Raw genomic sequence first — 72,089 nt, 5'->3', positions numbered from 1 at the left:
AAGGGACAAAATCAGACTATTTCGTCTACTCAAACATCTGCATCTAGTCACGAATGGCGAAATTTTCGACGAACACATTATCATGGTAATAGTCAACTTAATCCTGGCAATAATGGTAATGAAAGTGGAAAGAAATTGTTGAGATTTAAACAAAATGGAAACACTGCAATGTATTCTAAACTTTGGAAATAGGTTTAATAATTGAACCAATGTAAAAGGCAGAAATTTCCTCAGAAACAGGTATTGTAATGGATATCAGTCTAATTATGTACAACCTGGTCAAGGTGTGCCTCATGATGCTAATTCTTATGTGACACAAACAGGGAGTAATTATAGACCTGAATACAGTAATAATTTTTAACACACACCATCCTACTCAAGCTGCAAGAGTTTCATCGACTTGGGAAGGTTACGAAACATCACAAGTCCAGATTACACCTCAAGCCAGTATGTCAAGTAATACAGGATTGACACCAGCTATTAACGGGCCTACCTATACCTGTAACCAGAGTACAACAACAGTTAAACTCAAAATAATGTGAATAATTTTCCTTTCAATTGAAATGGCACACAGATGTGCCTCTTTCTCTCCTTTTTATCCTAGGCAAGAAGTGCAGAAGAATTCTAGTAATGATAATAGTTCGGACCCTAATTTTACAGGATATAATTATACAAATGTTTTACAAGTTAATTTTTTGCTTGAGTGGTTTGAGGAAGAACCAGACTGGCTTTCTACTGGAGCTGGGGCAACTGAAATTTTAGTATTTTAGAATCTGAAAGAGGAGTCCAACGAGCTATCAATCATCCTCCTAGATCAAGTAGGAACGGAGATATGCAGATTTTAAATTTTCACCAAAAAAATAATTAAAAATCACTTATTAAACACTTATCTTTTAGTTTTCAGATTCGAAGTGTATTTCTCATGATATGTGACCATTCCGGGACTTTTGGACCACCTGGTATATTCGAAATTATAATGTGTCTACATTTTTTTATTTGTGCAATCCGTGAATTTAACTAAAAGATTATTTGGGATTAGGCAAGTCTCATGTAAAAAAAAAAATTGGAAGCAAATCCGTAACTATGTGGCAAACTGTTAGCCAATTTCGCATGGAATGACCCATATAAATTAAGGAAATCGGTCCTTTGGTTTGGGCCACGACTTCATGGCTTTGGAAAGCATGTGCAACAGTGCATTCAACACTTTTTGACTGTAAAACTAGTTATTGTCTACATATGTGCAACTTTATTAATTTCTTTTACATATTTTGCACGTAATGGAGGGTTATTAATTTCTAGCATGAAATTGAGGGTATTTTCCCTCTTGCTGAGCTGTCGTTGAGTGCATGACCGTCCTGTTATCAGAAGCAAAAACCTACAACAAGCCCCAGCAACCAGTTGTAATTTCCTGCTTCGTATACGTTGTCTATCTGTTAAATAACGAATGACAGAAATGCAATATTTTTTACTATCCATGTTGAAATATATTAGCTAACTGTACTGTAAATATGGGTCTGCAGGCGGGAATTGCTTCAAATCTTCTAAATATGAGGGCAGTGACACGTCCCCAGAAAGTGGGAGCGTATTGTCGCATTCATAAAGCATACACAGATTGTAATGCACCATTTTTACGACACCTCTAAAATTTATAGTGCATATAAATCTGGCATCTAGTGAGGTGGTCACATGACGTACTCTCCCCATGGCATGTAGACTATAATTCAGATTTAATTTTCCCTATTTGTATATGAATTAGATTTTGACTCACTACAATAAAGTTATTTCATATTTCAGAACATTTCTCTACATATACTCCATATTCACATGATATCTACTGTCCCCATGTGACAGAGTTGGGTGAATTTCTGGCACCATTAAGATGCTGATTTTTCAGGTATTTCAACTAACGCCGAGCATGTTTTCAATTAGAAATTCCAATGCTTCTAAATGAAACGTTCGAGGACAAATTATACCTAGTTTTGTTCAGTACTTTGCGCTATAATCCTGATGGAAAAAATAAATTTGAGTGCATGACCGTCCTGTTATCAGAAGCAAAAACCTACAACAAGCCCCAGCAACCAGTTGTAATTTCCTGCTTCGTATACGTTGTCTATCTGTTAAATAACGAATGACAGAAATGCAATATTTTTTACTATCCATGTTGAATTATATTAGCTAACTGTACTGTAAATATGGGTCTGCAGGCGGGAATTGCTTCAAATCTTCTAAATATGAGGGCAGTGACACGTCCCCAGAAAGTGGGAGCGTATTGTCGCATTCATAAAGCATACACAGATTGTAATGCACCATTTTTACGACACCTCTAAAATTTATAGTGCATATAAATCTGGCATCTAGTGAGGTGGTCACATGACGTACTCTCCCCATGGCATGTAGACTATAATTCAGATTTAATTTTCCCTATTTGTATATGAATTAGATTTTGACTCACTACAATAAAGTTATTTCATATTTCAGAACATTTCTCTACATATACTCCATATTCACATGATATCTACTGTCCCCATGTGACAGAGTTGGGTGAATTTCTGGCACCATTAAGATGCTGATTTTTCAGGTATTTCAACTAACGCCGAGCATGTTTTCAATTAGAAATTCCAATGCTTCTAAATGAAACGTTCGAGGACAAATTATACCTAGTTTTGTTCAGTACTTTGCGCTATAATCCTGATCAGGGTGGCTACAAACAAGCAGAAATGAAATTCCCTGACTTTTCCAGGTTTTCCAGGACAAAATTTAAATTTTTCCCTGACAATTACAAACTAAACTAAATCGATGTTTTTGCAAATGGAAATAATAAACTCATACAGATCCACGTATGGTTTTGCTAAGTACCAATATTATCTTCTATTAAATTGACTTAATTTCTCTATTCTCTATGATTTCAATTCAAACTGCAAAATAATGAATTTGGAAAATTATTACAATTCACAAGCTAAGTAAGGATTATGGAATTTTGTCATACGCAGTAAGTTTAAAATAAAACACTTGATTATTTTTAAAGTTACGACTAAATGAGATAAGAGTGATTGATTAAGAAATACAATTTGTAATTTATCAGTCATACATTCTCTGTATTATATGCTGATATTTCCACTGAGGTTTGGAACCCTCTGCTTGCAAAAACTATGAGTGCGGACTCATTTTTCAATGTATAAAGCTACTTCTCTCTTCTCTGTAAAGCAAACAACTTAACTCTTGCATATAAGTGAAACAACTGAATCAAACAAAAGAAAGTGTCATATTTCCTTACATTATCGATGGGATTTCTGCTTCAGTACAGTATATCCAAGTGAAGTGCTGTGAAACTGACAACATGCAGTTATAGCATTAATGCTGACGAAAAGGGTATGTAAGTATTAGAAATTTAACGCAAGGAATTTATAGAATTGCAATGTATAGGTACCTGATTTAGATAACCAACACATTAAAACAGGAACACTCTAATAATAAAAGCTTCTGAAAGTTCATATACGAGGGGCATCCTGAAAAAGCTCCAATAGTGCCTATACGCAACACTAGTGGTCGGAGAGCGACACACACACATACAGGCAGGAAGAAGTGGCATGTAGCTGTAATCTGGTACAGTTGCAATGTAGCCGGTTTAGGACGGTTCTAGGTTAAAGATTGCAGCTCTCATAAAGTCTCTCACCGACTGCGATGTAGCCTACATTGCACGCTCAGAATTTGGCACAGAGCAATCGTGTGAGTTGTGCAGACCGGACGTCGTGCGTGATAGTATGGTCAGACGATGGTGCAGACAATTCACGGAAGGCCAATCGAATGTGCACAAGCACAACCCCATAGAGCTGAGTACACACGGGCCCTTTGCATCACTTCAGGTGAGAGATCTTAGACCACTCCCTGTACAGCGCTGGCCTTGAATGTACCTACTTTCATCTCTTTGTTTAACTGAAGAGGTTTCTGGCAAGGCAACGATTTGACAGCTACATTGCTGAAGAGATAGTTCCAGTCTTTGCTGTCAGACACATATACCATGGGCATACAAAATTTAGTGCCATGCTGCGACACATGCCAGAACAACGGTGGTGATTATGCCGAAAATTTTTCCCAAAATTCACATTTTCATTTTAGCACATTTTCTGGCAAATATCTAAAATTATACCTTCATGGTGTTTTTAAACTACTGTTTCAAATTGTAAGTCACATGGCTTATGCCTCTTCGCGAGAGTTTGATATCTTGAAAGTTATTTTGGGAAAGTTATTTTCCATACCCCTTTATTAATTTTAAGGTAAGGATATTAGATAATGGAATTTTGGTGTGGAGTTAGGGCCCCACACTTTCTTGATCACGGCTGAAGTTGGGGGTAATGTGATCAGCACCACACTCCTGGCTACCTTTATCCCTCAAAGTTTCCTCAAGGTACCAGCTTCATATGAGGCTGGGTGGGCGCCGGAGCAGTTTGAATAGGTGGAAAACATCCCGGTACTCCCCCGCAGGGGATCGACCCCGGGTCTCTCACATAGTAGTCAGATGCCCTAACGACTGAGCTCCATTATTACTCACTCGACAAATGCCGATAGTGCGCACTTAGCTTGGTAATTCAAAACATATCTCGTGCGACAAATTCGAAGATGTGGCTCCCGTTTGACGGTAGATACACACTCGATCTGTTAGAACCCTGCCACTTTGCTCTGTGATGCAAATGGTTTTGATAGAAGTTGAAAAAATCGTGGGAAATAAATGATTTAATGTGGCTGTCGGAATTATTCCACGTACGTATAACTCTATAGTTTACTCTTGAGTAAAATGTTGGAAAACTTACATGTTCTATGTACACAAACATGGCCTAGAAAAGACAAGGGTGTTGGATTTCATGGAATTTTTCATTGTTTTAGGGCATTTCTTTAAAAAAAATCGCTAAAAATGCCTATAATTCGCATTATTTCGATATTTCGAATGGGCGAAAAATGTGTCCAGACATCACTGCACATTCCTAAACATAATTTCGCAGCAATTACCATTTTTCACGGTTTTGGAGTTTGCAAAAAATCAATGTACCTAGTAATTGGAAATTACTTTCTGGCCACCCCTCGTATAAATCAGTAGATGGAAAGTGAAAATTTAGCAGGGCTGGCAGAGAAAAGTCAATTCTTGAAGAAAGTGATTTGCTGTTATGATTGAATAATTTGAGTAAATATGATATTAGAATATTTACGTATTTATTACTAGTATTTTATTTCATAATATTGGACATTAACTTCACTCAGTGAGAGATTTAAGACCATCTCTCACGAGATTAAACAGACAGGACAGAGAGTGGCGTTAATTTCATTGCAATACTAGTGTTGCAGTATATTTGAGGTTTGGAGCATGCACTTGCCAATTTTTAAAACGTTCACCAATGCAGTTTTATGTTTCACTTTTTCGTGATAGTATTTAATATACATCCCGTTTGGTTGGATTCTTCTTGATATCTAAGAATAGTGCAATGTCATTGTAAACGTATGTTAACTTGTGCGAAACCAGTAATACGTCAGGATTATAAAAGAAAGCCTTCGCAAGCACTGCTACATTCAATAAGGTGAAGTGAGCCAGAAGAGTAATAAAATTCCAGCAGCATATTTTCAGTCTAAAGCTCTTCTTGTTTATGCATGCGATTTTTGTTGGATGTTTCAGTCCATTCAATTTCTGTTGCATGTTGCAGTGAGATACTTTGTCGGGTGGCGATATTCAACAAAAATCGTATGTATCAATGGAACATATTTGTTTCCATGTTCCTTCAGTTTGCCCAACAAAATGCCTTACTACGATGTCCGACAACTATCGGACGGCGCCACCCGCTCTTATCCCCTCCATCTGTCGACAGGTCCCCTTACTACTCCCATACGGACAAGAAAAAATGATAATTCAATGCATTTTCCACATAATAACATAATATTTAGAGGCTTAACCTTTACTCCTCCGATGATACCAACCATGGTATCATCAGAGTAAGGTCGTACTGGCCCGATGATACCATATGGTATCATGGTGCTGATTACGAAATGAATGTGCTTTTAGGACCTTCATACTCTTATGTTTGTGTGGAAACTCGGACACAGGTCTGGAGCAAGCCTGGGAAATTCATATTGATGACCAACCTCACCCCCCCCCCGCTCTCTGCAACATATCCATGCCACATTTCCGAACAGAGTTTCTTTCACATTTTGGCTCATTATTCAACTTGTATGGCACCAAAGAACATGAAATATGTTTCATTCTTTTGAGAAATGTTCATTCTTTGAGAAGAATACTAAGGTTTGCGCCTTCTTCCCAAAATAGCGGGAGAAGAGGATGTAAACTCCAGATTTTTATGTTGTTTTTTCATTGAAATTCGGTGGTCGCGCCCACAACCCCCCCCCCCCCTTCTTCAGTTCGGTGTTCTGAATTGTACACGGTTGCATGCTATGATGTTTTAGCTGAAAACCAAAACTTATCCGAAGTATATTGCTCTCATAGTACCCGAGATATAACAATTTTCCTCCAAACATGCAAATTACCTATTTTTCGTAAAAAAAGAAAAATCACATTTTGGCATATTATTCAACTTGTATTGCACCAATGAACATGGAACATGTTTCATTCTCTTGAGAAATGTCCATCCTTTGAAAAGAATACTAAAGTTTGCACCTTCTTCCCAAATAGCGGGAGAAGAGGGGGTAAACTCCAGATTTTTAATTATTTTTTTTTTCATTGAAATTCGGTAGTCGCTCCCCTCAAACCTCCTTTCCTCGGTTCAGCGTTCTGAATTGTACACCGTTGCATTCTCTGATGTTCTAGCTGAAAACCAAAACTTATCCGAAGTAGATTGCTCCCATAGTACCCGAGTTATAACAATTTTCCTCCAAAAATGCAAATAGTTATTTTTCGTAAAAAAAAATAAAAAAAAAATTGGCTTATTATTCAACTTGTATGGCACCCAAGAACATAAAACATGTTTCATTCTCTTGAGAAGTGTCCATTCTTTGAAAATAATACTAAAGTTTGCTACTTCTTCCCAAAATAGCGGGAGAAGTGGGGGCAAACTCCAGATTTTTGTTTTTTCCATTGAAATTCGGGGGACGTGCCCCCCAAAACCCCCTTCCTCGGTCCGGTTTGGAAATTGTACACCGTTGCATGCACTGATGTTTTAGCTGCAAAACAAAAGTTATCCGAAGTAGCTTGCTCCCATAGTGCCCGAGTTATAACAATTTTCGTCAACAGAGTGTTCGAAGTCAATGATGACGAAATTCCCTGACATTTCCCTGACTTTTTTTGACACCTCAAATTCCCTGACTTTTCCCGGTTTTCCAGGTTTTCCAGGTCTGTCGCCACCCTGCTGATGGAAAAAATAAATTTTCTGCAGTCAGAAAAAAAGGATAGTAATTTTTTTACATGAAATTTGAAAAGGCTACACCCTTCCCCCTACCACACAAGCTTTTGGCAGCAGGATTGTTGGAAGGTCGTACTTCAATTGCCAAAATTGTGTTCTGAAACATCAAAATTGAGAAAGAAGCAATGTTTTCAAAACCAATTAAAAAATAAAGTAAAAAAAAAAATCTGACATCGCACCCTATCCCCAAACAGTAACAATTAAATTAAACTTTACTAATTGTTAATTACATACTCAAGCTGAACTCAAAACATGTATCTCTAATCATTATCCAAGTTGCAGTATCTTAAAAAAGTAAGATACAAGAAAAAGTGTCAAGCCACCCTTTAAGGGTTTGACAAGTCAGAAGTTCGTGGCCTTTTTTATTCCCTCCAACTGGGACATATTTCGGAAATTCAGAACTTGAATGGGTCTGTGACCTACCATACATAGGGATCAAATATCTCCATTATTTTTGTGTTTTCCATGCGCTGGAACCAATTTCATATTACATAAAACACCAAAATCTGTCTATTAAAAAAATCAAACAATTCTCAAGCAGGTTAAGTGGGCCAGTGGCCCCTCCAATTTCTCGCACCCCAACCCATTTTCAGCACTTTTCAGAATAATTTCATTCTACACGCAAACAGAAGAACAACGTAAAATTACTATCAGCATGCAAATCAACACTCAAAATAACATGCATACCTTGAAAATTTGCACTTCCAGTTAAGTGGTCCCAGGGGTGAAATGTATCAAGTGGAACACATGTTACGAATCTTGAAATTTATATTTCTTCATGCGGAAAACAAATAAGCAAAATATTTACCAACGACATGTGAACAGCGTACGTTTAATTCATCTTAGTTCACACCAGTTTTTTAATTAAATTTGCTCTACGTACATGCACAAAACATGTGCATATTCAAAGAATGATGCAATGATGTCGCAACTGATAATATAAACATAAAAACTACTAATTTCTTGGGTGTAACACATCTCTGCAATGTAAACACTTTGACAGACATTCACATGATGCACACACTTCATAAACAATGCAAAAATTTCTAGCTGATTTACTATGCAATTACTATACAACAAAAATTTCTCCAGACTTTCTACAACACTATCGCTTTCTGCACTATTCATGCACTTACTATTATTATGCAAAATCAAGAAGTCAAGTTAAGATTCAGTGCGTAAAATTCTACGAGTTATCATCTTTCTAAAATTTATTTTCTTGTACTAAAATGTGAATGACAATGGCCTACAGTTTCAGTGGGATCCCAACCACCATGTCTACCCACGAGGTATAGAAGCTCATAATTATGAATGTATAACCAACCTACTTAAGTTATCAATCAGTAAAACTGAACTAAAACTTTTACTTTCATATTCTACCTAACCTTATTATAAAAAGTGATAATTAAATGTATTGCCTACATGTTTTATTTAGTGCAACGTAAGGAACGATCTGGACGATATCTGCGAATGAAATATTTACAACGAGCAAATGAACTAGTTGATCAGGTTGCTTTTGATCGAATCACAAATTCAAAGAACAAGTTTCCCTTACGAAGTAGTGAGTCCCTTCGTTTTTACTCTGCACCAGTCCAGTGTATGTGCCAAAAATTCACATAATACCCCACGAGTAGCCACCCTGGATAAGAACAAATCAATGGTGCTGAAAACCTGTAATTACAAATTATCAGTTTTCTGGAAGCACATTTATTTTTACACCTTAAACCTTGATTGAAAAATGAACTTAGGTTGTGTATCACTTCCCTTAAATATGCGTGATAAAATGCTACCACATTCATGTGAGTAAAATGCACCGAAGCTAAAAAGGATCATGATCGTGAAAAGTAATGAAACTTTCATGTCCAATATTTATTCATATGTTGAAGTATTGTGGGGTAGTGATATGTGTCTCCCCAATATTTATTGAGCCAATGATACGTCTTGAAGAGTGGAAAAAAAAATAAGAAGAGAGGGTGCGATCGAAGGAAGTGCCAGTCAACACAGCGGTTCAACATAACATTGAATGTTTTAATTTATTCTAATACGAGGGTGGTTCAATAATTATTGTCCCTGGCATATAAGCAGTATTATTTTTCCACAAAGTCCCCCTTCACAGTAATGCACTTCTTCCACCTATGCTGTAAAGCCACTATGCCAGCTTCAAAGAATGTCTGTGGCTGAGCCGTGAGCCATTCTTCCGCAGCGTCCATAACAGCAGCATTTGAGGGAAAATGCATCCCCTTGAGGTGCTCCTTCAACTTCGGGAACAAGTGAAAGTCACTAGGGGCAAGGTCGGGTGAGTAGGGAGGGTGTTCAAACACATGGAAACCAGCAGCATGGATTGCGGCACCAGTAACATGGCTTCTGTGTGCTGGAGCATTATCGTGGTGAAACAGTACTTTTCGCCGCAACATCCCATGCCGTTTCTCCTTGATTGCTTCGCGTAACTTAGGGATTAGGGCTGCATAATAGTCCCCAGTAACAGTGTGTCCCACCAGGTAGGAGCACACCCTACGCATCCCAAAAATTGTGGCCATAACCTTGCGTGCTGATGCTTGCACCCTGAATTTGCAGGGGTGAGGTGAATTGCTGTGCCGCCACTCCATACTCTGTCGTTTGGACTCGGGATCATAGTGGTGGAGCCATGTCTCATCCACTGTCACAAACTATCACAGAACTGCTTCAGGTCTGCCCCCATCAGCTCCAAACCAGCCCTTGAACATTGAACTCTGTCTTTCTGTTGTTCACGGGATAACATTTTGGGGACCCATCGCACTGACACCTTTCTGAATCCCAAGTGTTCATGCACAATGGTTTCCACTGAGCCTACAGAGATGTGCATGATGTCTGCTAACTGTTGCACCGTGATTCTTCTGTCAGCCATAATCATGTCATGCACAGCATCAATGTTTTCTGGGGTGGATGCTGTTGTTGGAGGACCAGCACCAGGGGCCTGTTGAAAGCTTTCCCTGCTGCAACGGAATTCGCAGCACCAGTTTTTTACCACCTGGTAGGTAGGAGCCCCATCATCCAACACACTGACCATGTCCTCATGACTCTCCTTTGGGCTTAGCCCCTTTTCCTGGAGGTACTTGATGACAGCTCGTTCGGTTTTCTCCATTTTTCAAACTAAGTGCCACCTCTCACACCAAAAACGAGAAAAACAAATTTACTATAGCACCTACGGTTCTGAAATTTGGCATATAGGCATCTAAAGACATTAGGCTACAATATCCCCATCATTCATTGCAATTCATATACTTTAAGTATGTGTTATGTTGAAAAATAAGTTTATGATGTCTGTTCTCCCATTCTGGTCGTTTCCTGGCCAGAGCTTGCTTCAAACGCATTAATTGTCGTCGATAACGTTCTCCATTAATAGTTTCACCCGGTTGCAGCAGCTCATAGTACACCACACCTTTCATATCCCACTATATGCACAGCATAACCTTTGCACAGTGAATATCTCGTATCGGTTGTGATGGACCTGGTTCACCCAGCTTCACCCAGGCATTTTTTAGTTTCGGGTTCTCGTAATGGATTTACTTCTCATCGCCAGTAACAATGCGATGCAAAAACCCCTTTCTTTTCTGTCTTTGAAGCAGCAATTCGCAATTCGCAACCTCTCTTGTCTTTCAATTCATGTGGAACCCAATGTGACATCTTTTGAATCATTCCCATGGCTTTGAGGCGTTTGGAAACTGTTGTTTGATCAACGCCTTATGCTTCTGCAAGTTCTTCCTGCGTTTGACAAGATTCCTGATCGAGCAATGCTCTCAATTCTTAGTTTTTAAATTTTTTTGGCTGTCCAGGTCGCTCTTGGTCTTCCAGGCCGAAATCACCACTTCCAAACCGTGCAAACCACTTCTGACACGTTTGCTCAGCTAGTGCATGGTCACCATACACTTCCACCAAAATACGAAGACTTTTGGTAGCACTTTTCTGCATGTTAAAGTAATGAAGCAGAACACCCCGCAAAAACACACCATCTGGCACGAACTGCGCCGTTCAGTTGACTACAAAATGCTGTTGTTGACGCGTCAATGAACTGCCCTATACTACGAACGATGCACTCTGACAGGAGTTTTCAACGCGGATACACGGAACTGTGGGACGATACACTCGTTACGCCATCTCTTGTCCAGGCGCACAAATTAATTCCTAGACCAAATAGTTTAACCTTATCTTGCATCAGAAATTAGGTGACACATGTTACCTCATATTGACCAAAACTAGTTGAATCTAAAACTTGAGATTTTTACTGTGAATTAGGTTCATGCAGGGCTTCCTTTGTGCCAAATTCACAATTTTTCAAGAGGACCACTCACCAACCCCCAAAACTTTCAAAATTCAATGAACGGCCATGTTTGAGCCCATGCTGTAAAAAAGGGTTGAATTTCTAAGCACTGATATTTTATTTACACACCCTGCAGGCAGGTCTACACATGAAAAAAACTAACCGCTTCATTGAAAAAATCTGGCTTTAAAATTATTATTTTTAACTATACTGTTTCCAGCTTTAGAACGAAGTAGGTGTGGCCAATAAGTTACCGAAATTTGTATTAATGTGCGCGGTGCCCAGTTTCTATTCGCCAGCACTTGCCCCTCAATCCCAGCGCACGTGTTCGCTTGAGTGTCAGTATTTTCCACAACGTTTCGAGACTAGAGTGACTTTTAAAAATGTGCAAATATTAGTTTTAAAATGAACACTGTTGTAAATACGAGAGATGAAGAAAATATAATAAAATAGAGGTAAAAACTTACCAACGATGTCAGTTCTCGTCAGTGGTAATATACCATGTAAGAAGAAATCAAACAGCTGGCCATTGTAGCGGAGTGGTTATCACTGTGCGCTACGATGCCAGGAGTCCCGAGTTTGAATCTTGGCCTGGGCATGGATGTTGCTTGTGAGTGTTATTTCATCAATTTCACCATATCATCACTCATCCTCGCGATTAACCAAGTGTGGCAGAAATGCGAAGTAAAATAAACCAAATGAATCATGCAATAACTTAACCAGCGTAGACAAACTCATATCCATGAAAAAAAAAAAACATCCACTTTCCTGCTAACGGCAGCAAGTCCAAAATCGGCTAAAATGTGCCATCCGCGTTTTTGTTCGGCTGAATTTCCTTGCGGAACGCATAAATGCTTGCTTTTAAGACACCTGTTCAGAAGTTAACGATTCAACACAATACTCTGGATCCACCGCAATTTTGGTATCAGCACTTGTTCAAAGTTTCAAATGTAGATGTTTTGTAACACTTGCTGTTGAAGCCACATCAACATTCAATGATATTTACAACCTATAAACACTACGCAAAATCTCGAGAACCACCACACGGCAAGGAAGAGGAGGGCAGGTTTTGCAGGGTCGAGGGGAGGAAAGCTATAAATAGCAGTGTGCTTGAGGGTAACAGTGTTTCGGAAGATTCTTGACCACGAGAAGTAGTGTCTCCAACTATGTTATTTTTTCCCTTATGAATTAGATACAAGAAATTTGAAGATCTTATTACGTACACCCGTGTTCGAAGATTAATAAAACTTTGTAGTTGCGAAATTGGCTATATAGCAATTAGATACGACAACATCTTTGGAATGTTACCGAATTGTAACGATGTTTCTATAAAGGTCGGGTAGCAACACTGAATGACACAGTTTGCCCATCTGTAACGCCAAAAGCTTGTGTCCCCGCCCTCTACAAATTCCTTCTTTGAAGCTGTTGGTAGTGTATGCATCTGGCATTTTTCTTTGACAAGCTGGGGGAATTCAGGTTCCTGAAATTTGAGCATGTTTTATGTGGGAAGTAAAGGAAAGGAAGCTTAGGTGGATCATTTAATAAATGCTAAAGTAACATTCCGTACGATTTTAAGCATCACTGGTTATATTTGCACCAAGCACTTTGGCTTTTCTCAAAGGTTTCCCTACAATATTTTGCGGTGTGTTGATTTTACCATTCTAGATAAAACGCATCAAGTTGAAAGTAGTCTGTGCGTGTTTGTGGTATATACATCAACACGTGTGTAATCTAGAGATTCCCATGTCAGTCTAAATCATGTTTTCTGATTCTGTCTAGTCCGGTGTTTCAAGATTATAGACTTTACTTAATATTGCGAATTTGCAACACTGCACAACACAGAGTGACGGACAAGTAGCGGGAATTTCGTTAATTTGAATGAGTGAATGTCACCGTAGGTGCTTTACTAAAGAATGATTATGAATTCATAAGCAAGGATAAGGCTAGTAAATGCTTTGAACAGCATACAATGCTGTATTACTCTAGTTTCAAGACTGCATTGAATGGACTATATCAGGGTGCAAAAGGTCTGCGGAGGGACTACTGCCAGAATCCACCAATAGGGCTGCACTGGCTTTCTCTGGAACACATGCTTTTGTTTACATCCCCTTCGTAGTGGAAAAAAATAGACTATAGTTACCCCAATTTCCCCCACATTTATCATAGTTAGGATGCAATTTTAAGCAGAACGTACCTGAATATCATAGAAAGTATACTACTTTAGCTACAAAATGAATTTTGATTCAGGTCTCTAGCTCTAATGGGTTTTGAGATATTAAGGTTTCTGAAAAGTGCTACATGAGCAAAAAAAAAGCCATGTGCCATGTTGGGGCTGCCACAGCAGAACTAAAGACAAACATATGTACTGAAAATGATTTCTTTCTAAAATGTGTCATGCAACCAATTGTTTTAAAATTGGTTGATTTGATATGGAATGACCCCAATATGTTTATATACTAATTAATTATTGTGTCAAACTTCCAATTCTTTTCTCACTCCGTTAACATATGTACAAAGTACATGTCTTACAATGTAGTTTCTTCCATCAGAATGATGAGATACACAGCACGAGAATGACCCATATCCCAAGTACAATACTTATTGTGGGGACAATATATCGGCGATACAGAAAGGATATATAGTATCGTCAGCGACTATATATCACAATATCTAAAAGTCCATTCCTACTAGTCACACACATGTGACCTGCGTAAACAAACTTTGCAGCAACTTTAATGAGCACATGCAACTCATATGATAAATATGTAATGTTAGACTAGTCCAACATATATTTTGAAAGTTCCAAATTTTAGAAAATTTGAGGATTTTCCGAAATTGAGTGGACGAACGAATGCACCGCACAGTGTGCCAAAACATGTCATATCTCTGAAAATATGTGTAGTATTTTGATCATTCAGTTTTATTGGAGAAGAGGACAGTCCTAAGAGAAAATAACTTACCTGTTCGAAGTAGAAAAATCTTTACAGAAAGTATTTTTTTTGTGATGAAAAAGACACCCCACTTTGGGTAATCGTTTGATAAGGAATCCCAGGTTTTACCACAATAAAAATTGTTACACAGTACAATCAATACAAGTCAAACATAATATTAAAAAATCAGATAAGTAATATGGACCTAAAATTCTCTCAAATTACCACCAATACCGGTACACACAATATTATTTGAAAGGTTGAAGAAGTGGGAGAAGCATTACTATGATGTTTATCCACTTTTAGTTCACAGACATTGTACTAAGACCAGAAATTTGAGCTCCTATATCTGGTGGGGACTTAAAAAAATTGGTAACAGCATAAAGTGTACTCTGAGAAGTTCATGTAAAAAATTTGAGATTGATGGAAAATTTGGACAAAATAAGGTACATTTACGATATTGGTAACAAATAAAATATTTACCTGTCACAAGATATCATGTATCATAATTATTGTATTCATTAATTACATAATGCAAATAGTATATTAAATCTGTTAGTAGATGTTATGAAAAGATGTGTAAGGCAGAGGTTTGTGTGAACAGCGGAATACCATTCCTTCTTCATACCCTCCCTCTTGTGCTAGCATCTTCGTGTAAGAAAAGTCTCATCCCTCCACCCCCCCCCCCCACCTACTGGAATAGTTGCAGCTTTTCACTAATGGTCTCAGATTTCTTGTCTTAACCTGCTCAGACAAACCGCTGGCTTATGCACCTTTTCATTCATAATAAGCTACTAACGGCCTTACCATGTCATTCGCATGCCATACAATAATTATAATTACATGATAGTTCATTAAAAAGTAAATATTTCTTTGCAACTAATAACAAATTTGAAGGATTTTGACAAAATTCCTCCTATCGTAACCTTGATATCGAATTCATATTAACCTCTATTCTTTACAGGTACTTCTTTGAGTAAACTTTGAACTGTAAATATCAATTTTCTAGGTCCCCCTTGAGACTCATATTTTGGAGAAGAAAAAGAGGAATCTCAGAGCAGAGCTTTAACTAAAAAGAGGAAACCAGTAGCAGAGCATTCCTCTAAAAATTATAGCTCTGATACTATTTTACTTCCATAGTCAAAAAATAATGCCTGCTCTGAACTACCCCTGCAAAGGGGTTAGAACAACAAAAATATTGCATCATAGCAAAATTTCTCTCTCACATTCAACATTTCAAACAATATTATGTGTACTCATTAGTGGTAATTTGAGTTTTAGAGCCACATGTCAAAAATAGCAGCATGCCAGTGGAAATATTGGCTCATAATGAAAACTAGTATTTTTACAATGAAATATTATTTCATATTTTTTAACATTATGTTTGACATTTATTGATTATCCTGTGTAACAATTTTCATTGTGGTAAAAACCTGGGATTTCCTATCAAAAAAGTACCCAAGTGGAGTGTTTTACTTCACAAAAATATTACTTTCTTTAAACTGTTTTCTACTTTCTCAGCAGATAACAGTTATTTTCTGTTAGGACTGTCCTCTCCAACAACACCTAAATAATCAAAATACTCCACATAGTTTCCGATATGACATGTTTTATGTCTCACGGTGCAATTGTTCATCCACCCAATTTCTGAAAATCTTCCAAAAATTTAACTTTCAACATATTTGTTGGATAAGTCTAATATTACATATTTGTCATATTGGACCAAATATCAGTTAAAAAAATTGGAAGCAGATCCGTGACTATGATGTAATCTGCTCGGACTGACTTTGCATGGAATGACCCTTCATGAAAGCTCATGGTACGATTTCAGAATGTCATTTCGCAAAACTCACAGCTCTCCACTATACCGCGTTTGGTAGAACCTGTCCCGCTTCCCGCGCTAGGGAGCGCTCAACAGTTTCCATGCTGGGGAAAGTCAAAGCCAGGCAGCCAATTAAAATACGCAACGTCGCAACAGCGTCTACGTAAACGCCTCTCTTCTGGCTTTCACTCGCTCCTCGCTGCCCAGCAGACGATTTTTTCCTCGTTTCTCATTGACACCGAAACTGTTGAGCGCTCCCTAGCGCGGGAAGCGGGACAGGTTCTACCAAACGCGGTATAGTACGGTCCAAGATTTTGAATAGTAAAGAGGATTAAGTTTGATATGTTTCTAATTCCAAATGTTATTGTAGGAAGATTTCTTTTTGTTGTTTGCTACTTGGGTTTTGAACGAGGACACAAAACTATTCCACATTTTTCATTAGTCTGTACCTTGATACACGCTATTTTCTAAACGAAACAGACCTCTGGCATTGTAGCATGTTGTGCTAACCACTCCGTCATGGAAATCTGCTCGAAGAATAGATCACAAAAATATTCCTCTCACCCTGTTATGTACCATCGAGCTAGTATCTTGCTTACATATTATACAAGTGACCCACATCGCCTACATAAATCAAGGATCCACAATATATTGGAAAAGCATTCAGGACCAGAGACAGGGCTTCCTCATGGTGAGATATGTATGCTGGCAAAAATCTTAAGACGTTATTATTAGACATATCTGCCCCAAAAATTGTGCCTGTACCACCAATAGCTGATAAGATGCATCACTTCAGTAAATAGAAAAGTATGGAGCAGACCATTAACCTTACATTTTGATTAGAACCTGCAACTGGTACACTGGATCTAAAATTTTCCCAGATGAGACCTGATAACAAATGCAAACTTGAAAGCAACAAAGGAAAAGACCCTACTACACTATATACTCTACTATTGCTATTTTTTTTTACTTCCAATTCTTCCTGTAAGAAAATAAATTTCACAAAATCACTAGCTGAACTTACCTTGTGAATATGAAGACTGATCTGCTGTGGAATTATAATTGCTGTAGCCCCCTTGCTGTCCCCATGAACCCTGTTGGTTATACCCTCCCTGGTCGTAACCTTGGGTTGGGTAACCTCCTGCAGCTGTAGCCCCAGCTGCTGGTGCCGGCTGCGAGTATCCCGGGTAACTGCCATAGGCGGCAGCCCCCGTGTTGTAACCTCCGTACTCTAAAACAAAGAGGAAATTGTAAGCAATCTTGCAGTGGAATTAGCATTTTCTGCAAAGCATTTACATTTCAGCATCGGTGAATTCCATGAAGAAGGTAACAGGTTTTAAAATACATTTTTACCATACCATTAGGGTTCTGAAGTTAGGACGTAAAAAATCTAAAAAAAAATTATCTTACAATATCTTCCTTCTCAAAATGAAAGTTTGATTTGCCATAATAATTCAATAAATTCTGTAATTTGGCATTTTCAACTAATGAAGCAAATTGGGAAAAAAAGCACTAATTTAGTATTCTATATTTTTACTTCAAGGTTACCGAATATACACCACAAAGTTTTTATGTATAAGTCATTCACCTCTCTTCAGAGTGGGTTTCGCAAGATACAGCAGTTAGTCAGCACTTGAAAATACCGTTTTGCTTCGTACCAGTGGCAAGCAAGGGTACCTCAAAGTAGGTTTCACAAAAATTATCTTAAGTTTGCTGTAAGAAAGTATACTTACCACAATTAAAATTCAGTAAACAATAGGAAAAGAGGGGGAAAAAGAAAGTTTTCTGGTTCTAACTGGAGAGGTTTTTCAATTTCGGAGCCATGTCTTTTAAAAGTTCAAATTCCATATTCTCTTACCCATTAATATTAATGAATTTTCACACACTTTCGTCCAATATGGTGGATGTGTTCGGCACAGCATTTTGAGGACGTACACAAATATATATAATTCAACAGACATGTTTGTAGTTTTCCATGAAGTAAAGAAATTTCCACCACCTACAAATTGTATGACTTTTTATGTTCTCTTAATGCTTTATGTACAATTTTTGTCGTGAAAGTAACAACTTGTGCAATGTTTTTAAATACAAAAACTAAGTATTATTATTTATTAAATAAACTCACTACATGGCAATATCTTTCTAATAAAATCAAACCGGAAAAGGTTTGGTATGAACACACAGGCCATATTATTTTATGACTGATTTTTTATGGGCCTTGAAGACAATGTTAAACCGTAAGTAGTACATTTTCCATCAGTTAGAACCAGAAAACTGCATCTTTAGTTTGCACTTTCTGGCCTTTACGTAGCTTTTGTTGCATTTCCTATCATAACTTACCACCTGAAATATAATACCAAGTATGCCAATTGAAAAGCACAATATACTTAATGGATTAAATAATTGTGGTAAATTAACTTTTGCTCCAGCAAACTTTTCAATTGAATTATTCAACTACTCTTATAATTTACGACAATCAAGCTTTCATCTTAGGATCCAAAATTATATTTTGTCCTTTCTTAAAAAATTGTAAGGTCATTCTGTAGGTCATATTTTTAGATCTTTTGGTCATAAACTTCCGAGCCCTGCTCATTCACAATGAAGTGCAAAATTTTGCATGGTTAATGAAGATTCCTGAAAATGAACATTTTTCTTGGTGTGACAAACTAGACAACAATTTTTGCAAGATGTTGAGTTCTAAAAACAATTTCAAAATAGGATAATGTTATATATTCAGAAAATTTCCTGTGTTTACAGTTGGGTCATTCCACAGAATGTCATCACAAGGTGGTTGCTCGACCATTTTACAAAGTGTTGAATTTTGCAAAATTGCGTAATTTCACTAAAAATCAGCTTTTGTAAAATATTTAATATCTTCATAGCGAATGAAGATATTTTAAAAATTTCAAGTTTATTGGAATCTGCATATCTTGCAGTACTAAAAAAAAAGTTACATGGTTAAGTTTTGTAATAAAAAGCAAGCTATGATCAGTGTATCTGAAATTTCAGAACACAATTGTGTAAAATCGCTGAGTTTTGTTTTTTTATTATGAAAGGGGGACAGATAACATGTTAATTTTATTTATATGTTGTCTTAGTATGTTAATTTACCCTTCTGAGATATGAGAGCTAAAATATCGGAAAATTAGCAAAAAAAAAAAAAAAACACAGTTTTTTAACTTCCTATGAACCTGGGCACCTGCCTGCAACAGAATTGTAACCTTGGTGGCATGCAATGAATTTGATACGCGAGACAGCCCACATAAAGGAACTACAATTGCATAATAAATAACCGTGCTGTGGAGTAACAATGCATTCTAAAAATAACTTCAAACAATGGTCAACCCTTTTCTTGCTAGGTCTGCATGTGTATCGCAACAAACCAAAACGTTTCTCGCTAACAAACTTTTTTGTGTTACGGTCTGCTGATTTATACAAAATATCCAGTGTACTTATATATAACCCTCCTCGTAAGCAAAATAATTCACTCAAGCGAAAAATATATCTACAAACATCATAGATCCTGTAGAAAAAAAACTGGCTAAGTTGTTCTAGCGGTTTGCAAAATTGCATAATTATGAAAAATTCAGATCACATGAATTTATGACAGGTTAGGTTATTGCCGTAAGTAGTTCCTTGTGTAAAAATGAAGAAATCTGTCCGATGTATAGTAAATTAGTACCAAATATTTCAGTAATAACACCATAAAAAAGAAAAAAATTTTATTCATTCACACATCAAAATATTAGTATCGCGTTCAAATCTTTTCTAAAGAAAAACACCATAAACATTAACTACGTGGTTCTTTTTAAGCTAGTAAATTACTAGTTGCAGGGCGGGCTGGTATATCAAGTTGAGGAACAAAGTGCATGCCACACTGTATGGGACTAAATTTCTTCTCAAAGTATGGGCCTTCCACGTGCACAATAAGATCCTGCCGTGAAATAATGCATGCATCACGCAAATACACTTCATGAAGAAAACAGGGAAGTGAACGCAAATATTTAATTTTTCATTTGGCATATATGGCAGAGGTGCGTGCATTTCACGCAATGGACACAAAAGAGTCCATTTCATTAAGACCATGACGTGCATTACAAACAAAAGCCAAGGGATCCAAAACGTGGTCTATATGACACATTTATGAAAACGTACATTATTATCGGCTTCCCTATGTATATATTGCCTTTTTCGTACAGTTGCGACAAACTAAAATACTAATACAACGGTTTTGTCAGAAGAGATTAGCACGTTGGTAAGAAAACTAGGCAAAAAAAAAAAAAAAATACCGCATCACTGCTGACAAATAACATCACTACGGAGATCAATCTAAATGAGCTATACTTAAAATTTTCATGCAGGTGTAGAGTAATACAAATACATTAGAATATAAAGTTCGTAATGGTTGAAGTAAAATATGTCCACGTCATTCTAAATTCCGTTAGTATTATTAAGACATTGGACCCACCCATTATTTACACAAATATACAATCGATGGAAAAGCACCTCTATACTCAAAATATAATTGTTTACAGTGGATCCCCTACAACTTAACAATAACTCTGATTAATTTCTATTCTAGATGTACACGGATTAGTAAAAATTATTGCGATATAAATATACTTACGAGTATCTGCCATCTCACACAATGGCTTCCCTTTCAGCAGAGAGCGTCGTTATGCTCGTATCCTACTGGCCCAAAAATATTTCCCATGATTCAACTCATCCAAACGTCAAAAGAATACAGCCAATGACGTTCTTCATAAATTCAGAGTTACCAGATCAGGTGCACAGGAAGAGATATTCGAAACAGGGTGCAAAATCCTGGGGGACTGGCGGCATCGGCATTTCCCCTTGTCATTTGCCACGTTCTTTTTCTGCTGGAACCCAAAGAGACATGCGTGTGGCAACAGACTCGGTCTTTGCTTTATCGTGATTTCATCATGCTATGTATGCAATTACGTCTGTAACACATACTGTGAAGTTTTAGCGATTACTTACTAGCATTCTTCTAATAATAAGCCTAAATGCTCTCGTAGTTAGGTTAGGTTCTGTTAGCATTAAAATAATATCGTTAAATACTTTCTAAAGAAAAAGGTTCCAAATTACCTGTACATTCATTCCCACTAGTCATAAAATTGCATTTTTCTCGTCTTCATCTGTACTTAAGATTTGTAACATCCTCTTAGCAGACGAATTACGTGGCCGGAGCAAATTTGACGCTCATTCTTACTGCTGAGACGCGCGTGGCAGCAGACTCGGCTCAAAAATTATCTGCAAGAGAAAAAACCCAACCAAAATATTCCTAAGAGGGACATTTCTGTTGTAACAACAAAGATAAGCACGTAGTTTTGACAATATATACGCACTTTATTAAGGATAATATCGAAAACACACGAAAAAGAACAAAGAATATGTCTGCAGTAGCTAATCATGCAAATTTGAACTGGTCGCGGTGGCCTTGTTGGTAGGGCGTCGGACAGCCACGTGGGAGACCCGGGTTCGATTCCCGGTGTGGTTGATTTAAGGTACCTGGGGACCATGGCCGTATTTAGAGGGGGGGTTTCTAGGGTTCAAACCCCCTCCGAAACATCTGACATGTTGGATTAATGGAAGTTCAGAAACCAAAATGTGTAACTCATTTTCCAAATTTTTTTTCGAAGCATCACAAAATACAAGGAGACAAGGTTGAAACGATCAAGCTAGAATTTTCATACATTTGGAATTCTGAAACTTGAGTGAAACAGGATTTATTCCCGGAATCGCATTTCGCCCGCGACCCCTCCATTTTCACTTCTGCTGTCCTCTTTCCAGTCTTGTTCCTGCTTCACAAGGAATATAGACTGAAAATTCACTTACGATTGTCCCAAAGTTCCCTTTCCAAATTTGTAATTCCCTGTTCGATAAAGTTGAAAATCCCCTTGATAGGAGTTCAAACCTAGGATCTCCAATTTCGTAGCGCATTACATTCGCGATTGAGACAATCCATGCATCAGGCTAAGTTTTTTAAAAATAATAACTGGTTCCATACTTTTCAAAATTCCAAAAATTAAGTTTTAAGGTCAAACAACAAAAACATTGTGACTAAAATTTTCATCAGACTTTTAAAGCTTTTTCTTGAAGGTATCTAAAATTTAATAACGAACTATAATAATTATGGATTTCAGTACACACTGTATGAAACGTAAAAAAAAAAAAAAAAAAAACTTGTGCTGAATATTCACTCATCTGCTAGATTGAGTAAGCCCCGTCAAGGATATAACAACAACAGGGGCGGTTACAATAATAATAATAATAATTATTATTATTATTATTATTTTTATTAGGCCTATTATTATTATGGAATAAAATTGTTTTATTATTATGAAATTTTAATTATTATTGTATAATTATTGTTATTATTACTATTATTCAAATTTCTCGCGACGCCCATGGGAACAATTATGGATGAACCCCCCCCCCCCCGAAAACATTTCCTGTCTACGGCCATGCTGGGGACAACCATCGAGGGTAAAGGCGACCGGAGAGTGGTTCTGTTCACATCACCTCCAAAATTGTCGAGATACAGGGACGGCGCTACAGAGGGGGCTAGGGACTGGCCTATGCCACCCAGATTTTTATGGTACAGTAGACGCATTTCTACCGAAATTAAGAAAAACTAGAAGTTATCTAACTTGATATTTTCCATTATATAATTTCCATTTGGCCAATCATGAGTCGCCAAAGTTGTTACTAAATTGAAATGATACTCTGCTGCCCACCTGGTAGGTGGATGTATTCAGTGACTGTGATTGATTTGGATTTGATTGTATGATTTGCTTTATTTTACTTCGTTTTTGTGCCACTTTTGGCTAATTTGCGATCGGGATGAGTAATGATATGATAAATGGATACTCACAAATATACACTCCCAGGCCGGAATTCAAATTCGAACCCGGACCCCTAGCGTCGTAGCGCAATGTGCTAACCACTCTGCCACGGGGGCCGACATATTCAGTGGCTGCGAGATTGTTCGTTGGTTGGAGGTTCAAACGGTGATGGCGAATACAGCCTAAACTATCTTGGATGTGATGTGATCAGCACCACGCTGCAGCCACGTAAGTACCCCCGGTACCATTTGATTTGATGCTGGGGAGGGGGGCTAGGGGCGCTTATGCATTATATGTGTGTGTGTAAAGGTAGGTAGGTAGAGGTAATATTTTGCAGGGGGGCCAAGATTTGTAGATCCATCACTGCGCATGGTAGTCAGAAGCCCTAACGACTGAGCTACGTAGAAAATTGTTGTAACATGTTATACCTTTATACTATTGAAATGGAAGATAAACATGTTCAATTTTTATCTTTTACCATAGTTTTACATGTATTACAATGAATGGAAATCAACACAGTAATTACGCCACTCTGTCAAACGGAGACATTACATTTTGTGCACATTATACATGTTTTTCCTTTCGGGGCACTTTCTACATCCTATACTTCATGTCCCATTTTGTCCAATGATTTAGATCATGATATTAGCCTTCAGCCGGTGGTCTCACAACAAAGGTCCTCTTCAATGGTTCAAGGTGACAGACTTCCAAGAATGGAACTCGGGGGTTATTGCTTCATCTCCAATAAAAAAATTCATCATCTTCAAGTGATACCACATGTGTGAACAGTGATTTATCCACACCCACCTAACCCCCATCCCAACACCCTCCCAAACTTTGGTGAACACCCCCAGCAGAAAAGTGGAACACCCACTTACAGGGGGGTGTAAATATGGATGTTTATATCAACAATAGAATGACAATACTACAACATTAACAGACGGGAATCATTTGTAGCTGAAGAAGCGTAGTCCAATGGACCTTTCGATCAACTAAAACCAAAGTGTCAAGGAAGGAGGGTGGAATGTGCAGCATCGTCATTTCCTGGAAACACCAGCTCCCTTGACAAGGCTTCGGTCAGCTCTGGGGAAGGGACACTGCCATCTGGAAAATGTCAAACTCTGACCTCTCGCCCTCCTTACAGGGAGCACATTCCGCGCACGGTGTTGACAGTTCAGCGTTTGAATACCTTATATATTTCTTAAATACGTTACAGATTCGTAAATTCAATTATTCAACCCCTGAGTCAATGAAATTTACATTTTGTTGCATTTTCCTTTCGATTCTTTCATGTAAAAAATGTACGATAAAAGTAAGGGAAGAAATTAAAAGATACAGGTTTGACTCCTTGTAGTGAATTCTGTTACTATGGTTAGAAACACTATTTTCTGTAACTTGGCGAGGAGAATAATGATTTTGGAGTGGTAGAGAAAAGAACAGTCAAATGCCTTTGGCCTTAGGCCAGTCTCGGTGTAGCATCTCCGTTCGTGTTTTGTCGTTCTGTTTAGTGTATATCAATGTCTGAAACTTTACTGCAAAACTGTCTGAAGAAGATAGAGAAAATGAAAAACCAGACAGAAAGAAACCGAAAGTGGTGAGTAGAAAATCAGTGACACTATATGTAGGTATAATTTCTTCCAACCGATATTCATAAAGTACAGTAGAGCGTCGATTATCCGAAGTAATTGGGGGACATGGGTGTTCGGAAAACTGGTTTGTTCGGATAATCGAACTGTACATGCTTATTTGCCAAAAAGAAGTACTGTACAGTAAATTTATTCATAAAAACAGGCATCTCTTTAAGTATTACAAAGTAACGTACAAAGGCAACTTTAGTAGGAATATATAGTATGTGGTACAGTTTATTAAACAAAAATATGTACATATTACATACGCATTTTGCATGAACAATACATACACCGACAGAAGTGTGCTGATTGTTGAAACACAGCGACTGGCGGCTTGGCCAGTCAGCAGCGCCTTATGAAGGCCCCATTAGAAGCAATGTTCCGCCAGCGGTGGCTCAGTGCGGCGACTACTGTGGGAAACTTGGTTTGGGAGTGAGGGGGATGATGGACGGTAGGGTGGGAGAGTAACAGGTGCGAGCGAGTACACAGTTCGGTTAAGCGGTCGTTCGGTTGACCGACGTTCGGATAATCGACGCTCTACTGTACCAATATAAAATTTACTGACCGAGTATTCGATATAAAATGGCAAGTATTTCATGAAGAACCTATGTGATTCATTCACGTCTATAGGGGCTATCCACGAGTAAACAAAAACATATCGAACGGCACAATCGATTGTCGAACTGTAGCACAACAACTTCCGGTTCACGGCGGCCGGGTAATTCAAGTGCGTACTTGTGGCATTTCTTCTCGTTTTGTATACCGGATGAAATGGATCATATAAAAGCACTTGACGACGAGGAGAATAAGAGATATCAGGGCAAAGTAGAGGACTTTGCATATCAATTGGATGAGCAACTAGGAAGTAATACGGCATTATTCCAAGATGAGATCCATTTGCTGATCGTCGTTTCATTGGCGATATTTGTAGCCTACATATTAAATAGAAAGTAATTTTTCCTACAGAGCGAGAGCGCTTAAATGCATACATTGATGTTTTAAGTGAAAAAGTGCGAGATGTACGGACATATAAAAAACAGAAAAAGGAGCTTGTTTTCTTCTTTCTTCAGTCAGGACGAGTCAGAGGGATGCGATAACGCACACTTGCTGGTTTCGTTCTCGTTTGAACGCAGAAATACAAAACGCTCATTGTTATTTTAAGTCAATTTTCTGCTATTTGTGTTAAACATGGCGATGAAGATGAATAATAAACTGGAAAAATTAATGATGGGACAAACACAATGACACACCATTGCCTCACCATGGTGTTCAAACCTAGGACCTCTTCTCCATCAATGTTGATTTGATTGATTGAGTTGGTGTTTTAAGTCCACTTTGTGCACAGTAAGGCTAATCGGGACTGGACCTACAGTTTAAATTGGGATCCGAACCACTATATGCCTCCACCGGGAATCGAACCCGGAACCCCTTGATTACAAGGCGACGAGGCTACCACTGCGCCATCGGGGAGGCACTCTATCTATCAATGTTGAAAAGATTTCCATTGCAAAAGACGAAAATTAATAATAGTACCCGCACTTAATTTTCTGGCTACACAAAAAAATATTTCCTCTGGTTGCACAAAAATTTATTTCCTCTGGTTGGTTACACACACACAAAAAAAATCTGGTTACACAAAAATTTAATAGTTCGTGTGTACTTCAAGTCTTTTGAAAGGAAAAGTAATATTTTTGCTCATATCACCAAAACAGAGAGAAAATCGAGATTTGAATGATTTCTCTTCTACTTTTAATGAAGTGCAAGTGGTGCGGGACGCAAAATTTTTGATTGGGAAGGAAACAGGACGGGGTATTTTTAAAGTCCTGACGTTCAAAACGGGAAAAATAATGCTATTTCCCGACTAAATTGGGAGATTATAGGAGCGGAAAATATTCAACTTTACCCGATACTAAAAAAAAAAAATAATAATAATAATTATACACACAATTTCACCCTCGGGTGATGATTTATTTTGCATTTCTGGAATAAAAACTGCTAATTTCAATAAATTTCGGACATTTAGTACAAAAAAAAATGTAGGGAACGCATCATTTTCTCTGAACCCTGGATCGGAACGGGATTGTTTTTCAGGTCCCGACTTTTTGGGTTCCTGCACATCCGTTGCCATTACTGCGGAGTCTACTCCTGCTAATGGGCTTCCAATTTTCACGCCTGACAGCTTGAATGCAATAATTTGGCGCCTAGATCTCGAGGAAATGGATGAAGAGAGATCCATGAAAGATTATTTAGCCCTGATCGTAGTTTACATCCTCCTTGTACACACTCATTCGTTCCTTTCATACATGACACAATCTCAGCTCCCTTTAGCGGCATGTTGTGAGCCTACGAACCGGAAGTTGTTGTGCTACAAGTATGGCGTCCGCGTGAAGGCACTTCCTTCCGGTGGATAGCCCCTATAGTTGATGACCATTTTTGTGGCTCCAAGAGTTCTTACCTTTGTAAAAGAAATTATATAGTATTAGAAAGAGAGTTGTACAGTGACGTGCACTGAGGAGTAGCTAGTCTAGCAGAGATAGATCAATCAATCTCATGTCTCTAATTATTTTCAAATCACAATATTTATTGTCTTGAAGCCTCAGTTCATATGCAACACTTCTTTCCACGGGCTTGTCGTCCCTCGATGTGATCAGCTGGCAAGGCCGGATACCCTAGCTGGCTCTTCATCGGCCTTACCAGTTCCAGGTATAGACAACCGCCCGAAGCCAAAGGGAAGATCTCTGCCTATACTTCCCTTGCCCCCTCGTCCCCCCCCCCCCGCTTCAATGGTTGAAAGCCCGTGGTTTCAGGTCCTCTAGTCTATCTCCTATAGGACAGATAGGGGATTGGTCTCCCTTTGATTCCTTTGAAAATCCTCTAAAGAACTAAGGGGAAAATTTTCTGCAGTACTTATGTTCTCTGTATTTACACAACCTTTTAAACTTTGTAAAATATGTATGTATAATATGGGATGTAGTTTTATTTGTATATGAATGGGAACGTACTTGTATTTTGTGCAGACAAAAATGTTATGGTTTCTTTTCTCTTTTTTTCAAATATGGATCTATATAATGATTAAAAAACAAATATCTCGCTCTCGTTTTAGTAGTGTTTTATTTAAATATACTAATAATTTGGCCTCCAATAAAAAAATGGGTAAGCTAAACAGTCATAAATACAGATGTATTAATTTGGGCAAGAAAACGCGCGTTCTAATTGTTGTTGTTGGTTTGGTTTACTTTACTTCACCTTTCTGTCACATTTGGTTATCGCGAAAATGAGGATGAGTGATGATATAATGAAATTGATGAAGGGACCTCACAAAGAACAATTCAGGCTGGGATTCGAACCCGTGACGAGCGCGCATTCTTGTTCCTGTGTGTTGTACTCTGCAGTGAATAATGAAATAATTTGGAATGAAAAATGTATCCCAGAACTCAAAAAGCCAAATGAATATCATTGAAGAAAGTAGAAAAAGGTGTTTTGTTACCTGTTTTTTCTCCTCTAATATATTGAATTTTTGCCACCTTTTGAATTTTGACTTTGAATTTAAAATTTTGGGTGCGTCAGCACTAAGGCTATTCTGCACCCGTCACATTATACGGGGTCCAGCCCCGTATCGTTACACATAACAACTCTAACGTTGCATAACTAAAATCATAAAATATTAAAATCTTCTGACTTTCGTTAAAAGCTGAGGCTGTAAAGGAGCACTCAGCACGAATAAGGACAAAACACAGGACAACACAAACAAAATTATACTAGCCATGGGGCCAGTCGCGAGAGCCTCGTTAGTCTGCAGTCCAGGGTGTACTACGTGGAAGTGAGGTTGACTATTGGGTGCATTATGTGGAAGGAGCACCCCTTACACCCATTTTTTTTTTTGCCACCTCCCATCGCTTTTTCTAGATGTATAGATTTAATCGCGATAAGTAACTAATGAGCTTATGGAAGTCACGAGGGACAATCATAAACAGAGAAGTCTGGACTCTTGATTTCACAGTGCACTGGGAGGAAATTATTTGTATTTTTCCCCCTTTCCTTAGCGTTGGTTTTCCATCACTTTACCTAAATTCTGCCATGACGATGAACCTTGATTAAATTAAACGGATGAAGAGTGGTTACAAAGGAACACTTATGCACAGACCAGGGTTCGAGCTCGGATCCTTCAGTAACGAGATCGTGAGATGAAAAAATTAGGGAAATCAAGCAATGCAATTTCTTTTTGGAAAAACGTTAATCATATGCAAATATGGTGTTTCAAAAATCCAATTGAAATTTACGTCCCACTGAGTAAATACGCAGTTTGCTTTACCGATACCCACGTATCCGAATAGTTAGAGCTTTCCACTCTTTGCTGTCGGCCGACCTCCTTGGAGGAGTGCAAGTGGCCCCGGATCGGTACCCGGTGGAGGCATAGTGCTTCGGATCCCACTTTAAACTGTAGGTCCAGTCCCGATTAGCTTTTATGTACATAAAGTGGACTAAAACACCAAATCAACCAACCGCGGGGGAGTGGCTATCACTGCATGTTATGACACCAGGAGTTCCGGGTTCGAACCCCGACCTCGGCATGGGTGTTATTTGTGTTTGTCTCTTCATTAATTGTATTGTAGCTATTATCTTCGCGATTAACTAAACGTGTCAGCGACGCTAAGTAGCATAAATCAAATCATTGATTGATTGTTTGATTTGGTTTGTTTTTCTTCGCTTTTCCTACACTTTTGGCTAATCGTCAAGATGGTACGATAAAATTGATGAAGGGACAAACACAAATAACACCTATGCCCAGGTAGGGTTTCGAACCCGGGATCTCTGGCTTAATAGTCAAATCAACATGTTTTGTATTTTCGAAAGTGGGTGGGATTAACGTGTGCTTCTTTTCAGTAGTCCTTCCTCATTTTGCAATCCTTTCCTTTCTTTGACGTTCTATTTTTAGGAATACTGGGCCCTAAAGGGGGGAGGGGAGATTATGACCCACACCAACCCTGCTATATCTGCCAATGCGACCGACACAATATATTAAAAATTTGCCCCCTCTAGGATTGACTTTGCCCCCCCCCCCACAAAGAATTCCTGGCTACGGGCCTGAGTGTAAGGAATTAAACATAAAATAAATTTAATTTACATTAAGTCCCAAATTTATATCTGACCATAGGCGCACCAGTGAGGGCACGACGGCACTTGCCACTGCCTGCTGGAAAACGTGGAGAGAGAAAATTTGCTTGGTTCATTGTGCTCTTTGTGTTGGATAATGAAATAAATGCTATTCAATTTTTAAATAATTGAAAAGCATTGCCTCAATTTAGAAGTGAAAATTCCTTGCCTTCCTTTTGCAGTTAACATGCCATGCGTTTATTTGCACATGTTATTTAGTTTTCTTTTAAGGCAAAGAGGCACATGACTCCTAATTCCCTAGAGTCTCTCATTTAGTATTTGGAAGATAAACTCTCAAAGGTGCCAAGCGTATTTTCCAAAGTTTTGTAAGGGTATAATGCATATGCATATTATTAATTAAACATAGCGACAGTATGATGTTTACTCTTTACAATCTTGCTTTGCTCGTTCGGCGTCCTCTTTACCTCACCACATGCCCCCTGCCCCCTCCTGTTCTAACAGAAAATATGCATGTATAATTTTAATAGTTCTATGTAGCGAGTGAGTTCCAAATTCTGCTGATGTTTTCAAATCTCTGTTTAAACGGTGATTCACAAACTGAAATAAAGCAGTGAAACTCGATATATTTAGAGCATGGCCATGAAGACGTTAAAATATAGTGGGAAGTTGGGATGCACGTTTGATAGATACCTGCTATTGCTTTTGAACGAAATCGGTCAAGGAATTTCATAGAAGTCTTCAACAAACGAGCAAAGCAAGATTGTAAAGAGTAAACATCATGGGATACTGTCGCTATGTTTAACTAATAATATGCATAATCAGTTTGCAAAGAAATAGTTCTAAAAATTTTCTTGCTCGCTTCGCTGGCAGTGTCATAATTTATTTAAGTCATATTATATCTGCATTTATTCCTACTACTTCAGACTAGGGATGGCCAGATCCGGATCCTGGCGGATCCGAAATCTGGATCCGGTTGGTTCTGGATCCTTAGAATCCGGATCAGGCGCGTGCCCAGGATTTTCGTAAGGGGGGGGTTATGAATCCAATACATTTTCCAGTTCACAGGTCAAATTTCTTGTAATAAATTAGATAATTAATATACTTGGATTTTACCCCAATGAACGCAATCAATGTATTTGCTATGGATGCTTCATGTTTTTATTGCATCATATAAAAGCACCTGCTTGAATATTTCCAAATTATTATTTTATATTTAATTGCTCAAATATAATTTTTAAACAAAAAATATGTACACTCAACATTGTAACAACATTAAAGAGATTAAGACTACTTGATGTCTTAAAGACAGTAATAAATAAGGTACCATAGTTCAACAATTTAAATTCTGAAATTTAGGCATCGAGGTATCTGTGCGAGTTCTGACAATATGTCATCACAAGTAACTTTTATATCCCGGTGAATGTTCAGAGCAGCTAACCCATTTAATCTTTCTTCGCAAATGGTATTTCGAAGATAGGTCTTCAACGTCTCAAAGTTGAGAATGATTTATCATTTGATGTTGTTGTTACCGGGATTGTACATAATATGCGCAAACGTGTGTTTACCCAGGGAAATATTACTTCACTGCATATATCAATTGCTTCAAGAGCATTTACTGGACGTGTTTGCATTGCTGCAAGATGACGATACCACAGTTTCATTTCAGTGTTAGCGTCGTCGCCTTGTAATCAAGGTGTTCCAGGTTCAATACCCACCCGGTGGAGGCTAATAGTGGTTCCGATCTCACTTTAAACTTTAGGCCCAGTCCCTATTAGCCTTACTGTGCATAAAGTGGATTTAAAACATCAATTCAATCAACATTGTACTTGTTGTGGAGATGGATTTGCTAAATATTGTGTACATTTTTGGCATTGTATTATTATATTATTGGTCAAAACATTTGTTTGACAGTCGATAAACAAATACGAACCCCTTCAGTAATTAACATTTTCTACTACAGTGTCATTAATGTGTCATATTCATTTTCATATTAGGTCTATGAAGAGGAATTGTGTATAATGTTAACGTTATGGAACTGCGAAACCAACTGTTGAAGGGGCCACTCCCCCCTTCCCCTCCGAAGCCCAGTACCGCACCACAGGATCTGTCACTGAGCCCGACAAAATCTTGCCAGACAGTGCTCGAAATAGAAATTCGTAGCCGAAAAGGGAGGGGATATTTGATCGATTTTGGAAATACGATGGGGTACATCCTTGTATGGATCAACATGGAGACAATACAGTAGGTGGAGGATGCTCAATATGAAAATTATTCTAATTGGGGGTATGATTTGTGAAACTTTCTTAACTGGAGGCAGCATCACCTACTTCGACCACTGATGCCAGAAAAGATGCTTTCAGAAAATGAATTTATTACTGCACACGTATATTACTTATTGTATTTGTTGCGTTTGTACAAGAGAAATATTCAGAAGATTTGTAAGGAATATTTACAGTTAATAGGATGCCTATCTAGTCTATCCCGTGTCGTAATACAAATTTTATCCCTTTCCTACAAAATAATAAAACTGATTTTATAATGTGGTTGCATACATATACACTGTATAGTAGCACCAAGCTTTCTGGGACCTCGGAAAATACGTGAACCACAGGCTTCCCCGTGGCTTTAACTAGCGACACTAGTGCCACTGCTCCGACGCCAGGGTTTCAAATGCCTTGGTGGATCTATAAGATAGGTAATATCGTTTTTGGAGGGTTCGTGAACAAAACAAAAAGTAAATGTTTGTAAAGTCCATTTTATATTCAGATACGTTAATCGGGACTGGACTTAAAGTTTAAATCGGGATACGTACCACTGTGCAATGCACCTTCACAGGGGATCAAACCCAGGACCTCTTTGATTACACCACCATCGGTGAGGCCCCTGAAATCATTGAGGGAACTTGTTCATCTTCATGTTCTCTCGCCCTGCGAAAGTTTATTGGTGATATAGGGTGACATCCTACACACGTCTTCCAGACATACACACGCGGGCACCCCCCTCCCCTGCACACACAAGATTGTATGCTTACAGCACATGCTGTGCCCTCCCAGAAAAACAATTCTAAATCCGTCTATGGATATATCTGCTATCAAATAATGAACGTCACTTACCTCGACAGTTCCTTGACATAATGTTGCAACAAGGTTTGCAATATCTTCTGTTATGCCTTCTTGTTGAATATCAAGAGTCTGAAAGTTCGCACGTTTCACTCTCGCAATTCGGATGGAATTCCTCTGAACTTAAATCGACCTTTTCTGACGTTCTATTTGTGGAAGGTGAAGCTTCAACTTCCATTTTTTGTTTCTTTTGGAAATAATCTAATACGTATTTCTCCTCTTTTCTCTATCCATCTTTAGTTCCACGTCAAAAATCTATTACACACGCAGAAACGTAACACACAACACAACCACTTCAACTTGCTACCTTGCAGACTGCAACTCGCTACAACCCCAGAGAACACCAGGACTTGGGACAAAGATACCGGGCGGTCGAATGTCTGAAACATGCATCCAACTTGGTCCAGCTCAAATTACGTCACCAGTGTTGACAGCAACCAGTAGTGTCAGTAGTGTTGGCAACTGCTAAATTATTTACGCACAAATTCAAGTGAGATCTTTCACACATGTTACAAGAAAATTCAATAAACTGAAGGCTGGAAATTGGTTGAGAAAAAAATATCTAATTTGTAAAGAGCACAAGAGTAAAACGTATAATATTTTGGCATATTAATTGCTTTTATTTTGTTTATGAAACTGACTGGGCCAGTTGCGCTATATAACGCATCCCTCCCTCCCTCCCGGCATGCTATTGTACAAAACATCGCTTGCCTCCTTCATAAAACCATGCCTCGCTACTGCCTGCAACAATTATTATTATTATTATAATTATTGATATTTTGAAATAAATATGCATCCAGGTGCGAAATAAGATTTTGACTTACTTTGCCTACTAATTGTAGTGATTCAAATCTCACAGAACTTTGCTCTGCTGGCATAAATGGTATAAGAAGGGGAAAGAAAGAAAAGGGAAGTTAGCAGCACTGTCATAACAGGAAAGGGAGGGTCATTCTCCTAAGAGGGTCATCGTGGGTGGGAGGAGGGATTCCTTCAGTTCGCATTCCAAGGGTTGCGGCTCTTTTCTTGACCATACTGAGAAGGAAATTCTACTCCCTTTTCAGTGACTAAGGAATGAATGAATGCTTGTGCATTGCTGTAACTCAACTCCAATATTATCAAAAGTAATTGAAGAAGCAAATACATTTCTCATTGCCAAATGTAAACATTTTACAATATTGGCGATTTATGAAATAAAATGTATTTCTGCTTTGAATTTTTTTAAATGACGAAACCAATGGGGGGGGTTTTAACCCCCACCAACCCCCCCCTGGGCACGCCACTGATCCGGATCCTAAAATGTTTCGGATCCGGAATTTTCAGATCCGGATCAAGTACTTTTGGATCCGGATCCGTTTTGCCATCTCACATGCGCTTCTTTGGAAAGTAAGAATGTGCTTATAACATATTGTCACCTGCTAATATACATATATATATAATATACATACACATATATATACAGTCTGTGCGCGATTTGTAATTAATTAATACACTTACAAGGGAGGTCTAAGTCTCCCCCTCCGATTTCCATGAAACTTGGCAGGTGTATAGAGGACCCAAAGGAAGAAATACGTGTTTTTGTGTTTCAGTTAAAAAACGGTTTTAGAGGGCAACCCCCCCTTCAAATTTCAAGATGAGGGGAAATTGAAGTGGGGATCTGACCCCGAAACCACGTAAATATGGCATAGGAAGAAACAGGGGGCATAGAGCCTGTCTATACACCTGTCAAATTTCATGGAAATCGGAGGGGGACACAAGGGTCAAATGATCCCCACGTCAATTTGTCCTCATCTTGACATTTGAGGGGATTTGGCCCCCTAAAACCGTTTTTTAGCCGAAACAAGAAAACAGGTATTTCTTCCTTTGGGCCCCTCTATACACCTGCGAAGTTTCATGAAAATCGGAGGAGGACACAGGGGTCAAATGCCCACTTAAATTTGTCCTCATTTTGACATTTGAGGAGATTTTGCCCCCTAAAACAGTTTTTTAGCTGAAACAAAAAAAAACACTTATTTCTTCCTTTGGGCCCCTCTATACACCTGCCAAGTATCATGGAAATCGGAGGGGGACACAGGGGTCAGATCCTCACTTCAAATTTGTTCTCATCTTGACATTTGAGGGGGTTTTGCCCTCTAAAACAGTTTTTTTTAGCTGAAACAAAAAAAACACGTATTTCTTCCATTGGGCCCCGCTATACACCTGCCAAGTTTCATGGAAATCGGAGGCGGACACTTAGATAACCTCTCTTCTTAGTCTTACACTTTGTAATTATATAACACTGCATATATTATAATGTTTTATTTTAATTTGTAAAACTGTAACTGTAGAACAATTGTATAATTTTTGTATAACATTTCTATCTTGCTATATTTGTTAAAGGTTTCATCCTGGAATGGAATGTCTCACATTTATGTGTGTTTCCATTCCCAAAACATTCGAATGAATACATATTCGTTTCAATGGCATTTACAAAATCACCTCTGACATTTTATGTTAAACAAGTAAGATTATTTTTGTGCACGAGTGTGTTAGCCAATGCGTAGCAAAGTATTTTAGGAACAACTTTTGGATCCGGATTCGTTTGGCCATCCCTACTTCAGACAGGCAAGTGCGCGCACATCCATGCAATGCATTCTCGCTGATGTTACAATTGGGTACCCCCAAGTTGAACTCCGAGTTACACCTACAGCAAGAACGATACAAATACAGTTAAAATATTGCGCAAGTGTTCCTAATTTCTTTATAACTAGCTTAATAATTGCATGAAATGATTCCTGGTAATAATATGTTAAAATTTTGTGTTTTTTAATGTCATCCCTTGTGTTTTGTCTAATGATTGATTAAATCAAGTACTGAACATTATCGGAAGGAAAGCAATACTCGAAACGTTAAACTGAAATGTTAACATTAATCTATTTTCCATCTTTTCCTGTATTTGACATCTTTTTTCTTCTGAAATGTTACATGAAGGGTAGGGAGGGGGGCGGTTAATCTCTAGAAACATCCATGAAGAAATTGAATTAGGGCGAACATTTTTAAAACTGTCCAAAATATGCACTTAACTTCCACAAACTTACACCCCCCAAAAATTTTCCAGCACCCCCCCAAGGGAAAAATCCTAGATAAACCCCTGTGTGTAAATGCTTCCTTGTTTCTACAAAGGTTTTAATCTAACTAATTTCTGAACTAAATCTTTCAAAATATGCAGGAGGCAGTTCATTTACAGTTGACATTTCATTTGCTGTCTTCACTACTTTTACAGGCAACAATTGTAGGATCACAGTCATTTGCACAGTGGCGCAACCACAGGGGGGGGGGGCATTGCCCCCTCACCTAGGAAAGAAAGTAATTATTCTAGGGGAAGCAAGAGGGCAAATATTGACAATTGCCCCTCTCAGATACAAATTTCACGCAAATAAAAATAAATTTCCCCAAATTTTCTTGCTCGTTTCGCTCCCAATAACTCCTTTCCTTGATCTTATAACTTCAGAACCGTAGCAGAGTTGGCTGTGGGTGCCGAGCCGAATGATCAAAATGAAAAAAGTTGTGAGAGGGAGAGAGAATGCCTTTGCACCCAGTGAAATTTTTTGCACCCTATTAAATCAATAGTTTTTTAAGTTTGCCAAAAATTGAATGTAAAAATTTTCTTGCTCGCTTCGCTTGCATTACATGATTATTTTCTGAAAGTCATTGTAAATTACCAGAGAGACAAGTAAGATATCTCTTACTTGATTTTGTCTTAGATGCATGAACAATTATTTGGAGGAAAAGGAACAAGCACATTTGAAAGACAATTTATACTGTTGCTTTATTACAAGGTGGATGAATTGATTACAGAATGTATTTAATTTTGATAAATGTAATTGGTTAATTTCTTTTATTTTACTTTGCTTTTGTGCCACTTTTGGCTAATTGCAAATATGGGGATGAGTGATGATATGACGAAATTGATGAATGAATACTCATAAACATCCATGCCCAGGCAGGGATTCGAATCAGGGTCCCCTGGCATTGCAGCGCGATGTGCTAACCACTCTGCCATGGGGCATAACGTATTTGGTTTGGTTTGAGTTTTAAGTCCACTTTATGTACAGTAAGGCTAATCGGGACTGGACCTACAGCTTAAAGTGAAATCCGAACCACTATGTGCCTCCATCAGGTATCGAACCTTGGACCCCTTGATGCGAAATGTATTTAAAGAATATATGTTGTACATATATGTGTTAAAGAAACTTTGAAAATGTAAACAATTTAGTGTTCTGTGTAAAACATATGTTGTACATGAAAGATATACATGCTATATGTAAAAAATAATTATATTCGGACTGCATCTATCATGCAGTTTCTGTCTTTCAAAAATACAGTTTGGGGTTTGTTTTCAATTATTAATGTGAAATTGAACTTTTTGAAAAAAAAATAGCCATATATAATAATAATATCATCATCATCCTTGTTGTTATTGTTATTATTATTATTGGTATGTTTATCCTGATACTTGTTTGCCCTTGTCCCCACCCCTTCCCCCAGACAAAAATTCGTAGTTGCGCCTCTGCATTTGCAGTATCTTCGATTTTGCTTGAAGAATCTCCTAAATCAGATATTCTGTCAAGTGAGATCAGTGGCACTGCACGGGCGCTGAAACTGGAGGGGAGGGGGCTAGGGGGCCTGGAGTTCTTATTTGCCCATCCTTCTACAGAGCATTCCCTGACATTTGCTACGAGATTCGGCAGCAAGCAGCCCGGCGTCAGTGCTTGTCTTTCCCGGTGAACGGGGTCCGCGACAGTTGCTAGAGTCTGCTATTAAAATTACAGTTTTCATATTGTGTACTAACCTTGACTACAGAAGGTATTGAAAATGATGGTCCTCTGCTGCAACACATTCCTGGCATCTCCGAATGAAATTGGCATTTACATGTGCAAGTTCGTCTACTGTAATTCTCCCGATTTCTCGTACAATACTGTCTTTTAACTCACGGATGGTCTTTGCATACTTTATTTTTTACACACGACTCACATTATCTCTAGGCTGTAATTCATGCACTATTGTCACTCTATAGAGCTTAAATTTAAGAAGTTTAGCGGCTCTAAATGCTGTGGTTTTTGAAACACCCGTTTCTTGTGAGAGCCTACAGATAGATTTCCGAGGAGACTGTTCTAACCTTAGTCCTATCTCATCGAGTTTTTCCTCAGTAAGTACACATGGGTTTTTCTTTCCACTTTTATTCAGCACTGACCCTGTTACTCCAAATTTTTTTACGAGGTTTAATATAGTGGTCCTATGTGGAACGGGAACACCAGGAAATTTAGTTTCAAAATGTCGTCCCACTTCTCCACAATTCCTCTTTCCGAAGTAACAAGATAAATCCTTTGTTGTAATGTAAACTTTTGTGGTGCCATATTAAGCCACAATATTCAACACACAGACATGACACAACACAACTTTCGAGGGAGGATTATACTGGCGTCAGTCTGCAACGTCAACAGAAAGGGAAAGAGAGCGAAGGCGGGGAAAGCGAAAAAAACAGACTGTAGCATGCGACTGTCGCTGACCCGCTCACCGTGAAAGACAATCGCTGACGCCGTCGCTTGCCGCCAAGTCTCGTAGCAAATGTCAGGGAATGCTCTGTATAAGGAGCCCAATGTATAACTTCTAACATGATTTCATTTTGTGACAAAATATTATTCGTATGATTGATATTTCCTAAATTAATTAAGGATTATGTTTCAGTGACACAACTTACTTCTCAACTGGAGTTTCTCCCATTTATAGCACTCTGAAACTTGAGATAGTATACTGCAGGAAGCCTTAGAAAGAGCACTTCGCAGGCTAACAGCAGATGTCGCTTGCACACTGTTGCCGATACTCTTGTGTCATCTGCTACTCAGCCGAACAAACAGGCTGAGGTAGCAAGAGGTAGAGGTCACTCACCCTTCCAGAAGGGTGCAGCGAGCTAGCTGTGGCAACCGGGCTCGCTCATTCGCGGACCTGATTGGTTCTCGTACACACACCTCCATATTGTTGTCTGCTGCAAGCCCGCGAAGCGATCTTTTTAAGGCCTCATGGAGTATACACCCTTGTGCAAATTAATTGAAACAAAGCATGTTTTCTACATTACTCGTAATCGTGTACTCAAAACAAACACAAAAAGTTAGTTAGATCATTTGTTTTGTTGGCTGATGCAATCATTACGTCAGGTTACTGTATTGCATCAGATTTGAGAATCCTGTCTGATCGCTGTAGTGATCATTGACTGATGCAATCATGACGTAAGCAACTGCAGTATTGCATCAGATTTTAGAAACATCACCAGATGTGATTCGACCGCAGGTCGAGATGGATGTGACACCTAGGAAACGCACGAAGATCGTAACTTTGCACGAACATACAGCTAAAACGTATAGAGAGATCGCGTCAGTGGTTGGTGTGAGTTTGGCAACTGTCAGTCGTGTCATCAAGTTGCAGGAGGAAACCGGATCGGTTTCTCCTAAACGGAAGGGAAAGTGTGGACGTAAGAAGAAAACAACTCCTAGAGATGATGCTTACTTGCTTCGACAAAGCAAAAAGGATCCCTGCAAAACGAGTGAAGCACTGAAAACGGATTTGCAGGAGAAAGGAATCAAAATTAGTTCCTCTACAGTTTGCAGGCGCTTTATTCCGGTCGGACGAAAAGCCAGAAGACCTGACAACAATGAAACGAAATCGGTATAAATGGGCAAAAAAGTATAAGGAATGGACGAAAGACCAGTGGCAAAAAGTCCTATTCACCGACGAAAGCCATTTCTTTGTACAGGGTCAGCGAAGTCAGCATGTTCGAAGGTCACGAGGAGAGAATCTTCGTGATTGCCACATCGATCAGTCTGTCAAGCACCCACAAGATAAGATGTTTTGGGGATGTTTCAGTTATTATGGTGTCGGAAGCCTGCATCCAATAGAAGGAACGTGCGCTCGCAACAAAATATTGAGGTTCTACGAAAGTGTGCTATTCCAGAGGTGAAAACGAGGTATCCTGACGGTACTGGGATATTGCAGCAGGACCTAGCCCCCTGTTACACATCGAAAGTGGTGAAGAAATTCATGACAGAGCAGCAAATACAGGTACTTGATTGGCCAGGGAATTCTACGGACGTAAATCCCATTGAGAATTTGTGGGCTACATGCAAAAGTCACCTCCGTACTGTGGACTGTACGACTATGGAGAAGCTCATTTAGGAGCTCATTCAAGTGTGGTACAGGGATCTAAAAATCAACAGTGACTGTTCGAAACTAGTAGACTCCATGCCAAACAGTGTTCAAATGCTGCTTAAAAATAGAGGAGGTCATATCCATTACTAATGTACGTGTAGGTGAGTTTTGTACATGTATATGTGAGTTTTGTACAATAAACTACTAAATTCATGCTTTGTTTCAATTAATTTGCACAAGGGTGTAGTTTGAATTCAACAATGTTTCATTTTTGGATCAAGAGAATTAACTTCCTGACCAACATTGTTTTCCGCAAAGGTCTCAAATATTTCTTGTATTTGTATGATTTTTGTTATCCATCGTCGCTTTTCTGCCACTTCTGGCTTTTGATGGGGATGAGTGATGATTACATTAAATTGAAGGGACACTCACACAGAACACCCATGTTCAGGCCAGGAATGAACCCTGTGGGGAGATTGAAAGTTGGCAACTTAAAGCGCAAGCCACTGAGCTGCATTTCTGTCTGCAAATGGAATAAGCATTTTAATCCTCAGACAATGCCCTGGTAATACTGTACTGTGTATCCCCCTATTTAATAGACACATATTCTGTAGTGATGAAATGACTCACTTGGCGTGAGTTCTTCATGGATATTTTCTCCCCCTTGATACATGGTAACGCTCCCCCTTGTAATGAAGGTGCCCTGGGATTGATCTCCAGTGGAGGCACACTGGTTTAGATTCCACTTTAAACTGTAGATCCAGTTCCAGAAGAAACAAAAATATCTTCTGGTTATTTTGTGGCATTACTTTTTTTTACTTCAGCTACCTTTACAAATTCTATCGAAGTCTTCACCTGAATCTTTGATGATTCTAAACATTTTTGATTGTGGCTCATTATACACCCGCCGCAAAATGACTTAAGGACCTCACTAACGTTTTCCAGCATACTCGGGTGCAATTCTTTAAGTTCTGACGCTGTCAGTCGAGGGTTTTTCTTTATGTCTCTCATTAGGAGAACGTCTGTAGATTTGGATGTTTTTATTTGCCTCCCACCACCGAATTTGTGCTTTGGAATCACAGTTGGAGGCAGTCTCTGGGGGCTGCCAGTACCTTCATTATGCATGACCTGTTTGTTTACATATCGTCTTTATCGGGACGTTTTCACTTCGCCATGCAATAATCCTGGCTTTTTCCACACTACTACAGTACTTTCCCGGCATATCACAAATACACCTGTATAGTAGTCAATACAGTAGGAAAATATCCAACACAAAGTGCACCACACAAAAACACAGCAATTTATTACACACACTACAGCAGAAAGTCAACCTTCCTGTGTCAACTAACAATACGAAATGAAATAAACTCGCTCATCAGCAGTAATACACTGTTGCCAGATATGTTCATGCAGAAACAATTCCGTGTTCGAAACAAAACAACACTAGATACAAGGCTACAAAGTGATAGACCGCTTACTACGGCAGATTTCACATGAGGTCCAGTCATTTTGCAGCGGGTGTAGGTCTCGGACTCCCTTGCCTGAAGCTTACCGTCCATCCCTTCCCCACTGTTTAATTATAAGCAAGCTAATCATAAGAAAACCACATTTAGTGCACTATGTAACTGCCAGGAAAAAAGTTATACATGAAAGAAAAAGGACCGCTAATTAGTCACTTATTATCAAGTCACTAATTCTGTAGCTTTTTATATCAAAATTTGGTCACCTCGGTATCACAGTGATTAGAACGAATATAAAAATTATTTTGGTAAACCCAGTCCATCCAAAGCCACGAAGAGACCATTGGAAAGATGTAAAAATTTTATTGAAAAATGCGATCTGATGACTACTTGAACCTGGGTCTTTGGCATAACATACCAGTTATCCATCAACTGAGCTACAACTCTATGCTGTAAAGAATTCGGCAATATCTTCAATGCTTTAGAGGCTGAGACAATTCCACACAGGTAACTGACAGAGGTAATTCCACATAACTTACATAGTACATAGGAACATGACACCAAATGAAATGAACAGGACAGTGGTTGTTGATCATGGCCTCTGTCTTTTGCTGTACTTATAATTAGCACTAGACTTTTAACATCAAGATCTCAAATATGCAATCAAATAAGGCTGAGTCTGCTGCCATGCGTGTGTCAGCAGTAAGAATAAGCATCAAATTTGCTCCTGCCACGTAATTCGTCTGCTAAGAGGATGTTACAAATCTTAAGAACAGATGAAGATGAGAAAAGTGCAAGTTTATGACTAGTGGGAATGAACGTACAGGTAATTTAGAACCTCCTATTTTTAGAAAACATTTAGCGATATTATATTAATGCTAACAGAACCTAACCTAATTACGAGAGCATTTAGGTTTATTATTAGAAGAATGCTAAGGGACCTAATCTTAAAACATTTTTGTGTAAGTAATTGCTAAAACTTCACAGTATGTGTTACAGACGTAATTGCATACATAGCATGATGAAATCACCATAAAACAAGACCTAGTCTGCTGCCACGCACATGTCTCTTTTGAGGTTACAGCAGAAAAAGAACAGGGCAGCAGACACTACCATAAAATAAACATTCTTAAAATATTCACATTTCCATTGAACATTTGTAATGCTTCAGAAAATTAAAAGCCCAACCTGGCAAGAAATTCCAACTTCTATTGCAGAAAATAAACTATGTACGTTTAAGGATAAAACTAGCAAGTAAAAGACACTTATGAGAAACTTATAATACACTTTTAATTACTCATTCATGACATGAACATTTGCTCACATTCTTGAATCTGGCAATAAACATTCATCCACAATTTCAGTAACAATTTCAAGAAATAGCATCTCGGTCGTCATTATATGAAATTAATATGAACAATTCCTGTCGGTACTCTTGAAAAAGAATTACCAGTAATTCCAATGCAATATTAACATGACAAAATTGTGAAGTCCCAAATAGACTTTTTTTTTGGATTATTTGAAAAATTCATACAGCAGGTTTAGAGAGGGATTTGCATAGATAATAAAATGTAAGCAAGAATTGAACAATAAAATATGTTCCAAAGAAAGGTAAATTATTTCAAAAAACAATAACATATTTACACCTTTTTGAATGCATTGATATGACACGGGTTTTTTATAATCTCCTCTTTTTCATAACCAAGTCAAACATGCTTCTATGATTATGTTGGTTGTATTGGTTGCATAAATGCAAATTTTTTTAAACCATCTCTCACAAGGAAAGTTCCCAACCAGAATCTCCATGAAACTTTCAGAATATGATGAGAATGAGACCAAAGTTACGAGAGTGCAGCAAGACATTTTCCAACTGACCAGAACTCATTGAACTTCGTCAATATACAGTGAGTCCAGCTTAAAAGTATAATAAAAGAAAAATTAATAACTTTCCGTATTAACAGTTTTCTTCTACTTATAGCCAGTGGCGGCTGGCCAAATGCAACAAGTGCAGATGTTTTCACCTAATTTTCAAATTAATATTGACATTTTTCATTTGCTTGTTAAATTAAACTATTTCCCAGCAGAACGCACACGATAATAGTCAAATAACACGCCGCTCGGCGCTACGCACGTATTGAGTTCGTCCCAACCCAAGAGCAAACACCGCTAGGTTGCGGAAAACTTAGCCGGTTGTCATGGCAACGGTGACGTCACCTAGCGTTGGCCTTGAACGGGTGTCGCCTTCTAGATGAAGCAGTTCTCTCGTCGGAGAAAACATCGCATCCAGTGCTTGTGGCAAAATCTTCGCGTTCTCGTGAGATCTTGTTCCGCGTGTGTGTTTCGCGTTTCCTATCGTGTGTTGTGTTCATGTGTTGAGCTGTGGTTTCTACAATGAACCCAGTAAATGACTTAGTGTGTAATTTGTTGCAGACACCATTTTCCAGATGGACGGATGAAGACAAAAAAGACGTTTTAAATTTGGGGGGGGGGGGCACTGGCACTTACTATTTGTTTTCATTGCCTATAAATATACTTCTTCACCTGTTATTTTAGGCACGAGCCGCCATTGCTTATAGCATAACTCAAAATTTTTTCGTCTGACTACCATGCTAAAGGTCCCAGGTTTGATCTCCAGGTGATTCAAACCCGAGAACTTTTCTAACATTGGAAGCGGCTCCGGTGCCCACCCAGCATCGAATGACATGGGTACCTGGGGAAAACCCTGGGGGGTAAAGGCAGTCAGGAGCATGATGCTGATCACATCACCCCTACTCACGACCGGATCAAGAAAGTGTGGGGCGTTACCCCCACACCCCCTTATATGCCTTCATGGCATGGTGCTAAGCACAGGGGAAGACTTTACTTTACTTTTTTATGCACCTAATTTACCTCAATATGTACACAGTCCAATGTATATTCAAGCTCCACGCATGTGTTGTACAGCATTAATGGTGACATTTTTCAGATTGCAGCACAAATGTCGTAGATCAGATAGGTCATGATCTCGTGTTTGCAAAACACAAAAGAAAAAATCAAGCAGAGCAATATATGCATTAGTGTACCAAACATGAGTTTGTAATCTTCCTGATCTACGACATTGCATCCTGAATATAATGCTGTACAACACATGCGCGGAGCTCAAATGTAGGTTGGACATCTGTCATGCTACTAATGGTGTACATATTGAGGTAAATTATGTGTAAAAAAAAACAAAAACTTTTTGAGTTACTCTATAATAGAACCATAGAGAAATATCTTAATAAATTTACAAGTTATTAATTTTTTCTTTATTATAATTCTAAGCCATGCACACTGTATTGTGAGGGTAGGGGGTTATGATGACAGCTTGGCACGAGATATTTCTAAAATACAACACAAGAAATGTGACATCATGAAACAGAGTGGTATAAATTAAAGTCAAATATATTACAATTCTAATGAAAAGTGGAGGCATTAAAAGTCTTGCCTGATAATTATCTCTACTTTTCTTTTTCTGCTGAAAATGCTTCAATGTACTCTTGCTGTTGAAAACAAAAGTTAAAAAAAGCAAATCTACAGAAACAGATTCTCTCTCTTTAATAATGGTATCTTTGAAGTGTCAACTGTCTGATAATATTAAGGCTGGAAATTTACTGAACTAATGACGCAACATGACAATTTTTATGAATGGAATTACTACAAGATATGCACAATAAAGATATTCCAGGTGGTTGGTCAGCTGATGTGTCAAGTACATTTTGGCATATTATTGCAATTAACCTTCTACTTCTCAACATGCACCTTTCTTCCTTTTTCGCCTATCCTGATTTTGCAAGGGAAGGGTACAATATACCCAAGATAAAAATATGGGTGCTTTTCATGTTCACTGCAAGAGCTAGCCCATAGCTTACATATTGTTCCAAGTTGAAGAGAAAATTCACATTCTAAAATTAAAGTAATGATATGTAAATGGTGTGATAAGGCTACATGATGGAAGAAATGTAGAAAGTTTTAATTAAATGTAAATAAAAGTGAAAATGTTTGACAGATTTCTTTGTTACTTGATGACAAATTCCTCAGCTAACTTCATAATTTTCGATCAAAATAAACGTTGCCGTGCATAATGTTAGCATGTCAGTAATTATCAAGTTTCAATTATGTAGGAGAGCCAAATTGAAGAAAAAAAGCTTTGTCAACTTCGCAGAATTAAATTCACAGTAGAAAGAATATCTGCAAAAGTAATCTTTTTTAGAAATCATGATTGAAAAGTATGAAACTGTATTTAATACAAGGATTTCCCATAAAGGCTACACATATATACATGTGGACTGCAAACATCATAACAGGACTAAGCAGGGGTGCCCACATTATGGTGCAGGTTGCGCAGTCGAGATTTTTTGGGAGGATTTTTTCCCTTCAAATAATATAAAATTCAACATTTATATCTTTTTCGAATATATATGTAAAGATTTTACACCTTAAATGCACCATATTTAACCCATTAGATGAGGAAAAGAAAGTGTTTAAGGGTATTGTCAAAGGTGAAGGGGGGGGGGGGGGAGGGCAAGATATCCAACTTTTAAATTTGAATTTTTTTCTCTATTTCAACCTTTTTCTCTAGTTTCTTATTTGCGCTATAAAAGCCCAAATAAAAAAGTTCGTGCTTTTTATGTCTTTTTATTAATAGAAACATACGTTTTTTGGGGGTTTTAAATTTAATATTTTAATATTTTTTTTTTATCCTCATCATAAATTTACATTAGGCCTTAATTGACATGTGGGTTCTGAGTTAAATTTTGGAGGGATAGTATCCAACTCTAGGTCTTAGATTATGGCAGGTATTTTAGTTAGAGGGGGATTGAGCATTAAATTGAGGGGATATCCAATTCTTGTGTATTGCTATTGTTTTAGACTGTAGCGGAAATTCTGGTGTGGAGACTAATTAATTTTTTGGAGGAGGAAATATCCACTCTTCAATATCAACAGTAAGTCAAAAATTGATTGAGTATTAAATTTAGATGAAGATAGAAAGCTCTTGATAATCTTAGATTGTCAAGAGATTTCTTTAGTGGAGAGAGAGTCCGAACATTAAATTTTGAAGACTATATTTAGTGATATGGCATCCACACGTTTTCACCCCTACACCTACGGACTGCCGGCCTCACTCCCACCTGATTCTACTCGCCCTCACTCACCCGAGGTGGAGAAAATCCAACCAGTTACGGGGTGACGTGTAGTCAGCACGACGAAGCCCCAGTCATTTTTGTAGGTTTCCACGAGCGGGTTACGCTACTCATTCTTAGATCCCCAGTATTCTCACAATGGTGAGTGGCCATCTGTTCCATGCACAGGGCAAAATCTCAGTAACAGTTGTTAAGCTACCCATAGGAGACTAGAACCTGAACACGACCCATAGCCAGAGCCCAAAGCTTGCACCTTAGACTGCTCAGAGAACTGTTGGAAACAGTTAATAGTAAGATTTGCTGTTTTAAGTCCACTTTATGCACAGTAAGGCTAATCGGGACTGAACTTACAGTTTAAAGTTGGGTCCGAACACCTATGTGCCTCCACCGGGTATCGAACCCGAGATCCCTTGAGTTCAAGTCGACAACGATACCACTGCACCATCGGGGAGGCCACTTAATAGTAAGAGTCTTTAGTTTCACTGTCATATTATTTGATAAAGAGATGATAAGCATTGCTGTTGAGAAGACCAATAGATAAGCACAACAATATTCAGGGCTGTATTCCTGAATTATCATCTCATGTTAAGGACAGGAGGATAAAAGGAAACATGTATCCATGGGTTACCAATGTTGATGGGGATTGTGAACAAGACCATCCAATCCACAAATGAATGTTGATATTAGCACAGAAACTGCTACCCAGAAAGATTGAGTTGGTGTTTTAAATGTACTTTATGCACAGTAAGGCTAATCAATAGAGGCGCATATTTTTGGTAAATAAAGAAACAAAATTTTGGTACAAAAACAGAGTCAATTTCGGGTTCAAAAGCGGTAAATAAAATAAAATTTTGGTGTTATAGCGGTGAATAATCACATCAAAAGTGCTATATAAAATGACATTTTGGTTTTAAACTTGTGAAGATAATCCTAAATTTGATTTGAAACTGCATTACACAAAATAAACATATCCCTTCTAATAGCACATTTATGTAGTTACCAGAGTATAAAGTTTATTCCTGTGTAAAGGGGGTCCATTTTTGCTTCTCAAATATTTACAGCAGAATTAATCAATTTTCTGTGAATTGCATAACTCACAGGATACTTCAGACTTCAGAAAGTGTCACGTCGGTATATAAATTATAAATTTCATGTTTAAGAGTATATTTCACATTTTGCAGTTCATTTCGCATATTTCGTGACAAAGCAGGGTAGAAAAATGCACCTCTCACCTTTCAGAAACATGAAAAATGAACATTACAGCATGTTATTTCATATTTCGTGTTTTCGTCAAAAACGAAATATGCCTACCTCTACTAATCGGGACTGGACTTGTAGTTTAAAGTGGGATCCAAACCACTAATGTACCTCCTCCAGGAACCAAACCCAGGAACCCCTTGATTACAAGATGACGATGCTTCCTCTGCACTATCGGGGAGGACACGTCAGGACACAATGAAATGGGTAATTAAAATACTGTTTGAATTATAGCACGTAGGGCATTTAAATCCCTGCTTGAGGCATAAAATGAGATGTACTCCTATTAGATCTATTGTACAAGTGGTGTACATTCACGGCTGCAAATACAAAAGGCCCAAATTATGAACTGTAGTTTATAATTTATCATTCAGTATAGTGTAGAAAATGTCATTAAAAATTATGACAGACTTTGCATGCATCATGGATACATTTAATTACCAAAATCATCTTTTGATTTAAAAATGGATACTTGATTAGATCAAAGCCCTATTTGTTAAACATAATAGCAGGCAACTATTCTGCTATCAGCACTTTAACTGCATAGTGTCTTATCATAATGCTTTAACAATCAGGGCTATGATATTTTCAACACATGACATTTAGACACACTTCGCACAATGAAAAACCAGATTCATCTTCTCTATAATTGACACCCAAACATGTTGGCTATCCATGTTATGTATTTTGTAAAATATATTTTTGTACTTGTCTGTGTGTCATCTAAAACATTACAAGATCACATCAGAACACAAGTCATTTTCACTCACAGACACACATATCAAAACCTGATGAAATTTGTGTTTAAAACACTTGCGATGATGGATAAGACGACTGTCATAAAAAAACCTCTCTGAATGATTAGAAGAAAGTATTTAAATTCTTAGCATAAACATGGTTGAATTCTCTTCTTAGACACGTACATAATAATTCCATGTGTCCTTTGTGAAAAAAACTGCATTATTTGCCTTTTGATTTTGATGACTCGCATGTCTCTATTCACAGAGCAACCTTTTGTGAGTGGTGACAAGTGATTCACCAAAGACAAAAGGCGAACAATGCTCGTTTCTTTCTTTCAAAATACCCAAGGAATTATTATGTAACTGTGCAACAAGAAAACATTTTCAATTATTGCACATATGAGATCTTTTGATAAAACTCAAAACAACTCTTCTGAATGTATATTAACTTGGCTAGACTGTTTTGATGACTGATGATTTCAATGAAGAGAATAATATTGTTGAATATTGCTAAGATTTGCATATATGTTACAAAAATACAACTTGATAAATCAAGAAATTGTACTGAACGGTAAAACAGTCTGTCTCCTTCTTAGTCCCTGCACACGTAACCACATATATGTCACATAGAACTGCACCGTCAACTTCTGCATTAACTACACATATCCATTCTCTCAACAAACGCTAACAATGTTTCCACTCTCAACAAGTACAAAGGTAACCTCCTATGTTGCAAATAATAATAATAATAAAAAAAAACTTTCAAATAAATAATTTTGATTTTGGCAGTTTTTATTTTCACCCATTGGAATGTTGGTTCGAAGGCAAACCCGGATGTTCTGGGCTGTGTTTTTGCTTCTTTCTTTTTTTCTCTTTTTTCTTCTTCTTCCTTTCCTTTTCTTCGTCGTGCTTCTTCTGTTTCTTGTGCTTCTTCTCGTGGGTCTCCTGTCCCAACTCCGTTCCCGGTGCTTCCTGGCTGGGAGTATCGCCAGGTTTGTGTTTGTGCTTTTTGTGTTTGCTCTTGTGCTTCTTCTGAGGTGCCTGGTTTATGTAGCGGTATTGTTCCGGAAGCTGAAATAAGAACAAGGAATCAGTAATGTATGGGCCAATACAGACATACTGGTGTATTGTTTAAACGGTCAAATAAAAGTTACCACAATCGAGGTGGACTGATTTAAATCAGGTTTAAATCATAATTTATAGAATAATGTACATAAGGATTTTGTAGATACCAGAAACACTTTTGGTGAAAGTACATTAACCTTTTGCATCCCGAGCATCTCGATTGACATCCTCTAGCATGCTAGTAGTTTTTATGTTGTCGCTATTCTTGGCTGGATTTGCGATTTTCTTCTTTTACATTATTGTTAACACATATTCTGCACTTCAAAGACTATTGCACATCATGTTCTTCCATAAAAAAGGGGGAAAATGGCAGCTTCCTTTGAAACTGAGTCAGTGATGCATAGACATGTTGTTTAGGGTACAAGTCGTGTTCTATTGCTCGTATGATAACAGTGCAATTATTTTCTTGTTCCAGACATGCCAGCGATCATTTCCATTTTGACAATGTGCTGTACTTTGTTGTCCAAGGGCAGAGGGGGAAGGGGCATTTTTCTTCAGAAATTTTGGAATTTTCCAGTTACTCCACTCCACCACAGCCATATATACACTAAATGTGCATAAATTGTATGTAGTCCGAATCTATGGTTCATTCCAGATATAATGGTACTTGATTCATCCATCTAGGGCAATTAGCTTCGGACCTACAGTCGTTTCAAGGTAACTGCACATTTTGCTGAATGGCTCAGTGGTACAGACATGTTGTTTTGGGGGTACAAGTCGTGTTCTATTGATCATATGATAACCGTGCAATTATTTTCTTGTTCCTAACAATCCAGCGAATATTTCCATGTGTATTGTTACAAGGTCTTGTACTTTTTGTCGGGGTGCAGGGGAGGGGGGCGAAAGACCCATTTTTTCTTAAAAAAATTTGGAATTTTCAGTTTCCTCCCGCCCCCTCCCTCCACATGTACGCTGAATGTGCATACATTTTATATAGTCCGAATCTATGGTTCATTCCGAGTAAAACGATATATCATTTGTCTGTCTACGGCAATTAGCATCCAATCTACAGTCATTTTTATAAAACTCTGCATTTTGCTGAAAATCGGCCCCAGTGGGAAGGGGGTTACATGCGAAAGAGGCTAGGGTGGATAAAGGTTAATCTCGTAATCATTTAATGGTGTTACACATCCATCCTGAAAATCCTGAAGGAGGAGCTACACTCAAGAAAATTTACAGCATGCTGGGTTCCGTGCAGTCCATCTGTGACATCAACACATCCAGGGCTGCTGACGGCATTATGAAGCTACCACGCCGATGGCAAAGGAACATGGACAATGCTGGAGACTATATTGTGGGATTATAAAAGTGATTCTGTGCTATGCCTTTCCCATGCTTACATGTACCATCGTGATCACTAATAAATTTCAAACCTATTTATAAAAATAACTTTTTTTTGATTTGCAATTGCTTACGTTTGCTTGAACTAAAAGGGTCCCTGCTAACAAAAAAAAAAGAAGGGAAAAAACCCATCTGCTGAGTGAATGAATATCAAGGCATAATATTTTTGCAAGGTAAATTTCTAGTAGATATGAGACTGTGGAGGTGGTGGTCAACCTCTGGGCGACCCTTATCATGACATACGTCATCCTCCAAAACTTGTGAGGATGAGGGTGGGGGGTGAAATGCAAGTCATAAGGGTGTGATCATAGGATGCTGTTTCCAAACCTTTTAACATATTCTTAGTCTTTTTCAGCAAGGTTTTAACCTCTTTATCATGTATTGTACTTAATCTTCAATCCCTGAAGAAGGATTCCATCCGAAAATTATAAGCACCAACACAACAAATATATATGTTGTAACTTCGTCTTCATTGTTTTTACTCACGTTAGCATCTTGAATGCCTTAGGAGGAATTATGAACAGAAATATGTTTCACAAAATAAATATATAAAAATATCAATGTGGTTCTTCAAAGATTAAAGAAAGAGCACATTAAAAAATAGAAAGTTGTTGAGAAGTGTCCAGCCTTATGGAGTGATAAATACACACAATAGGAATGAAACATATAACTACTCACTGGTCCCGGGTGCAATCTGAATCCTGCCAGCTGAACACTTGTAAGCAGATTAAGCTCTTTCCCTCCAATAGGTGGCTTTTCAATGACTGATCTTAGAGAGCTGAAACAATACAATAATTTACATTATTCTCCACAAAGGCACTAACTCCTGAACCAGTACCAAAACTCTGCTAAAATTACTACTTATTTGTTTTTCATATAACTAGTTTCTTGGTTGTGGATGGCTGAAAGAGTATTCAACAGTTGATTGAAGAATGAATGAAAATTTTGACTCGACAAAGATTAAATAGTAAAATTTCTAGGTGCTGGTAATGATGTTTTGTTAAAGCGTAACTTCCAGGAAGCTTATTACAAGATAAAATAAAGTTAATGATTATGTAATCTGAAAAATCTAAAACTTGAACTTGAGTAACTATGGGTCGATACATTTGTTAATAGTTTGTAGACAAGTTATTTGTGTATGCAAAAGTAAATACAAAAAGATATGTCTGTTTTAAATTGTTATACAGGATGGACATTTTTGCGAGTACTAGTTATGTCCGACTATGAATTCCATGTCAAAAGTTGTATTTTAAACTTAGATACGAATGTCCTTTCACAGTAGAGATAAATCAAAGCTGTGGAATAAGAAAAATTTAGTCAAGTAATGTATTTTAATTGACTTGAAACACTTTGGGGAAAAAGGCCCAACCAAAAAAAAACATGGAAAAACTCTGTTTGTTATCTCAAACCACTTCCAACTCCAATCATTACTAAACCATATGCTCCCCCCCCCCCCCAAGTCATTCACAGCAATTGTTAAACCTTTAGTCACAAGAACAAAATAACTAATCTAATGAGTAAGTGAGGTTTATATATCATTGTAACTAGGATGTGACTGCTGTGTATTTCATAATCACACATGGTCCAGCTAGTGGCACCAAATGGCTTGCAACCAGGAATGAGTGACTCGCATCTCTAAACTGTGTTTCCTGAATATGGATGCTCTTTGCCCACATACAACTGAAATCTCTTCTCAGAATTGTGAGTCATAAATAAACATTTTATTTCATTTATCAAAATAGGTCTTGATCAATACTAACAAGAACTATCAAAATGTTTAATGCTAATGCACTAAAATATGTAAAAAAAATTAATTAAAATATTGTAAACAAACAACAAAAATGTGGACCACTCTGACTACACAGTTCACTGTTTCCCACAATTTCGAAAACAATATAATTACTGTAGTTAGTTTAAATATTTCTCTTGTGGTCTACAGTTATTACAAGCATAAAAACATATTGTTAGTTTGACTAAAGTTACAGCTATAACAATGGTTAAACATTTTTAACAAAAAAGAATCAGTTATACAAGGCGTATTTATAAAGTAAGTACCATTTTGAAATTCCGCCGCTGCAGCGCTACGGTCGGTGTCCCATGCATGCACACTGTATACCTACATCTGTTGGCAAGCCACAGACGCCATTGCGGCAACAATCGATCGTGTATACATTTGCTTTTGCGTATATAAAATGCCTCCGCCGATTGAGAATCCCGCCGACTGTGAAATACGCGCTGTTATTTGTTTTCTTAGTGCTCAAGGCATGAAAGCAGTTGAAATTCACCATCAAATTTGTGAAGTGTACGGACAAAACATTATGAGTGATGAAATGGTACGCAAATGGGTAAGAGCTTTCAAAGATGGCCGAAAGAATGTTCATGACTAGGAACGGAGTGGGCAAACCTCAGTGATCACAGTCGATTTGGTGCAGAAAGTCGACAAAAAAGTGAAAGAGAACAGACGCTTCACGATTTCTTCGTTACCAGAGGAGTTCCCTGAAGTTTCAAGAAGTGTTATCTACGAAATTGTTACCGAATGCTTAAACTATCGAAAATTGTGCTCACGATGGGTACCAAAAATGTTAACTGAGGCGCACAAAAGCAAACGTTTAGGTAGCACCTTGACTTTTCTTGTGCGTTATGAAGCTGAAGGTGACGCGTACTTAATCCAAATTGTCACAGGCGATGAAACATGGATGGCCTACGTTACACCGGAAACAAAACAACAATCTATGGAATGGCGGCATTCAACAGTGAAGTTTAAGCAGACAATTTCAGTCCGGAAAATCATGTGTACCGTTTTTTGGGACAGGAAGGGGGTGTTGTTTGTTGATTTTTTGCCTCGTGGTGACACAATAAATTCCGAAACATATTGTGAGACTTTAAAAAAAACTGTGCCATGCCATTCAAAACAAAAGGCGCGGCATGCTGAGTAAAGGGATCGTTTTTGCTGCATGACAATGCCCATCCACATGCGGCCAATCGAAGTCAAGATCTCATCACATCATTTGGCTGGGAACAATTTGATCATCCTCCATACAGCCCCGATCTAGCACCTAGTGACTACCACGTGTTCCTGCAACTGAAGAAGCATCTCGGAGGTCAGCGCCACAATGACGACGATAGCCTCAAAACGGCCGTGTTGCATTGGCTGTCAACTCAGGCGGCAAACTTCTATGACGACGTAATACAAAAGTTTGTTGATCAATATGATAAGTGACTTAATATTGGTGGCAATTATGTGGAAAAGTAGATAAAACTGTGGTCTTTCATGTAACAATAAAATTGTTACAAAAAGTTTACTTATTTTTTGTACATATCAAAACGGTACTTACTTAAAAAATACATACAACGAAAAACTGTGTTTTTATGCTTATAATAACTGTAGACTACAAGAGAAATAATTCTACAATGCAATGGGTACATGCACAGGGTGGTTACTCTAGGACCATAATAAAATTCAAGTATAATTCCTGGTCTTCAAGGTGAAATTTTCAAAAATTCAAGGGTACAAGCAGATGTTTTCTTTACTTCAACCTTGCGTATTACCGCCTCTCACCACCCACACATATACACAAACATATATTACTAATATAATGGGTCTGTACGAGTTCAGCGTATTCAAAAATTTAATTCAATTCAATTAAATGGTACATATATATATATATGTTTGAAATATTTAATTTCATACACTCAGACTTGAAATACATCTACAAACACAAGTCTCAATTATTATGGGATATACAAATCTACGAAAAATGTTAACTGTATACAAATTTCAAACTTAAATTTACCCAATCAACTTCAAGGTATCATAGATTGTACTGCAAAGGAAACGGATTGAGAATTCTCTTTTATTTTCCGCGAAGCTTTATTTTCACGTCTACTGATAAAAATTCAAGCAGAATTCACGCAGAATTCCCAGAATTCAAGGAATTCCCGGTGACTAGCCACCCTGATGAAAGGAAAATTATAGTTTGTTTAAGTTATTTCCATTTCAGAAAGTGTCAAAAATGATTTTAGTCAATTTCTGGTCATCAATATTTCAGCAAAGTTGTTGTTGAGAGCAAAAATGGAAAGAATACTAACTCATACTACAAATGCAGAGTACCTGCAATACAACAGGTATTTTTGTTATTCTAGGAAAAAAAGTTGACAAAAATTAAAATTTCATAGCTCTCAAAAATGTTATCAATGTCTCAAACCATTTCTACAATTGGTTTCTTGTTATTAACCTGAAGTACTGATTTTAATTCTTTCAAATAAAAAAGACTGGAAATATCTAATACTTTTAATTTCTGCATGGCATAACTTGAAAGATAACAAGTTTTCGAAAAATGTACATTTTCTCTCACATCTTGGTGGGCCTGTAGCTTCTCTACCACAAGCTACTGGAAACAGAAACAGATTTCAATGTATGACCTAACACTATTACATGCATATTTTTTCCCAAGATGGTCAAAGGTCACTCATTGACTGATTCAAGATGGAACGGACCGTACTTTACACGCGTGTGTACATGACTTTACTTACCATGTACATACAAAACTCTACAATTGGAAAACAATTATCATGCAAATGGTTGACATTTTTGAAGGTGAGTGTTGGCAATTCTGCTCCAATGTCACTATAAATCCCTGCTTACTCGATTGCAACATAAAATAACCTCACTCTTCTTTGATTATCACTACTCAACAACCATTTTGCAACATCAAAGGTAACATGTGTTCTTAACTAATTCGGATGTGCTGATTTCAGATCTGCAACTGAAATTTTTGTATCACATAACATTTCAGAGATACACGTGACGTCATATCTGGCATAACGTGGACACGTTATTTACATTTGGATTCCAATTTATATCATTTTGGACAATGAAAATAAATTTTGCAACAATGTATAAACAAACACACTTATAAAAAGATTTGTTTCTTTTTCTGGCTATGTTTCCATTGTTGACGTTCAAAAAAGCTGCTTCTCCCTCCCCCAGAATAACATAAGATACGGGAGAATGCTCTACAGACTGAAGGGAGTGTGATTTAATGAGTTCAGTATTACGTTCTTTGAGGTAGAGAAGTTGTGTTGAAGTTACTTAGGTGATACTGCAATGAAGAACAACCGACGTGGTTGTGTAAATTTACCAAACAATTTCTGCTATGTGCGCGGGCAGTACACTTTAAAAAGTCAACGCCGAATGTTGACAGAAATGTTGAAACAAGCGTATTATAGCTACTTCGGATGCAATGTTGGTGATCAAGACAAAGTGTGGGCTCCCCATGTGTGCTGTGTGACTTGTTATTCAACTCTTGTGAGGTAGTTTCGTGGAGACAAAACCCGTGCTATGGCATTTGCGGTGCCAATGATTTGGCGTGAACCAAGTAGCCATGCTGAGGACTGTTACTTCTGCCTAACAAGCATAGCGGGACATTCTAAACGAACAAAATCCAGTATTGTGTACCCCAATATTCCTTCCGCTATCCGACCCGTACCACATGGACCTGAACTTCCAATCCCTAGCCCACACCCCCACATTTAGAGGAATCTTTTGCAGAAGAAGAATAGCCACCCAGCCCGTGCACTTCCAAAGATCCAAGCTATTTTTCCACAACCAGAGATGGAACCATTCCATTTCGACCAGTCCAGACTGAATGACTTGGTTAGAGATATGTATCTAACTAAGCAGCAGGCTGAGGTGCTTGGATCTCGACTTCAACAGTGGAATCTGCAGGCTTCCGGAACTAGAATTAACCGTTTCAGAAAGAGACATGAACAGTTTTTAGAAATGAAAAATTCCCTCTGTGTATGTACAAATATAGACGGTTTAATGGATAAGCTTGAATTGGAGCACATTCCTGAGGAATGGAGACTGTTTATAGACTCGTCCAAAAGTAGTCTGAAAGCAGTGTTGTTACGCAATGGCAACCAAAAACCATCCATACCAGTCGCACATTCTGTTGAGATGAAGGAAACACATGACAGTATGTCTGTCTTGTTAAATATGATTCAATATAATAAGTACTGCTGGCAGATTTGTGGCGATTTAAAGGTCATTGCCATATTAATGGGACTCCAAGGTGGGTTTACAAAATATTGTTGTTTCCTTTGCTTGTGGGACAGTAGGGCTACAGCATCGCACTACACTGTGAAAAACTGGCCTCCGAGAGAAACCTATATACCAGAGCAACAAAATGTGAAGTATGCTCCATTAGTTAATTCTAACAACGTATTGCTTCCTCCTTTGCATATCAAATTAGGCCTCATGAAGAATTTTGTAAAGGCCACGGACAAAGATGGAGATGGTTTTGCATACCTCAGGAACTAAGTGATGCTAAAGTGAAAGAGGGAATATTCGTTGGCCCCCAAATTCGGAAACTGTTGAGAGATCACAACTTTGATAGGAAGTTAAGTGTCAAAGAACTAGCTGCCTGGAAGGCTTTTAGTGCAGTGGTGAATGGATTTCTGGGCAATACTAAAGCACCAAACTATACTCAATTAGTTATGGAACTCCTTGATTCTTATGCAAAGCTTGGATGTCGAATGTCGCTCAAAATCCACTTTCTCCACTCCCACCTGGATTTTTTCCCAAAGAACTTAGGAGCCGTCAGTGTTGAAAAAGGGGAACGATTCCATCAAGACATTCGCACAATGGAGCAGAGATATCAAGGTAGATGGGATCCTCACATGATGGGCGATTACTGCTGGTTCCTAGTTAGAGATAGTAATAAACATTACAAGAGGAGGAAATAAGGGTAAGAGCATCCATTGTGATAACTGTATATTGTGTATATTACATATATATACACACACACATATGTGTGCGTGTTTGTACCTTGATCTTTTTTACATCTTATTGATGTTATTTACTCATACAAGTGTAATAACTGCATTCGTAACTTAGTTAAAAATACAAGTCACATAATATATTTTCGTCGCCTTCACTACAATCCTCTTTACCAGTGTAACACAAAAACATTACATGTTACGACATTTTTACTATCATTTTCGTGTTCAGGAAGTTCAATTTAGTTAAACTGACCCTTTTTTTCCCAGTGTTGCAGAAAAAAAGTTTAAATTTGTTGACTAGTAGGTATTATTTGTATTAGTGACAATGCATTTTCAAGTGTTTTGTATTTAACTCATCATGAACATCTTATTACTTTTAGTGCACTGAAAAATTAAACTATTTTCATTTGTTCAGGTAAAAATTACTGAGAGAGCAAGATCATTTTTGGAAGTGTGACTATGTACAATTCATTGGATACATTTTTTCATACAGTGTACAGAGAAATTTCTAGGCATACAAAATTAACACTGTAGTGGTTTGCGCAGGTCACAATAGTGTTCCACTAGTTTATTTTCACATGCTACTGCAGTTTGGCAACACTGTTGATCTTAACTCTCAGCGTACCTTCCTGGTACAGTCGAGGAACTGTTCATTCAACCGTTATTTGAAATATGTCCATTGTTGACTTGTTACAGAGCTCACATTTCAGTGATCCGCGTGATTACTGGCAGGATGTTTTTTGAGACTGTTAATAAAACCTGTTTGTGAATCTTGTGGAGAGAGAGAATAATAAAAGTAATATTCTAAAATGTGTATTTTTGTTTGGTTTCATCACCAGAGCTAGGAATTTTAGGTGCAAAAATTTGCCAATAAAGGTGCAAAAAAGGTGCCAATTTTTGTACAAAAAAGGTGCTAAAATAGGTGCTAATTTTCAGATGTAAAATTTATTGTTAGCAGTGCATACATATATGATTCAACTTGTCTGGATAAACACATAGAGTATTCTCTGGTTTTAATATAACTAAGCAAAGAAAATTCTCTGATACATTAGAAAGCGACATAAAGGAAAACATGCTTCTTCTTACTTACTTAGAATTAGTCATCTAGAAAACTGTTAAAATAGATTACATTCAAAATTTCTATGTTCTTCTGAGTGAGGCTACATCTGCGGTCACTAAGCAGATACTTGTAAGTTGAAAAAGAACGTTCGACGTCAACAGACACAAGTGGTGCGTATTTTGTTTCAACCGGTAATCCACATCCTTGTTGGTTGCGACTTCTTGAACATCAGGGTTTTTGGCTAAACTTTGTTCTAACTTCTCTTTCCCGACCCCTTGCAGCTCTCGTTGTACATCCATCAAAACAGCCCACTGTACTTCCTTTTCAGGACACTGCTCCTCCAGTTTTGTGATTGCAGTAGTAAGGAAAGAGAAGCCAAGTACAATATAGAGTTCATCTTCCAATTCCTGTTTAAGTGCAAGTTTTTAGGCTCTTTCTACAGCTGAGGAATCACTAGGCAAAGCATCTAAAAATTTCGATATTGTATGGAAATGATTGCAAATAAACACTGCAGCTTTTAACCATGTACCCCATCTAGTGACGATGGGAGAGGGTGGTAGTGGAAGTTTCGTAATTTCTACGTACTTCTGTATTCTAGAAGGAGCCTTTTTCAGTATTTTCTTAATGCTAGAAACAAATTCGTTCACATATGTATATTCATCTTTAAGAGCTTCATAAACTTGATGCAAAGCATGAACAAGGCAGGTCACATGTTTTAAGTTAGGATACATATTCTTCAGATTAGAAAATGCAGCTAACATGTAAGATGCTTGGTCTGTAAGAACTAACCACACACTATCATATTTTACGCCCTCCGGCTACAGTACAAAACATGCATCATTGAAACTTTGCATTACACTTGCATTATCTGTTTTGCCGAGAAAATATTTTGGCATGGTGAACAAGCAAATTCGATGCATCGATCAGTCGATCACGGACTGCAGTTACCTTGCTCGCTGAGACTGGAGAAGGAAACGAAAACAAAACAGCTTTCCTACAACAATTGGTAAACAATACAGCCTAGGACAAAAAGAGCACAACTTCTAGCAATTGTATTGCATCACTGTTGGCACTGTTTAAAGTCCGCACGCTTACTACATTAACGTACAAGAACTGAAGAAAGCCGATTCATTGTTGTGCGGTAAACAAGAATCGCGTCCCAAGAAGCCGTGCCTCGAATGTGGGTGGGGTTAAACAGCGTGCGAGTTGTATTAAAAAAAATGATAAAGATGCAAAAAGGGCGAAAAGGTGCAAAAGGTTCTGAGATTGTGAAAAAGGTGGAAAAGGTTCTAAGATTGTGAAAAAGGTGCAAAAAGGTGCAACCGAAACACCATTAGTAGAGTTCAATACGTGCATATTTTGGGGATGAGTCACTTTTTTACCCATTTTCACACAAAAAAATTTAAGGTGCAGCACCTAAAATTCCTAGCTCTGTTCATCACATTCAAATGTAATTCACTAGATTTAGAATTTCATCCTTCTGTAAAGTATTGAAAGCATGTCGGAGTTTGAGCTTTTGCTTTGGGGGGGGGGGGGGGCACACTCGCGCAAACATCATTGAAAACAATTGAATAGCGCTCCAGCTCGGGGTTCACACCGTTCCGCAGGGACGGTAATGTGGCAATATAGCATGACGAAGTGGTTGCTTCTTTTATGCAGTGCATGTTCATTGGCTAGCTAGTAACTAGTGTTGCCAACTGTAATGATGAAGCACTATTTCTGTCACGGAAGGAGAAAGGCAGTTAAAGTGACGGTGAGTTTTGTTGGATTCGAAGCACCATATTTTTATTTCATACTAATAACACAATAACATACTAATAACATTGCATGTGTGTATGTGAAATGTGTGTTTGTTACTGAACGTTAAATTCCATAATGCCTCCAGTTCTGTCAAAGTTGAAATATAAAACCTTGCATAGCCAAGCTCGGGAAATTCACAAATTGTTCATATTTCATAATTTTGGAATTGTTCAAAATAAATATTATTTGTGGCTCCATGAGCATTTCAACTCTTAGCTCCAGCACGTGTTATTGTAGAAATTGCATAGAGGAGGCTGTCATTTTTTCCTGCTTAATGCGATGCATATTGTTTTCTGTTAAAATTGCCATGCTTTGATGGGTGAAAAGTTCATAGAAAAAAAAAAGACACGCAGCTTATCATCTAGTGGCAGTATATGTACTTGTTATTGTTGTGGAAGCTGGCATCGTTTGTAAATGTACAACAAAGGCAACCGACTGTCGCCGATCACAGAGAGGCAATAATACTGCTTGAGGAGGAGTGTTCGGGTCTAACTGTCGCAGTTTAACACGTTCGCATGTTATTACTTCTCAAAGCAGTGGTAGTGTCGGTTGTGTATTATCTGTCGTTGCAGTTCCGTACCAGTGTAGACGAGTTTTGGGAGCGAACAGTTAGAACACCACCAGTGCATTAATGCAATGGAAATTAATAAAGTGTTTATTTTGTTTGAAATCACTCAAATAAGGAATCACTATGAAGAAGTCTTCTTTGCAGCATTTTTGGTAATTTTACGTATGTGTTAGTCCATATTACAAATTTTTAGTCCATATGTATGTAGCTATATACAAAGACACTTGTTAGTACATATTAATCCTAGTCCTGGTATAATGCATGACATTTAAAACTCAACATTAGATAGACCTGAATTGTCTAATTTTCTTGTTGTACGTAACAGCTGTGTTCAGCACACTGCAGCGATTTTTCTATCTGCTCCATTAGCAACATTGCTTCTTGGGTTGTGTCACGCATCGCATGGCAGAAATATACATGTTGGGCTCCATGCTGCAAGTCCAATAAATATATTGATGATGATAATCAAAACAAGACAAAAAAAGTTTGTAAATTTATTGCGGTTGGAAACTTTGACAAGCATCCTAATAAGGATTTTTGTTCCGCCAAATATAGTGCACTTTGTAAAATAACTTGGTGACATGGCAAGGCAAGATAAGTGTGAACATTTTGTAGTAATATGCATTGTAACTTTCAATGAGCTTAGAGATTTGTGTACATAATGATATTTTATAACATTGGTTATTTTCTAAAAATAATCATGTGAACAGCAAGGAAGTAGTGCCACTTTCATATCATGGCGAGTTCTATGCATGCGGGAAGGTTACCATGTTCAGTGATACATCGAATCGGTGAGATGGTTTGTTTACAGAAGGTCTCAGGGTTGGTGATGTACACTAGTGGATAAAATATATCCTTGCTAGTTTGGTGGTTGCCTTGTAATTAAGGGGTGCTGGGATCTCTTCCTGGTGGAGGCTGATTGCATGCATAAAGTTGACCTAAAAATAAAGTTATCCCATGTCTTGAAGCTTTCTGGTGACAAATGATGGAACATATTCTCTTGAGCTATCAAGTTATCCATGTGCAATTAAGAGAAACATAATAATAATACTAATAAAACATACCTGTTATCTTGGTGTCCTGGAGTGTCTATTACACCTGGAAGGTTTGGCAGAAATGAAGACAGCTGCTCTTTTACTTTTTTCCCACTAAATTTGCTATATGAATGTTCAAGGCCATAATATGCCATTAAATTGGTAGCACCAGTCAGTTCACTTTCACCTGTAGGGGAAAAAACAATAGCAAATATTATAAAGCAACTCCTATGTTTCTGTATGGAGAATGATCGCAGTAATGAAGAACGTAATTTTGCAACATATATAGACGTAAGTGTACAATTTCTACACGTCACCCCCAAATCTTACTCCAGATACGTTACCAGGACTGCATATTTAGTGAGTATAAGAAGTAGAGGAGCAATTTTACAATACCGGATCATTCCCCGATTTTGTTCATATTTCGCATAATTAATGATTTTGGCCTCCTAATCACGAATCTGCAGTTAATTTTTGGGGGTCACGTGTAGAAATTCGAAAAAAAAAGGGGGTCGTGATCGCAACCAACAATGCATGATTGCTCATTATTTACCGGAAGATTTTGGTTTCCCATACCTAAGAAACGAAAGTACAACCCCAAATTTTAACTATGTTTGCCTAACCTAACCTTTCCATGAATGGGTTTTGGCGCTAGGCGTGAATGGTGTGTGTGGCCTGTGATCGCAACTGATAATGCACGATTGCTCATTATTTACCGGAAGATTTCAACAAACATGGTTTCCATTCTCGTATACGGAGAATGATTGCGGTAATTGAAAAGTTAATTATACAACTTGTGCACATCAAATAACAATATCAAGTAGGATAGAAATCACAGCTGTGTCCAGTATTGTAAAATCTTGCCGAAGTAGGAAAGAAATTGGAGACATTCTCTGTATTGTACATTCTTACCTAAAAAAAAATTACTACTCTGAGAGTAGCATATTTAGAATTCAGATGAGAACTAGTCCATCAGCTAGGCAACAGTTGACAAATGGTTGCTCTAGATAAAATGCATAAGTGTAAGTATATGAAACAGAAAAAATCATTCTACAAGAAAGACGCAGTAAGTACCTTTCTAGCGAATTCGTATGATGTAGAACAAGCGCATGCAAAATGACAAGGTTAGCTTCCATCAATCGGATATTGAGTCGAATCTACTCACAAAGCTTGAATAAGTGCTCAATTTAATATTAATACTCTGCTTTCGTTGTCGTACTGGAATCTACTGACAAAGCTTGAATAAGTGCTCAATTTAATACTAAACTCCGCTTTCGTTGTCGTACAGACTCATGTTGATCAGTACGACAGTGTGTAGCGATACATTAACATACGTGCAATACAAACAAACAAGCATCTCAAATTGGCCTTGCACTATAATTTTTAGGCTTTCGGAATTAAGACAACAGACATAAATTAGCACATACTACTATCGTGCACTTACTTGGTGGCTCCTTCATTAAGTAGAAGGGTCCACTATGGACTATAGACGGGTTTTTTCCTAAAGAAATCGTCGTCTTTAATGTTCCTGTAGAATCCTGCCGAGATACAACAGGGGACCGTGCCCCTCTAGGGGATGATTTTGGCGAATACTGCTCAACTTTACGAAACTGATCGGCCATCATCCCTCGTCATTTCCTAGAGCTTCATCACACAAAGAAACAATTTTGCGATAACCTTCATTATGCTAGCTCCGCAGCGAAACTTATCTGTCACTTCTACACAAAAATCATAACCTTCTATTGTACTATGACAAGCTCCTACAGCTCTGATATTTTTCTCATCTGACACAGGAAGTGCGAATTCAAGTGCATTATGGGTATGGAGGAAACAAACGGAAGTGGTCATATTGGCAACTTTTGCAGTTTCTATATATATCTTAGGGGCAAATTGTACCCAAATGACTAGAATAATTATTTTTGTAATTTAACGTTTCAAGATACTCATTGATATATTCTGAAATCTGTTACTGAAGTTGTACTTCGAAACCTAGAACATTTCCTGCTAAACTCAATGCATGTTTGCTAACATACGAAAATATTGGCATAGGTGAGGCGAGATTTTAGTTGTTTTATCTTTAATGTTCCTTATTGTCCTAGGATATTATATTCACCTGCTTGAAAAGTGTAAACCTGGACCACAACTTTTCTGGGTGCAGTGTTGCAATGTCATTGCCCTAAGGAAGTGTTCCCATCTCAGAAGGTACGATTTCAGTGGCCTGCTTCCGTTGTTACTTCGAGGTTATGTTGTAATGTCCACCCACGAAAATTAGGAGAAATGGTTCTTTTTTTGCAGTAAGATATGCATCGCGACTATCTATAGTAATTTTAAAACAGAAAAAAAAGTTCGTGCAGGGTCCTGCTGGATATTCAGTGGTGTATGTAACTCCCCTCTCCTCATGAACATTCCATAATAAATATAAACGTTTTTGTTAATAAAAGGTTAAAAATATCGGTATGAATTTCAAACAAAGGATTAGAAAAAAAAATCTTCGGTTTACCACACAATACCTCTATGTTATATATATTTTTCCATCTATTCGAAATCGATGATCAGTGAATCTGTGACATTTCTATTCCCAGAATGTGACGTTAATTTTACAGGACTAAAACTGTTAAAAATTGTAAATTTATTAATAGTACACACTGCATAAATGTTTCTCAATGGGTATCTTCTACATAATGTTCTAATCTCAAACTTTTGTTACAATGAAACATGTTTTCCACATACAAGGGGTGAATCTCCATAAGGCTCGTACGTATTTATTTATCCAGATTTCCTCCCTGAATTGCAGTTCATCAGAATACTATGTGAATTGTTAAGAACTGTGAGACTGTTTAACATTTCTTATGAATAAACCTTGCTTTTTTTACTTTTAAGTACGTTTCCTTACTGTGTATTACTATTTAATTGGTTGTAGTCATAAATTATGACATTCAATGTTACTGAGAAAGCAGATTAAACGAGTGTCTTACACTCAATTTCCAACATACTCCTCTTTTACACATAGCAAGCAGTCAGCTATGTAGGATACACTTTACCAACAGATCTCTGCAAATCTTATCTGTCCCATTTGAAACCATTTATTACTAAGACACATTCCAAGAACTTTCAGGGAGGAACTAGAAATAACTTCTGGCACACAAGAGGACTTGAAATATTCAGTGGATTGATACACAGTACCTTGTCTTGCATGTATTTTGCATTCATGTTCATACATGTAATAAAATTCCGTTAATTTTATGTGTAAGGAAACCAATTACTTGCATAATAAAGCCTGAAAATACCACATTCAATGTGGGACCCAGCATTCCTAAAAATGAAAAGGTCATCAAACGTAGAAAAGGATTACAAAATGTAGGACTTGATTGATAGGTTGTTTATTTTACTTTGCTTTTCTGCCAATCACAAAGATGAGAATTTATGGCCTACCCTGGGCATAGATATTTTTTGTGAGTGCTCCTTCATCAATTTCATCTATTCATCATTCATGTAATTTTTTTGTTTTCATTTTCCTATGTTTGGACCACCACAATTGAATGTACAGGAAAAACCATGAACATAAACATTACCTTTGTCACTGTGAAAGATTTTTTCATTCCAATGGAAGCATCACACTGCAATTATTCGAGACAACGATTCATAATGCTCAAATGTTCGTGGATGTATCTGATTAAAATTATGTGCATGGCATGTAAAGTTCTTACTGTGGACGTCAGTATGTCGATTCAATACTGACACTTTAGAGGAATTTTAACGCTTTTTTTTGGTAAATTTCTCGTATAGGACAAATGGCTGAAATTTGCTAGTTCATTTAATTTCAATATTCGTACTTATGTATTCTGCATTGATAAACATTGCTGAAGGTGGCATTTTGCTTACTTCACGGAAATAAGCTCTATTTGCGACATATCGAGTAAGTTTTCTTCGTTTCTTTTTGCCTTCGGTAACATGCACAATGGCGGTCACAGTTTCACTACCGTACTCGGCATGCAGTGTTTCCACCCCACTGTACCCAAAAATACCTACGTAGCCCCACAAACCATTGACGCATAGCCTCATGAACCATTTCCGTTAAGGTTAGGTTAGGTTAGGTATGGTCACGTTTAGGTTACAATAATTAAAAATTGGTTTAGAAAAATATATGCGTAGCCCCACACACCATTCTCGGATAGCCCCATGAACCATTGACACATAGCCCCACAAACCATTTGCGGAGACGTAGCTTCTTCAGTTACAAAAACATGTGTTTGGTAACACTGACTGGGATTACGCCATCACACACAGGCTACATCCACCTGGAAGTAAATGGATGCAAGAGCTTTCGTGCTTCGGCCACACATTTATATCGAAAAATAGATGATTTACCGGCAAAATTCAATGAATGATGCGAGAAAACACTTCCCTGAACTTCCACAAGTATAAAGAAACTGCATTCGGTAAGTAATTTCTTCTGTAAATTTGAAGAAATCCGTTTGTCCGATACGAGAATTTTACCCTTTTTTTTTTTGATACTTCAAAAAGGAGGAAAGGGTACAAGAATTCATAAATATTTTTTTTACTCGTTAAATACACATCAAAAAACTTCATATTTGCATTTCTTGTGAAATTCTAGCCTGATTTGATAATCACCCCCATTTAAAAATTTTGAGTTGAATTCAATATGGCGAATATCCACTTGGAACACACCAATCTGGTTCCTCCTAGATGTAACCTGTTCTATTATGACCATTTGTATCCTTTACATTTTATAGATGGGTGTTAGGGGACTTTTGAATCACTCTGTATAATGTGGGAAAATGTAAAATTGGAGTTTCACTGTAGTTGGTTTCAATGATGTGATTATCTGTATTTATCTCATGTTTTTTTTTCCCTCTCCTCATAGATTATGAAATCAACATGTTTGATACGAAGAATGCTTTTGGACCATTCACGCCATTTTTCTACGGCAAGAGGCAAACGTCGTGTTGTCGTCACTGGAATGGGAGTTGTTTCCCCTATTGGGTGTGGCCTTCAGAAAGCTTGGCAAAGATTACTTGATGGAGAAAGTGGTATCGTTAAGCTCCCAGCTGACAAATATAAAGATATACCCTGTCAGGTTGCAGGTGTGGTTCCTAAAGGCACTGGTGACGGTGAACTAGATTTGTTGAGCCATGTATCAAAGACAGAACTGCGCACTATGGGTCCAGCTACAGCCTATGCACTGGTTGCGGCAAAGGAGGCATTGGAATGTGCACAATGGCAACCAACTGAGAGCGAGGACAAGAGACGGACTGGCGTCGCTGTTGGGATGGGAATGGTTGATCTGGTGGACATTAGTGAAACTGCAGACTTATTTAAAAGGGGATATAATCGTGTTAGTCCCTATTTTATTCCCAGGATTCTTATTAACATGGCAGCTGGACAAATAAGCATAAAGTATGGTTTTCAGGGACCTAATCATGCCGTGTCTACGGCATGTGCCACAGGTGCTCATGCTATTGGCGACGCCCTTAGGTTTATACAGAACGGCGATGCTGACGTTATGGTTTGTGGTGGAGCCGAAGCGAGTGTGAATCCGTTGTCCATTGCAGCCTTTTGCCGGCTTCGTGCTTTAAGTACTACATTCAATGACAGCCCCCAGAAGGCCTCCAGACCCTTTGATAAGGACAGGGATGGTTTTGTGATGGGTGAAGGTTCAGCCATATTAGTCTTAGAAGAATTGAATCATGCAGTGGGCCGGAATGCTAGCATATATTGTGAAATTCTAGGATACGGTCTCTCAGGAGATGCAACACACTTAACGTCTCCTGGTAATGATGGGGTAGGAGCATTTTTGGCCATGAAAAATGCCTTGAACGATAGTGGAATCAGTGTAAGGGATGTTGGTTATGTTAATGCTCATGCAACATCGACACCATTAGGAGATGCAATAGAAAATAAAGCCATCAAAGATTTGTTTCTTCATCATTCGCAGCATTTGTGTGTTTCTTCCACCAAAGGAGCACATGGGCATTTGTTAGGTGCTGCAGGAAACCTTGAATCCGTGTTTGTGGCGATGGCCTGCAGTACAGGTTGGATCCCCCCAACAATTAACATTGACAACTTGAGCAGTGACATGAATTTGAATTACGTTGCCAACAAGAAGCAAAAGTGGCAGTTGGTAGGAAATCAGGAAAGAAGAATCGCATTGAAGAATTCCTTTGGGTTTGGAGGAACAAATGCTTCTCTATGTATTGGACAATACATTCCTTAGTGGAAGTTGTCCTGAGATACAGGAAACGTGGAATAAATCAAGATGCATACTTGAATACCTTAACCTGGGGAAGAATTACAGAATAGTGCATTCCATACAGTGCCTGGCTACTGTTCTTAATTTTTTCACCACTGTTTCTCTTGCTATTCCAGTTTATCTTGTTTCTCACTTGACTTTATTTCTTCGCCGGCCTCCATGGCAGAGTGTTTAGCATAGCGTAATATGACACCAGGGGCACTGGGTTCGAATCCTAGCCTGGGCATGGGTGCTCTTTGTGAGTGTCTCTTCATTAATTTCATATCATTACTCTTTCTCATCACTGCAATTAGCCAAAAGTGGCAGAAAAGCGATGCTAAATATCAAAATTCAAATTCAAGACTTTATCCCCTTCACCTTTGCGACAGAGCCTCATAGATAGACCATGTGCTATTTCCCATGTGGAGATCAACAAGGCTACAGCATGTCCCAAAATGATTATCAGGGTTTCATAGTGGTTTAATTTCCCTTATATGTGAGGTACAAGGACAAAGATTATATGGGAATAAACAATAACTAAACAAGTTTACATAGTGTATCTTATAAATGTTCAATGTGAACACCTTTTGTAACACGGCACACATCCGTCCAGCAGCCCAATTCTTCCCAAATATGGGTCAGAATGTCTCGAGTGATAGATTAAAACATTAGAAAAAAGTTGTTTGAAACTTATTAACAGGGCTCGAAAAATCCCAGTCGCCAGGGCGATTAAAATTCAATCCTGGCGACTGTGATGTCTTGCTGTAATATTGCTGTTTTTTAAGTTTGCATGTACGAAATTTTGAAGATTCTAAGTTCAAATTGCAGGTCAGCATAGGTTAGCAAATGATTTTTTTTATCAACGTTGTGAGCCTTCCATAGAATCAGTAATAATTTCTTACTCTTTGTCCCCCACCACACATTTCCCGTTTTTCTCACATGATTTAGCGATGTTTTGAATAACTGTGATGCTCAGCTTCTTATAGATTAATTGATTTGCTTAATTTTACTTTGCTTTTTGTGCCACTTTTGGTTAATTTGCGAAGATGGGGATGAGTGATAATATGATGAAATTGATTAATGGACACTCACAAACATCCATGCCCTGGCTGGGATTTGAACCCGGGTCCCACGGTGTCTAGCACGATGTCCTCTGTGACTGGGGCCAGCTCAGCTTCTTAAAGTATGCACAATTGCTAGTAGGTGGTTGGTTTCCTGGCACCTGAAAATTTTTCGAGCAGTGCTTATTAAACCATGAACAAATATTGTTACCAGGCACTTCCAAATCGCCGTCGAAACGCTCGCTGAACTGAAACAGCAGAACCACACTTTGCAAATACATGCTGACCCATGTTTCGGAAGAAATGGACTACCAGATGGATGTGTGCCGCGTTACAAAAGGTGTTCACATTGAACATTTATAAGGTACACTATGTAAACTCATTGGGTTACTGTTTACTCCCATATAAGCTTTGTCCTTGTACCTCACATATAAGGGAAATTAAATGACTATGAAACCCTGATAATAATTTTTGACACTTAATATATCCTGAGCATCAAAATGGAATGCAATAATGGCACTTCAGTTCTCTGTCATTCGTATTGCACTACATCATTTACAGATTCATTAAGACTACGTACAGTCACCATTATTAAAAATGGGACACCTGGATCCTGAAATACTTTGTACACTACAATGCATTATGTATGTGTCTAACTCTAAGGTGATGATTGAACCTGCATTGCCAGAGAGTTAGGGAACGAACATGGTGCATTGCAGTGAAGTATCTTATCATTTAGGTGTCCAATATTATGGCAGGTGATCGTACTTTGAATTAAATTACCAAACCTTCATAGCAAGATCAGGGATGTCATCAGAATCTTAGGAGAAGGGATATATTTTACACATAGGCATAGCCAGGTTTTTTGTAGTTATGCCTCTGTATATGCCAGTGTACTATATACAAATGTGATTGTACACACCAAGACTAACTTGCACTACTAATTATCTTGAGGAAGACTGCTCAATTTTGCAGCTGTCGGGCAATTTGTAAACCCAAGGTGTATTATTTGTATTTTATATTGCTTTGCCACAACAATGAGGATGATCAAACAACATTCACAAAGGAACAGCCATACCCAAACAAAGTCTTCATGGGTGTCATAAGAAATTTTTGTAAGTGAGTCAGGCCATTTATAAAACAAGTAGAAATAATAATTATCATGGTTATGATTATTATACAATAATAACTATTATAATCCAATAAAAATAAACCAATATTTTTTGTATTTGTTATTATATCTGAATGCTGAAATGTTACTTCGCAAGGTGTAAATACCACAAAGTACCACACCTATTAGAAGTTTGCACTTTGGACTGTGCAGGCAACGGTGACATCAGATATTTGCTTTGTTTAGAGATGTGAAAAAACATCATGCACTTGGAGGGAGGTAAATCGACAGAGAGTATGTTTCAAATACGTTAGCCATTGAATTTTTGGTCACCAAACAGAGCAAATACCTCTGTGTACTATATTAATAAAAATCCTTTAAAACCTTAAAAAATATATAAATACTTAAAAATGTTTGTTTTAGGCGTATAAACCTACAACTGGTTCTAACAAGCAAAATAGGTTCAACTTGATCAGTTTATTTCATTTTTTAATTAAATGCTGATGTAACTTATTTCTTATTTACCTACAAAGGAAAAAATAGGTTAAAAAAAACTAAAATCCGAGGTCTAGTCATAAGCAGAGATTATATGAAATTAACGTCACTGACCGAGCGGATCTCTATTGTGATCCATAGAATATTCTCGTTTTTACCCATTATTTGTCAAAATTTCTCTGGTTTTATGGTGAGAATATCCCTTTTAAAGTATTCTGGTTCACTTAATAAAAAAATTGTTTTAACCAAACAAAAATACATATCTTAGAATCTTACTTTTGTTAAAAATACATATCTTAGAATCTTACTTTTGTTATTTTCAAGTTTTTGGTGGTTTTAGAAACATGCACATATAACAGTTGGGCTGAAAAGTTCATAGGCTGACTCATAGATGGCGTTACTAGAATTAAATCCATGTGATTTTTACTTAGTACTAACCTTCAAAAGATACGTGTATAAATTTCACAGCTGCCGGATATAGTTCGT

The 72,089-nt window shown here is 37.9% G+C and overlaps 3 protein-coding genes across 8 annotated transcripts in view; 1 reads left to right on the top strand and 2 right to left on the bottom strand.

The window, feature by feature from the left end:
- LOC145990015 (RNA-binding protein cabeza-like) overlaps nucleotides 1-21,186 on the bottom strand; it is a 54,867-nt gene extending 33,681 nt beyond the window's left edge. For all 4 annotated transcript variants that reach the window (XM_083125611.1, XM_083125612.1, XM_083125613.1 and 1 more), the window contains exons 1-2: nucleotides 21,074-21,186; nucleotides 17,471-17,677 (exon numbers count right to left, since the gene is read on the bottom strand). In XM_083125611.1, the coding sequence (XP_082981737.1) occupies nucleotides 17,471-17,677; nucleotides 21,074-21,086 (220 nt within the window). In that variant the 5' untranslated portion in view covers nucleotides 21,087-21,186. The remainder of the gene's footprint in view (nucleotides 1-17,470; nucleotides 17,678-21,073) is intronic.
- Nucleotides 21,187-49,472: 28,286 nt separating this feature from the next.
- On the bottom strand, nucleotides 49,473-64,488 carry MED19 (mediator complex subunit 19). Its single transcript, XM_083125610.1, has 4 exons — nucleotides 64,131-64,488; nucleotides 62,717-62,873; nucleotides 52,120-52,219; nucleotides 49,473-50,046 (listed from the first exon to the last, which is right to left on the bottom strand). Exons 1-4 carry the CDS (start codon nucleotides 64,309-64,311, stop codon nucleotides 49,774-49,776), a joined length of 711 nt encoding a protein of 236 aa, XP_082981736.1. The 5' UTR covers nucleotides 64,312-64,488; the 3' UTR covers nucleotides 49,473-49,773.
- A 77-nt stretch (nucleotides 64,489-64,565) lies between these two features.
- LOC145990013 (3-oxoacyl-[acyl-carrier-protein] synthase, mitochondrial) lies at nucleotides 64,566-71,888 on the top strand. 3 transcript variants are annotated; one of them, XM_083125606.1, is made up of 2 exons: nucleotides 64,566-64,735; nucleotides 67,572-71,888. In XM_083125606.1, exon 2 carries the CDS (start codon nucleotides 67,575-67,577, stop codon nucleotides 68,919-68,921), a length of 1,347 nt encoding a protein of 448 aa, XP_082981732.1. In that variant the 5' UTR covers nucleotides 64,566-64,735; nucleotides 67,572-67,574; the 3' UTR covers nucleotides 68,922-71,888. The 3 variants fall into 3 exon arrangements, with proteins under 3 accessions (XP_082981732.1, XP_082981733.1, XP_082981734.1); XM_083125607.1 differs by lacking the exon at nucleotides 64,566-64,735 and adding an exon at nucleotides 64,852-64,888; XM_083125608.1 differs by lacking the exon at nucleotides 64,566-64,735 and adding an exon at nucleotides 64,916-64,980.
- Nucleotides 71,889-72,089: the final 201 nt, after the last annotated feature.

The sequence above is a fragment of the Lepisma saccharinum genome, chromosome 7 (genome assembly GCF_977018435.1).
Source record: "Lepisma saccharinum chromosome 7, izLepSacc3.1, whole genome shotgun sequence".
Classification (NCBI taxonomy): domain Eukaryota; kingdom Metazoa; phylum Arthropoda; class Insecta; order Zygentoma; family Lepismatidae; genus Lepisma; species Lepisma saccharinum.
The sequence above is the reverse complement of the archived record's forward strand: the minus strand, read 5'-3'. Positions and strand labels throughout refer to the sequence as shown.

Coding starts and splice junctions, on each gene's coding strand:
- MED19 (XM_083125610.1), bottom strand. CDS start 64,311: ATGATGGCCGATCAGTTTCGTAAAGTTGAGCAGTATTCGCCAAAATCA. Junction 62,874..64,130: donor CTTAATGAAGGAGCCACCAA/GTAAGTGCACGA, acceptor TTTCCCCTACAG/GTGAAAGTGAACTGACTGGT. Junction 50,047..52,119: donor TCAGATTGCACCCGGGACCA/GTGAGTAGTTAT, acceptor TTCTTATTTCAG/CTTCCGGAACAATACCGCTA.
- LOC145990013 (XM_083125606.1), top strand. CDS start 67,575: ATGAAATCAACATGTTTGATACGAAGAATGCTTTTGGACCATTCACGC.